A 72,089-nucleotide genomic window follows, 5' to 3' on the forward strand; every position below is an offset into this window, starting at 1 on the left:
CCTACTACCCACCACCCTCCCACCACCATACAGCCAACCTACTTTTCCCCACCCTACCCACCCCTTTTTTCTTCCACCCCCACACCTCTCATCCATGATTAAATAATCTCCCCCCAGGCCCCACCTCCAACATTTGGGATTACAATTCCATGTGAGTTTTTCTAGAGGCACATAGCCAAATCATATTATGCTGACCTTGAGCCACCCAAATCCCATGTCCTTCTCACACAGTAAAATACAATCATGCCTTTTCAAAAGTTTCCAAAAGCCTTAACTCATTCCCGCATTAACTCAAATGTGAAGAGTTAAAAGTCTCATCTGAGACAAGGTTACAGTCTCTTCTGCCTATGAGTCCCTGAAGTTAAAAGCACACTCGTTTCTTTCAAGGTACAATGATGGTACAGGTGTTGGGTAAGTTTTTTTCAATCCAAAGGGAAGAAATTTCCAAGAAAAATAACACAAGTTGGACCACAGGCACAATGGACATCCAAAACCCAGCAGGTCAGTGTTCATTCAGTCTCACAGCTCCAAAATTATGAAGAGAACTCACTATCAGAAGGACAGCATTAATGAGATGATGTTTAATCATTTGTGAAGGATCCACCTCCACCCCTGCCTTTCACCTGTAACCCCACCACAAACCCCCCCCAAGTCTCCCCATCCCCCCAAAAAACCCCCAACTCTCCCCACACTCCAATACCCTCCAACTCTCCCCATCCCCCCATCCAACCTCCACTCTCCACCATGATTAAATAACCTTCCACCAGCCCCCACCTTTAACATTCCCCATTAACATTCCACATGAGTTTTGGGAGAGGCACAGAGCCAAATCATATTATTCTGTCCCTGATCCCCCAAATCTCATGTCTTTCTCACACTGCAAAATACAATGATGCCTTCCCTACAGCCCCCCCAAATCTTAACTCATTCCAGCATTTACTCAAGTGTCCAAAGCCCAAAGTCTTATCTGAGACAAGTCTACAGTCCCTTCTGCCCATGAGTCTCTGAATTATAAAGCAACTTAACTACGTCTAAGGTACAATGATTGTACAGGCAATGGGTAAGCATTCTCAGCCAAAAGAAAAAAAAAAATTGCTAGAAAGAAGCACAAAACACAGATGGGACGCATAGGATAAATAAATGTCCCAAACCCAGCAGGCTAGTCACTCAATCCTACAGCGCCAGAATCATCCTTTTTGAATCCCTGTCCCGCATCCATGGTACGGGGGTGTGAGGGCTGGGCTCCCAAGGCCTTGGGCCACTCTGCACCTGTGGCTTTGCAGTGTTCAGCCCCTGCGGCTGAACATTCATGAATGATCCACCCCTACCCTTTCATGACTAAATCTTTTTCCACCTGTGCCCCACCTCTAACATTAGGGAATATAATTCCACATGCGTTTTGATAGGGATATAGAGACAAACCATATTATTCTGTCCCTGACCCCATGAATGTCATGTCCTTCTCACTTTGCAAAATACAATCATGCCTTGCCAGAATGAGTCTTAACTTATTTCAGCATTAACTCAAACTTACAAAGTCCAAAGTCTCATCTGAGTCAAGGCTACAGTCTCTTTTTGCTATGAGCCTCTGAAATAAAAAGCAAGTTCACAGCTTCTAAGGTATAATGATGGTACAGGCATTGTATAAGCTTTCCATATTCAAAAGGAAGACGTTTTCCAGAAAGCTTCTTATTTCTATCTGAGACATCCTCAGCCTGGCCTTCACTGTCCATGTTTCTGCCAGGATTTTTATCACAACCATTTAACCAGTCTCTAAGATAATCCAAAAATTTTCTCATCTGTCTTCTTCTGAGCCCTCCAAACTCTTCCAACCTCTGCCCATTACCTAGTTCCAAAGCTGCTTCCACATTCTCAGGTATCTTTACAGCAATGCTCCAATCATCTTTTCCATTTTCTGTTTGATTCATTTTGAAAAAGAGGTTTAATTGGTTCATGGTGTGGCAGGGTGGACAGGAAGCCCAGGGCTTCTGATTCTGGGAGGCCTCAGAAATCTTTCAATCTTTGTACAAGGCAAAGAAAGAGTGAATTGTCTCACATGGCAAGAGGAAAACATGCAGAGTAGGGAGGTGACATAGAGATTTCAGTAGCCAGATCTCATGAGAAGTCACTCATGATTGTGAGGACAGTAGCAAGGGGATGTGCTGAACCATTCATGAGAAATTTGCCATCATAAATCAATCGCCTTATACCAGGATCCACCTTCCACATTAGGAAATATAATTAAATATGAGATTTGGTGGGGACACATATTTGAATGGCATCATCAGTCTCTGAGTATAAAGACATCCACAGCAGGCTTTAACCAGCCAACTTATTTGAGACTCTTTATAGGGTTTGTAGTCTACACCATATACACTAAAATATTCATACTTCAAAAAGCAGTAAAGTGGTATTATCATTCTTCCAAAAGTTACAATGGTAGTTTAGGCATTCATGGCATGATTTAGATCATGTTTGCTACTCTTTGTATCACCATCTTAACTGTTTCCTACACAATTCTGTATTGAGCTGGATTTCAGTTGAGCACAAAACCATCCTTGTGCTACCACTGATAGCTGGCACTAGCTCTTTGCTTGTATTATTATTCTGTGTAGAATGTATCCTTGAACTGGAAACAGTCCAAAATCAAATATCTATTCATTCAACACTATCAATTCCTGGCTGAGTTTTTGAAAAAATAGTATCTCTTGTTGGAAGAAATGCCGCATCTGTAAGTCCATGTCTCTCACTGGAATTGGATGGAAGTGGTGAATTTTAGCCAAAGTGGTGAAAGGAATCCTGTTCCTATGATTCTGATGTCATCAGCCTCTGCACCTCTGTCTTCCCTTCTGCCACATGTTGCCTGCTCTCCGTGACTTTGGTAAGAGCTTCCTTGTGTATGTGGATGATGTTGATGATGTTGGTCTGGTGTCCCTGAGACAGCACCAACAGGTTCATGACTGGGTCCAGGTCCTGCCTGGACTGATTGGAAAGAGCTCACTGACAGAGTGGAAGGCATCTATACTGAAGTGGATGGCCTGGTCCAGCTCCAAGGCCTGTCTGAGGCTGAAGAACTGGCCACCCTCTGATGGTCTTTCTTAAAGCCTGTCACCATCACCTGCTTGCATGTCAACTCATTGGATGTGAAGTTGAGCTGAGTGCCCTGTTGTCCAACTTCTTGGTGAAGCACTTGAAGCCATCAATCTTGCTCTCCCACTCCTAAAGTTTGAGTGTCACCCTGCGGGTGGGCTGAGGGCCAGGGAGAATCTGGCACTCACCATCTCATCCTTCCTCTTGCCCTGTCTCTAGGCTGTCTCTTCAGTGCTGTTGTGGCACACCAGGAAGTGATGGAAGATGTGGCACTGTGCCTGCATCCAGAAGCTGGCCGTGTGGTTCATCCACCAGATTGGGCCCTTTCTGCACTTGAACATAGAATCCTCCTCAAGAAGGCCTATGGTCTTCCTCTTGGCACCAAAAAAGCCCACAGTGCTGTAGGAGCCCTGATGCATGGACTGGAGCCCCAAAGGCAGCACACACCCTGCTCCTGAGCCTGCTGCTCATTTCCTCTATGTGGCTCCATTTGCAGTAAAGTTGTTGCACTCAGGCCTATACATGCCAGGCAAGGCCAAGCTGGCTCAAAGAGCAACCAGCCACCTTTGCAAGGGTGTGCCAGAAGCAAGTGGATGAGCCACCAACCTCACTCGCTGCCAGTCAGGGTAATTCAGTTATTCTGCCCTGGAGGTAGGGCCCCAGTTCCATCTGCTTTTCCTCAGGCCTCAGCTCCATCAGTTGTCAGGTGGCAGCCCCTCAGACTGCGGGAACCTGGCCACACCTGTTTCCTTGAGTGGGTGAGGCTGGTGGCTGATCCACCTGCTCCAGGTACACCCTTGCAGAGGTGGCTGGTTGCTCGTTGGGCCAGCTTGGCCTTGCCTGGCACGCACAGTTCCTGGGTACTGACAAGTTGCTCTGAGTGAGCTTGTCCTCTCTCGGGCCAAATTCTAACTCTGGCCAGGGCCACAGAAGGCTGAGTCCCCTGGGTGGTAATCCTGACTGCTGCTGGGGGGCCCATAGTGCCCCTCCCCTCCCACGGCCCAGGATAAGGCCCGACTGGGCCAGGACACTTTAGGTATGGATCTTGTTCCCCAGCACGGGGCCTCTGTCCTACAGGTTGGATGAGAAGATGCTGCTGGCTGCCAGGGTTGTATGGATGCCATGTTCACCCTTTCTTCCTGGGACATCAAAGTTTCCAGCTTCCCCTTTGAGAATGACTTCCCAAGGCCCAGGTGCCATCTGGGGCTTCAGGGCAGCCGGCTGCATGCTGCCCTGTCTTCTTCCATGTTGTACTGGTCACTACCCACCAAGGGGAGTCAGATGCAGGCACCATGCAGGGTGGTTGTCTCTGACCTGCATCTTGGTTATCATGCAGCCAGACTGGGCCTGCTGACAGGGCCATGATAGGGTTGTCCTGGTGGTCCTGGGGGTGTCTAGAGGAGATGAAGAATGGAATTGCTGTGAGGATGAATGAGATGACTGTCAGCACAGAATAGGCACCTGGTGAGTGCTCAGGGATTACCCTCAGTAGCTGCCCAGAGGCCAAAACCAGCCACCTGATAGTGACTATCCCCAAGCCAGGAGGAAGAGAAGAGAGCAGGTCCCACTCACCTGAGTCTGATCAGTCAGCTGTGTTGAGATGTGCCTCTCACCTAGCAAACAATCCTTCATGCAGAGCCACTCTCAGAGACTGCTGTGTGTCTCTAACTGCTCCACAACACAGAGGCGATGGGGACTCAGCAAGTCACATCATGGGGTGACACAACCCACCACAACGGGAGCCTGCTTGGGTCAAGAGGGCCCAGAGTCAGTGTCCTCTATCCCCCGAAGTGACATGTGTGCATGCATTGTGTTTGCGTATGTGTGTGTGTGTGCGTGCGTGTGTGTACTTATGGGTGTGTTTGTTTGTCTTGCTTCTCTGGCCAGGCCTAGCTGCTCCACTCACAGGTGCACCCAGGTCCTCATCACTGTCACCACCAGGCTTCCTTATGCACTGTCACTGCAAAGGCTTCCTTATATTCTTCTAATTCAGTTGTAACCTCTTCATAAGCAGTTTTCATTTTGGAGAATTTATATTCCACATCTTTAAGTGTGAGTTCCTTCTTTTTTAGTGAAGCCATATTATCGTTGTTTAACTGCTCTAACTGTTTGTCATATTCTGCTTTTTCCTAAAACAAATGAAAAGAATACACTTTTAAAACAATTATAAGTTAATTACCATGTTTGTTGCCTTTCATTTTGAATCAGTGATTCGAAGAGCAATTTTGAACATGTTAAAAAGAGGCTGAAGCTTAAAATATTTATCAGCAATATCAACAAAACTAATAACTGAATTCAGAATTGTCTGATTTATAAAAATTTGAAATCATACTTATGTTTGTATTAATGTAATCTGGTCCTATAAAAAGTAATAGAATCCATTTATAATTTTAAAAAGTGAACAATGAACAACGTAGCTTAAGACCAATTCAAAAGTATCATATAATTTCTAAATCACAGTTTTCTCTTATGCCAACTGGTCTTAATCATCCAATTCCCCCTTTTACTCTATAGTGAGAATCATTACTTTGAAAGATTGATTTTATTATAATAATAATGGAAATTTAAATATTTAAAAGGAAAAAACATCACTTTTTTCTAAAACTCTACAAAGGAAATTGCTGTAAGAGAGGCAGAGGAAACACAATATACACATATCCAAAATATAGTTTGCAGTGAAATAAGTGAAAGCCCATTACAGATTAACTTACCTGATTTTAAAAACTAACCTGTAAATGGATTTCTTCTAATTTTTCTATTGCCTGCATTGCCCTTTCATCCAGCTCTGATTTATATTCTTGTACTTTACCAAGTTCTACCATATCTTTTTCCATATGTGTCTTAAGATTTAATACTTCTTCCAACATCTTTTTATCCTTCTCAAGTTTTTCACATTTCTCTTGTACTTTTCTTACAGATAATAACTCCTGATGAAGAACTTCATTGTCTTTGGCCAAATTGACACATTTTGAAGATATAGCCTCCTTCTCGGCCACAAGATCATCAAACTGCATTAATAAAATAATAGAGCTTGATAATGAAGTAGGCTGAGAATAATCTAATACAAAACCAATAGTAAATTTTGAAATGCATTGACTTGCAATAAAATGTTATCTATAATGTAGTAGATTCTTCAAATGTGAACCCTTAAATTACTCAGAATTTTAAGAACAAAGTTAAAGCTACCATGAGTCACAAAAATATGCTTTACTGTCATCATCTTTGCCACAGAACTTTCGCACTTGCTTTTACTTTTATTTTTCTGATAATTCATTTTTGTTCCTCCTTAAATGGCACTAAGTTATCTCTTAGTAAAAAGTGTCTAACCCTCTTCCCTCATCATCATTCCCCAAAATTTGTCAAAAAACTTTCAGAGATATCATATTGAGTTTTTAGGCCAAAGTCGATAAATGGCTCTCAGAATAAGACTTTGAAAATAATATAATACTCTACACTAGGCATGGTGGCTCATGCTTGTAATCCCAGCACTTTAGGAGACTGTGGCTGAAAGATCACTGGAGGCCAGGAATTTGAGATCAGCCAGAGCAACATAGTGAGACCCCCATCTCTACAAAAAAACAAATTTAAAAAATTAGCCAGACATGGTGGCTCAGGCCTGTAGACCCAGCTAGTTGGGAGACTGAGGCAAAAGGATGGCTTGTACTCAGAGTTCAGGGCTGCAGTGAATTATGACCACATCACTGCACTTCTGCCTGGATGACAGACAAAGACCACATCTCAAAAAAACATAAAATAATGAATCCTGTAAATAAGTATTCTGATGCCATAAGCCTTTCCCTAAACCACAAATGTTTCATGCTAATCTGAATTGCATTTTAAGAAGTAATGATTCTTAGGGTAAAGGCCATAGAATACAGCACCCAGAAACAAATCCACATATTCACAGCCAACTTATTTTGGAATAAGGTGCCAAGAACACACACTGGGGAAAGGACACCCTCTTCAAATGAATAGCACTGGGAAACTATCCATATGATGAATGATACTATCTTCCTATCTAATACCATATAGCAAAATAAACTCAGAATCAATTGAAGACTGAAATGTAAGGCCCAAAATTATCAAACTATTGTAAGTAAACATAGGGAAAATGCTTCAGGACATTAGTCTGCTCAAAGATTTGTATAGGTAAGACATCAGAAGGATAGGCAACAAACAAATGATAGACAAACGATACTACAACTGAGTGAAGAGAAAACCTGTAGAATGGAAGAAAACATTTTCAAGCTATTCACCTAATAAAAGACAAATATCCAAAATACACAAGGAACTCAAACATCCTAACAGTAAACAAAAATAATCTGAGTTCAAAACTAAGCAAAAGATCTGATTAGATATTTCTCTTTTAAGAGGAAAAAAAGAAATACAAATGGCCAATAAGTACATTTAAAAATGTTCAGTATCACTAATCATCAGGGAAAGACAAATCAGACCTACAATGTGATATAATCTTGCTCCACTTCAATAAACGACTATCATAGAAAACACACAAAAAAGTGCTGGTGAGGTTTCAGAGAACAGTAAACTCTTACATGCTGTTGGTGGGAAGGTAAATTAGTGTGGCTACTATAGAAAACAGCATGAGGTTTTCTCAAAAAATAAACAATGCAACTGCGGAGGGATCCAGCAACCCCACTACTGGGTATTCAGGCAATAGAAAAGAAAACAATATATCACAAGGATACTTGTCCTCATATGTTTATTGTAGCACTATTCACAACAGCTAATGTATATAAAATCAACCTACATGTCCATCAATAAATGAATGGACAAAAAAATTGTGGTACACATACACAATGGAACACTCACCATATAAAAAAATGAAATCCTCTTACTTTTAGCCACGTGGATCAGTCTGAAGGATATTATGTTAAGTGCAGACATAGAAAGATAAATACTGCACATTGTCACTCGTGTGGGAGCTAAAGAAAAATTGAGCGCTGGGCAACATGGCTGATGCCTGTAATTTCCTAGCACTTTGAAACCGAGGCAGGAGAATCACTTGAAGCCAAAAGTTCCAGAGCAGCCTGAGCAACATAGAGAGACATCTCTACAAAGTAAAAAATCAGACAGGTGCAATGGTGCACACCCATAATCTTAGCTGCTCAGGAGGCTGAGGTCAGAGGATCACATGGGCCCAAGAGTTTGAGGCTGCAGTGAGCTATGATCAAATCACTGTCTCTAGCCTGGATGACTCTACAGTTGCCCAGAGCCCAGACTACACTAGCAAGACCCTGTCTCTTAACAACAAAAAAGCTCGTAGAAGTAGGAGAGGGGAGTCAGGTTAATGGATACAGAATTACAGTTAGATATGAGGAATGAGTTCTGATGTTCTGTGGCATTGTAGAGTGAATATGGTTAACTATGATTTATTGAATATTTGTAAAAAGCTAGAAGATTTTGAATGTTCACAATTCAAAGAAATGAAAAACGTTTGAAGTAGTAAGAAGCAGTAAATATGCTAGTTAGCTTGATCATTATGCACTGTATAAAAGTATCAAAATGTCACTCTATAGTCCATAATTATGTATATACATGTCAATTAAAACAAGAGAATCTATATTCATCGCATTACAAGAATAGAATATGGGCCATCCTTACTGATGGCCTTCTCCTAATGAATAGAATGCAGTAAAAGGGATACCATGGGGCTTCCCTATCTCAGACTCCTTTCCCTTCGAACTCAGCCCCCAGACTGTGAGAGAGATCAATCCACAAAGACAGCCTGGGAGTGCCAGTGTCAGTGTTCATGCTGCCTGCCCCAGCTGAGGTTCCAGCCAATGGACAACATCAACCATCAAACACATGGGTGAGCAAAGCTTCAGATGATTCAATTTCTCCAACTTCCTAGGGAAGCTGAGGGGAGCAGAGGCAACCTGTCCTGGCCAATCTTTTTCCAAACCACAGGTTCATGAACAAAATAAATGTTTTTCTTTTAAGCCACAAAACTCTGGGTAATTGTTAGAAAAATAAGTTTTAAAAAGAGACAACAGGAAACACAACTTATGTAGCAGAAAAGAGTCTCCTTTAAAGTAGGATCTAATAAATGTTGAGATTAATTTATTGATGACAAACATTACTGAGAAGCAGCAGATAGCCAGGAGAGAGATGTAAGCTGCTGAGGAGGAACTTTTCCTAAAACCCCCTTCAATGATGGAATTCTGATAATAAGGCAAGAGTGTCTCCTTACAATTTCCCCTCAAGTTAGGAAATAAGATTGCAAAGCAAGAAGATATATGATTTGAAAAACTACTGGAAATACTTGGTTACATAACCAAAATCAGACATTTACTTGATTTCAATTAATGAAAATTCTAAAAGAAGAAGCTTTGAGTATTTATTATTCAGTCTAGTATTCAATTTTCATTTTCCTTTTTCTCAATGAGGAAATAAGGAGAAAATTATGGAATCACTTTTACTCTTCACAGAAGTAAAATAAACACAGCATACATTGAGTGTTAAGACATCAAATGCAATTTCTCCTTTAGCTTACTTCACGTTTGTTTGTATGGAGAAGTTAAGACCATCCCATCTGTATATTATACCACAATGCTTCTCTATAGCACACAACTTGGCTCTGAAATTTTGAAATTCAAAATACTAATTTACTATTTGTATCTGATAAATTGCCTGAATATTACCTGATTTTTAAGTGCTGCACTCTAAAACTTTATGTTGGAATGAGTTAAACTTTTTATTCCAAGAATCCTCTACTGAGCTAGAAAGCAGAGCTGTGCATCTCTGTTTCAGTAAAAGGAGGTCAGTACAGAAACTGTGATTTCTGAGAATGCAAGATCTGCACCAAGAAAAGGATTAGCTACAGTGTTACACAAGAGAACAAGCTGCCAGGTGGAAAGAGGATCTGTGAACTGAAAGATGATGACTTCACTTGATTTCCACTGAGGAAAGCTGGCAGCTGAGACTTAAACTCCACCTTCCTGGATGGTAAACATCTGTGGATGACTCTATGAATTATAATGAGTTAGTAAAACATAAGGCACTAAATAGTAGACTATTTCAACAGATCCTATGACCAAAATTTACTCAAAATGAAACTATAGAGGGAGGCACTGGATAAGAGACTAAAGGTTTAAATGGAGAAAAAAAGAAATTTTGTGTCTTGTAAACCTGACTTGCCATCATGTCTTAGAGTAATAAGGTATTAAGCTGGCCACAGACTCCTTTGAGACACAAAAGGTGAAGTTAAAGATATTCTACTACATTTAATTTTTATTATGACATAAGACAATTGGTAATATGCAACATGATTGAAAAAATTTTGTCAGTAAATTCAATTTGGTCCTGGTATAAGAATAGACATAAACTAAGAATAGACATAAACTAAGAATTGATAATCTATAAATAAACCTACACATTACAGTCAATTGATTTTATACAAAGTTAACAAAAAAACAGAATGGGAAAATAATAGTCTTTTCAATAAATGATATTGGAACAACTGGGTATCCGTGTGCAAAAAAAATTATGAAGTTGGACTCTCACCTAATACCATATTTAAAAATTAACTCGAAATAAAAGTTAACTGTAACAGCTAAAACTATAAAACTCTCAGTAGAAAACATTGGCATAAATCTTTGTGACTGCATTTGGCAGTGTTTTCCTAGCTATGACTCCAGAAGAAAAATGGATTCAGTGAACTTCAAAATTGAAAACTGCTGTGCCTGAGAAGACAGTATGAAGAACTGAAAAGGTAAGACACTGAGTAGAAGAAAGTATTTGAAAAGCATATATCTGATAAGGGACTTACATATATAGGATATATAAAGAACCCTTGCCATTCATAAATAAGATAACCCAATTTAAAAAATGGGCAAAGAATTTGAATAGATATTTCTGCAAAGAAGATATAAAGATAGGTAATAAGCACATTAATAGATGCTTAATATAATTAGTCATTAGGAAAATGTAAATCAAAACCACCTTGTGGTATCCCTTCACACCACAGAACCAAATCTTTGTTCAATAAAAAAGAGAAAATAAGTGCTAGGAAAAATGTAAAGAAATTAAAGCCCTTATCCAATGCTGCTGGGGATGTAAGTGGTGCAGCCACTTTGGAAAACAAACTGGCAGCTCCTCAAAAGGTTAAGCATGAAGTTACCGTATGACCCAGAAATTCCAATCATAAGTATATATTCCAGAAAAATAAAAACATATGCAAGCACAAAAACTCATACATAAATGTTTACAGCAGCATTATTACTATATTTTATTTGAGACGGAGTATTGTTCTGTAGCCCAGGCTGGAGTGCAGTGGTGTGATCTCAGCTCACTGCAACCTCTGCCTCCTGGGTCCAGGTTCAAGCAATTCCCCTGTCTCAGTCTCCTGAGTAGCTGGGATTACAGGCACACACCATGTGCAGCTAATTTTTCTATTTTTAGTAGAGACAGGGTTTCACCATGTTGGCCAGGATGCTCTTGAACTCCTGACTTCATGATCCACCGGCCTCGGCCTCCCAAAATGCTGGGATTACAGGTGTGAGCCAACACACCTAGCCTACAGCAGCAATATTAATAAGAGTCAAAAAGTGGAAAGAACCCAAAGGTCCATCACCTCATGAATGGTTACATAAAATGTTTGATGTATCCATATAATGGAATATTACTCAGCAATAAGAAGAAATTTAGTACTGATACTGATAGAAGCAGGAGACAGCAAAATGTCTAGGCAGATATGGAAGGGACCCCAGAGAATCTCCAGGCCCACAAGTGTCTACACCAGATAAAACATCTGGTGCAGATAAGGGAACCTGCACAGGGGCTTGCCTGGACATGCCAGCAGCAGACTGGAGGCCCACATGCACTGGGGGGTTGGGGTGGAGCCACCAAGAATTCATGCCTTATGCAGAGGAGGAGTCTGGCCTCTTCAGCTCATGTGTGCTGGTCCTGGTATTCAATTGTGAGGTGGAAATATGTTTGCAGGACCCCTCTCTTTGCTGAGAGCTTCCCTTTCACTTAATAAATTCTGTCCTGCTCACCCTTCAATGTGTCCACATAGCTAATTTTTCCTGGTCATGAGAGAAGAGCCCAGATTTAGCTGAACTAAGGAGCGAAAGCCCTGCATGAATACCTGCTACAGCACAGATGTAGCATGAAAAATTAGGCTAAGTGAAATAAGTCAGTCCCAGTAGACCGCTTGCTTTTTATTTCAGAGGCTTATATGCAAATCTATACAAAGAAGGTGGGTGGTTCCCTAGGGCTGAGGGAGGAAGGGAAAAGTAGTGAAGATAGCTAAATGATATGGGGTTTGTTTTTAGGGTGATGAAAGTGTTCTAAAATTGATGTAATGATGATTACATAACTCTCTGAAAATGCTAAAATTCAGTGACTTGTATATTTTAAATGAGTGAATTGCATGGTGTGTTAATTACTTCTCAATAAACCTGTTACACCCCAAAATTTATTTGGTACTAGTGACCTGGAGACATGGGCTGCTTCGTTTCAGATCACTGGCCAGGGTTCAAGACATAAGAGAATCAACAGCATGTCTTTTGTATAGAAAAATATATACATATACATATTTTAAAGTATCTTTTTATTAGTATCAAGTCTATAAAATTAAATGAAAAATCTTCCGCTGCTTAACGCACTGAGAGATTTATATTGAGGAGCAAGACCTTGTATCCTTTTGCCACAAATTCTATCTAAAGGGTCTGGGAATCACACCCTTCAAACAATCAAATCTCATCAGATGGGTTTTATTAACTCTTATACTATGTTTTACTTTCTAACCTGATTCTGGTACAGCATCACAGAGAGAAGAAGCTGAAAAAAAATCAAAGTATTTTACCCCCAAATATATATTTTTTGACATATTTTGAAATGGCTATTGCAGGGCCAAGAGATTGAAATGGCCGTACAAAGCTGCCTTCTGTGGGGGAATTTGCATCCGTAAGAAGTCTTCATTAATGTAGCCCAATCTCTCCCCTTCTAGGTCTTCCCAGATCTAGGGAAGATTAACTAAGATCCTGATGCATTTAAAGTCTGAAAAGATATATTTACCCTCTATTTTCTCTGAGGGCTGCCAGCTAGGAGGCTTCATCTACATAATAAGAACCTTAACCTCCCTAATGACCTTATCTTAATTAAGGCCTTCCTTTATACTTATTTCCAGTTTTAGACAACAGATTTTCATTATCAACTGTCACCCAAAGTATCTTTAAAACCCACCTATGATTCATTAGCCCCTCCTTTTTGATGTCCCAATTTTAGGCTGAGCCAAGGTATACCTTCCTCATATTGATTTATGATTTTCTCTACAATTCTGTCTGGGGAAATGTACAAAACCAAACGTAATGTGACTGTCTCATGAAACATTCTCAAGAGCTCTTGAGATTGGGTAATCCAGGGCCACAGTCACCATACTGGCTCAGAATCAACCTCCTTAGATGTATTTTGGCTGAATTTGGGTTTATCCATCATTAATATTTCTCCAAATTACATAATTTTAATCCCCAAACTGATTTAAAATTACCTGATGTTTAAATATAAATTATTGTATTATAAAGATACATGTATTTGTATGTTCATTGCAGCACTATTCACAATAGCAAAGACATGGAATCAACCCAGATGTCCATCAATGACAGACAGGATAAAAAGATGTGGTGTACGTAAATCATGGAATACTATGGAGCCATACAAATGAATGAGATCATGCTTTTTGCAGGGACATGGATGAACTCAAAGCTGTTATCCTCAGCAAACTAACGCAGGAACAAAAAACCAAACACTGCATCTTCTCACTTATAAGTGGGAGCTGAATGATGAGAACACATGGACTTGGGGAGTGGAACAACAAACACTGGGGCTTGTTGGGGTCAGGAAGGAGAGCATCAAGATTAATAGCTAATGCCTATGGGGCTTAATACCTACGGGATGGATTGATACGTGCAGCAAACCATCATGGCACACATTTACCTATGTAACAAACCTGTACCTCTTGCACATGTAATCTAGACTTTAAGATAAAATAATAAATTTTTAAAATTACCTTCTGTTTTAGCTTCTTAAACAGAATATCCATTTTCAGTTGGTCTGTATTTAAGTCTCCATGGTAACTGAAGTCTTCATTTCCAAATGCATTTAACATATTTATTGTCATTTCTAGGCATTTCTTATGTCTGCAGAAATGTAAGAACTAGTAAGTCAAGTATTTTTAAGAGTAAATATTTAATAATTGTTTAAACAGATATTATGTTATGGCATATCAAAGAAACAAATCTATGAACTATGATCCTCTCAGTTTCAACTGAATGTAGTTTGAAAGCATTCTATATGAAATTATAATCTTAGATAAATAATATGAAGAAAAATTTTATGGTATATATAGCAGGTAAAGTGATAAAGCCATACAGTTTTTTGTTTTTTTTTTTGAGATGGAACTTCACTCTTGTTGCTCAGGCTGAAGTGTGATGGCATGATAATGGCTTACTGCAACTTCTGCTTCCTGGGTTCAAGTGATTCTCCTGTCTCATCCTCCCAAGTAAGCTGGGATTACAAGCATGTGCCACCATGCCTGGCTAATTTTGTATTTTTAGTAGAGATGGGGTTCACCATGTTGGTCAGGCTGGTTTTGAACTCTTGACCTCAAATGATCTACCTGCCTTGGCTTCCCAAATTGCTGGGATTACAGGCATGAGCCACCACACCTGGCCTAAGCATACAGTTTTTTTTATAAATAAACTCTTCATATCCATTTTGGCATGCTAAGATGAAATAACATATTAGTAAATATAAGGCATAACTGAGAGATGAGTAACCAAGATTTTAAAAAAGTAAAACACATATATGTTTGAAAAAGACACAAAAATACATTTTGATATCCATCGACCACAGTCTATAAGAAGAAAAAAAAGTACACACAAAAAGCACAAGGACATTATTCAATGTAGAAAAAGAGAAGAAAACATCTTTAATGTCTGAATTGAGTAGAAAAAGAAAACAGGCAGTTTTAGAAAAAAGGAAAGGTGGGGAAAGATATGTGATGATTTAAAGACTTTGAAGAGATCTAGAGATCTTTACTGACATAATGTCAACAAAATGAAAGATACAAAACCATGTAGAGAAAGACAATGGCAGAAAAATGTTGATTCAAATCAGAAAACCAACTTAAGTGCTCAGTAAATTCATAGAAAAGTAGCTGTGTTCAGGGCTTCAAAGACACATTACTTTTTTTTTTAATCTGTGATCAAAACATGAATGCTCATTTTACTCTTTTTATTTGGGTTATACTTTTTTATATATAACTTTATTTCTGTAAAACAAATTTAATAAGATGTATACTTCATGTATACAATGGAGGTACCCATGTAAAATGAGTAAATTTCCATGATATGTTTTATATCTAAAAGAAAAACAAGCAGAAACAAAATACAAGCTATATATCAAGATAAATTTTGATGTTAAAGAAGGACACAAATAGAGCTTTAAAAAATTTGAATGCAGCAGAGAAGAATATTACAAAAGGAAGAAAAGATGACCAAATACAGCAAAAATATCTTCAGAAATAAAAATTCAAACTAGATAATGAAGATTGCACTTGACATTACATGTACAAAGCATTGTCATTATTGTTTTCAAAACCATTAAAGAATACGTTGCTAAGCGCAGTGGCTCACGCCAACTTTGGGAGGCCAAGACAGGTGGATCATGAGGTCAGGAGTTTGAGACCAGCCTGACCAACACAGTGAAACCCCATCTCTACTAAAAATACAAAATTTAGCCAGGTGGGGTGGTGCACACCTGTAATCATAGCTACTCAGGAGGCTGAGGCAAGAGAATCACTTGAACCCAGGTGGCAGAGGTTGCAGTGAGCTGAGATCGAGTCATTGCACTCCAGCCTGGGTGACAGAGCCAGACTCTGTTTCAAAAGATAAATAAATAAATAAATAAAAATAAGTGTAATGTTTTGGCATTCAAAAAAATTTCAGATTGTGTTCTTTTTTCACATATTTTTAATATAAATTTTTTCATCCCAAACTCGCCCCAGCAGCTCAGCTGACTCCCACCCCATTTCTCCCCTTCCATTGGACTCTGACACATGGTCTCAATCCAGTGATCTATTTTTCATCACTAATTGTGTTTTTGTACTGAAATTTGTTTTAATAATTCCAACAAAAAAAAGTCTAAGGGACATGGACTCCTGCTCACATGCCTATAAAGTTGTGTTGTGAGTTTCTGAAATACATTTTAAAATATAATTCTTTTAATTATGAAAATGAAGACATAAACTGAATTTGTATCAAGGTTTTAGTCAAGTAAAGTTAGAGTTAAATCAATTACTAAATGGTAAAAATGTTCTACAATATGAAAACCATATCCAGTTGCCTCTTCTAATTCATGATTTTTCTATCTTATTTGATCCACATTATATTCCAGTGATGATATTAATTCAAAAAGTTTTCTGAATTCTTCATGTTTTTCTTCAGGCTTGAAAAAAAGTGTTTAAAATTATTTTTGTAAAATCTAGAGACCCTCTTCTATCTTAAAAATATTATTTCTCATAAGTTGATGAATAATATGTATTTAGGCGGTTGTATAAAGTGCATTTTTCAAACCTGATGCCAATAACGAGATTTCAAAACTAGTCATTTTCTTAAAACAGCTAAAAAAGATTCACACTTTCATCATTATCTTTTCTGAAATTTAAACTGCCAAAAATGTTTGTTAAAAATGAGAGTTTTTACATATAAAGTACTAAGGGTTAGTAAGATAAATTAAGAATAGTTATATTTACATTTTAGTTTTTAAAGATGCTCTAGAAACATTGTCATTAATAGTTTAAGATATTCCAAGTTAAATTACATCTTACTAAGATGATTTTTAGAAAACTCTTATCTAGTTCTCACTACATTTTTGATCCTCATCTATCTTCAGGCTGAGCTAAATACCGTCATTTCCTGTAAGTATTCACCTGTAGGTTTCAGTTTTTCCCTGTCTATTAACCATTTCTCTTTAAACAAAGTTTATTTTTTCTATAATAAACAAATAAATTTTGTCTACTTTTTGTGGCTTTTCTATTATCTTGTTTCTCCCCTTCCACTGAACTCTATGACACAAGGTCTCATCCAGAGATCTATTTTTCATCACATATTGTGTTTTTATATTGAAACTTGAGATAAACCAGTGCAAGACTCTTTAGAGCAAAACCTAGGTAACAGACATCTGAGTTGCTTGGCAAAGGTCATGTGTAATCCTAAGATATGAACCTGTCACAATTTAATTAATTGTTCTGCCTCTGTATCCGTGCTTTCACACCACTGTAACTGTAAGCCTGCTTCAAGCTAGCCCACCCCATTTTTGAAGTGTGTATAAAAGTCAAGTGCTGTCTTTGTTCTGGGCCCAGTTTGTCAGATGTTGAGTCCGCTGGGTCTGAGTACACTCGATAAAGATATTCTCCTGTATAAACCCCAAGGTCTCTCTCTGGTCCTCCTGATTCTGCAACACCACGTCACCCAGCTAATTGTTTGTATTTTTAGTAGAGATGGTGTTTCACAATGTTGGCAACGCTGGTATTGAACTCCTTAACACATGATCTGCCCTCCTCAGCCTCCCAAAGTGCTGGAATTACAGGCATGAGCCACCATGCCTGGCTGCTACTCCTCTTTTTAAATTCTCTCAGAACTCCTACTATCTCAAAATGTTAACCTGGATTCCTTAATATAAATTTCCAACTCTGACCTTTTTACTGAGACCTCTTCCCTCTAGTACACATATTATAGACAATATTCTCAACCACACAGTTTTACATTTGCTACTTGGTTCAGATTACTTTTGTAGATAGTGAATCTTGTCTATTTTATGTTGATTCTTATGGATGTTACTTTGAGTACAGTGTTATTTTCTAATCTTAAAGGGGGGCTGTCTCACCCTTGGGATATTCACCAGTATACTTTGCTTTGTCCTTTCTTTTCCTTTCTTTCTTTTTCCTTCTTTTACATTCTCTCTCTCTCTCTTGCTCTCTCTCCCTTTCTTCTTTTTTGGACCAGTATATTTTGTCCATTTTTTCTTTTCCTTTCTGTTATTTATTTATTTTTTTTAGATGGAGTCACACTCTGTCATCCAGGCTAGAATGCAGTGGTGCCACGTCGGCTCGCTGCAACTTCCACCTCCTGGGTTCAAGTGATTCTCCTGCCTCAGCCTCCCAAGAAGCTGGGGCTACAGTTGCACACCACCAGCTAATTTTTGTATTTTTACTAGAGACAGGTTTTCACCATGTTGGCCAGGATATTCTTGTACTTCTGACCTCAGGTAATCCACCCACCTCAGCCTCCCAAAGTGTTGGGATTACAGATGTGAGCCACGGCACCCAGCCCTTTTTTCTTTTATAATGAAAACTTTCCCATGAGAAACAGATTATCAATTGTTTGCCTTTGTTTTCTTTTAAAGAATTTCCTTTTCCATAGAGATGTGGCATGATGAACATCTTATTCTAAAGTTTCTTTTGGGGGACACTCCACTATGTCATTGGGAAGCTCCAGTCAAGTAGAGATTCTTCATCTCAGAATGGTGTCCACCAAATGTCTTAATCCAGGTAGTCTCCTGCTTAGGAATTCATGAAATAAGAACCTTCTGGAGAAGTTAGAGGCTATTGATTGAGATGGTTTAAAGCTGCCCCTTATTATATGTTTTACTCCCAAGGCAGACATCAAAGAGGCTAATAATTCTATGCCTGATATCTAACTCAATTCTATGGGAATCTATACAAAACGTTTTATTTATGAGACACAGTCTTGCTCTGTTACCCAGGCTGGAGTGCTGTGGCTTGATCACTGCTCACTGAAGCCTTGATATTATGAGCTCAAGCGACCCTCCTACCACAGCCTCCAATGTAGCTGGGATTACAGGCATGCACCACCATGCCCCAGCTTTTTTTTTTTTTTTTTTTTTTTTTTTTTTTGGTAGAGTCGGGGTCTCACTTATATTGCTCTGGCTGGTCTGAAATTCCTGTGCTCAAGCACTGTTCTTGCCTCAGCTTCCCCAAGTGCTAGAATTACTGGCATGAGCCACCTCACCAACCAGATGTCCCATGGAATGGTTTGAGAGGCAGTTCTACACAGAAGCCAGAAGGGCTGGGTCTGAATCCCAGATCTACCAGATACTAGCTGTGTGACCTTGAGCAAATCAAATTAATTTTCTGTGTCTCTGGTTCTTTATCTATGAAATGGAGAGAATAATACCATCTACTTCACTGGGATGTTGGGAAGATTAAACCAGGGACTCACAGGAAGCACTTAGAAGAGTATGTGGTGAATGTTGAGCTACAGGTAAGATTTTCTTAGAAGCACTTAGAAGAGTACATGTACATAGTGAGCTACAGACAATATTTGCTATTAGCATGATAATTTTCACTGTTTTTTTATCTCTTGACCGTTGTATGTGTTAGGCAGGTGGCATTCCAATGGAAATGGTCTCCTCTAGATGCACTGAATCATTCTTCACACCACTGAAAGTGGCAGCAAATGGGGAGTGTATAATTTATAGCTTACTCTTCTCTCTGTGTGACTCAGTGGGCAACAGTCATGTATGTACTACAATGGAAACAGCACCTCCCGGATTCAGTAGTACATAACCGACATGACCAGAAGAGACAGGCTGAGCCATGGAACTGAAAAGCCTGGACTTTATTGCTGAATCAAGTCTTCTGAATCAATTCCCTCCCAGCAGCTGTTGCGGTGGCACTGGCTTCACGAGTACTCTGCTGAGTGCTTGGATTAAGGAGCTGTGCTATCCTTTATCAGACAACCTGTAGCCAGAACTATTCAGCTGACAAACTGGCAACCATCCACAAATACAGTTTTGGCTACATAGTGAAGGAAGGCAAATTTAGATTCTTTTTCACACTGAGAAAAACAAGAGCATTTGATGGAACAATTCTCCTCTATTAGACTAATTGGTTTTAATTTCATATTTAATTGCTAAAAATACACTTAGAATAAAAGATTTACTGCGTTAATGTCTCAAAGAAGAAATAATTGGAAGGGTATATTTTGTTCTATGCTGAAAGCTGCCAAGCTAAAATATTTTCAATTTATACAAGGATAGGTGGCATTCATGTCATATATTATTTTCCCTTTAAGCAAATTTATGTTAAGACAAAATTATCTTCCATTAAAATTAAAAGCCATGTCAAATTAAGGGCTAAGTTGTTCTGCAGACTGGGCAACAAGTGCTGAGATGTAAGGTCAGTGAGAGAACAGTCAGAGAAAGCTTCAAGAAGAGGAAATTGCCTGCCAGGTCTGAATGAATGAGGCTAGATGAGCAGGAACTGAGAAGGCAGGAAGGACAACATGGGTAAAACTGGTGCTGACATCTGCCCAATTAACTCTGAGGATAGAGTCCAATGGCAGGGAAATAAAAACATATGTCCATATAATAACCTGTAAATGAATGTTTGCAACAGCTGTTTTCATAATAGCCAAACAATGGAAACAACCTAAAGGTCCATCAGGTGATGAATGAATGGAAAACTGGTGTAGCCATGAAATAGACTATTATTTGACAACAAGAAGGAATAAACTACTGATATGTACTACAACATGGATAAAATTCTGAAAACATTCTGCTAAGTGAAAGAGCCAGTCAGAGAGGACTTCATATTGTATGACTATGTATTTAAATATGCAGACCATGCAAATCTATGGAGACAAAAGTGGATGGTGGTTGCCTACAACTGGGGTAGGTGGATAGACATGGAGTGGGGTTGCAGTCATGGCTAAGAGATGTAGGGTTGCTTTTCAGAGTGGTGAAAATGTTCTAGCATTGATTATGCTGATGACCACACAGCACTGTGAATATACTAACAGACACTGAGTTGTACATTTTAAATGGTTGAACTGTCTGACATGTGAATTATCTCTCAGTGAAACTGTTTTTAAAATCCCATGGTAGGATCCAGATAATTTTCTGAGCTCTCTATTTTGGATGTACACACTCTATTAGATCTGAGTATTTCTACGCCATTACAGTATATTTTAAATGAAAGGAAGATGAAGGCAATGCCTAACTTTTCAAGTAGTTTGTAAATTAACCTAAAACATGTGCATTTCAAAGAACAGTATGATGGCCTTTCTGTACAAGTTAACCTAGAATCCATGAAATGAATATGCACAGCTGCTGTGTCCATTCACAAAAGTGAAGAAATAAGACAACTTGCTGGAATATTCCATTAAACATTCTCTTCTGACTTAATCTGTCTTGCCTCACCAAGGCATTAAGGAAATTATCTAAAAATACTGTTTAACAGGAAAAAAGTCAATTTTCTGTGAGGAATGATGTATCATTCTCAACTTTCCCAAGAGTAGATATTGTAAGAGAAAACATACGCAACTATTTTTCAAAATGTCAGAACAAGAGCCAGAGTTGAAGAAGTATGTTATAAAGATAATAAAATGGTAATGATCAATTATAATGAAAATACAAAATCAAGCTGTCCACTGAAATTAGTATCCTAAAACACTTTATTCAACCAGCTACAGATTAACTGTCTACATATTAAATTCCATACATATTTGAATTTCTACTTGAAGTAATTTCTTCTTTGAAGTCCGTGTCTCATCCAAATTCATATGACCATGTGATGTACCTTCCAGTGGAGACTCTGACATTGAAAAATTTTTAAGCCGATCGGCCAGTTCTTCTTGAAGTTGTCTCACAATAACCTGACAAAATATTTTTGTTACCAATTTTATAAAGTGCCTTATTATTAAATTATGTTAATATTTAACTCAAGCATACATACTTTGAAAATTATTACCACTCACACAGATTCACTTTCTTTTCCTCATATGTATACTTTCTTCTTTATTACTGAATTCACTGAGGGACACAGGAGGTGTTATATTCCTGCCAAATTGGTATTCTCTTACATGACAGATTGATCCAGCCTGCTATTCATTCACCTTAGACCCTCAACTCAACCTGAGTTCCTCACATATTCAGTCACCTGTTGAAATCCTTCCAACGGATTCCTACTTCAGAATAAAAGTAAAATTCCAATGGCCTTCAAGGCCCTAGGTAACATGGCCTCTACCTCCCTCCCTGACCTCAGCTCCTACAACTCTGTCCTGTACAAACTTCAATCCCACTCTCTGTGAACTCTGCCACCCCTCATTAGTCTGAAAATGGGGATTCAATGTCAAACTCATAAATCACAGACAGCTACAAGTATCTTTGTACTGGAAAGAATTATATCCAAATGATAGTCATTGAGACTTAAAATATAAATTATGAGCTAATTACTCATAAAAATATTCACAGCAAATTATAAATACCTGCCAGTGGAAACATTACATCAAATATTTTTTTGCTAAAATTTACCACATGTATTCCAAATTGTGAGTTTATAACAAGTAGAAGTCTTTAAAATACTAAGTGGTCAGAAAAATACATAATGTGAGACTGACATATTTTCAGACTTAAGTCACATTGGTATGAATCAAAACAAAGTTATAGCAACTAAAATACACAAAAGAGAGAGCCACTGAGGCAAAGGCACCACAAGACACAGCAACACACTTCAGTTCATCCAGAAAATCTAGAATTAAGTGTCAAAGCGGCTCATTTAATTGAATCTGAATTTCAAAATACACATTTCAGGTACAAGCATTTTCACTTACCTGCTTCATGATGGTCTTAAAATGTGGCAACAAAAAGACGTTACATTTACTATTTCAGTAGTCTAAGACTACACACCTTATCAGCATTGCTCTGCATCTACTAAAATTTCATAGGTGACATAATGCCTTTACTCAAAGGAAAGCATCTGTCAGCTCTATCTTTTATCTCCTGGAAACAAAGTATGTTTCCAAGCTGATACAGTAAACACTTTTTTGGTTTACTAAAACAGCTTCGTTGAAATATGATTTTTATTCGAACAACTTTGTTGAAATATGATTTATAGAATTTATCTGTTTTAACAAACAGTTCAAAGATTTTTAGTAAATTTACTGTGTCGTGCAACCATCTCTACAATCCAACTTTAGAACATTTTCATCACTCCACGACAATCCCTAATGCCCATTAGCAGTCACGACCCACTTCCAACCCCAGGCCTACACAAACATTAATCATCTTTCGGTCCCTATACATATATTTCCTGGATGATTCATGTAAATAGAATTATAGAGAATGGTAAACACATTTTCATCTAATTATTTTTATATTGAACTAGGTTCAACATATAGCTAGAATGAAATGTTTAAATTTTCTTTCCAGAAGGTTATAGTTTTCTTCATACTTACTTCTTCTTCTGCTTCTTCTTTTTCATACTGAAGCAGTTTTTCTTTTAAACAATTATATTCATTCATTAATTCTTTATTTTTTTCTTCTGGAAGAAGGTTTTCCTTTCCATTCTCAAGACAGTCTCTGTGGATATTAATGACTATCTCTTTATTACTGCCTTCCTTACGAGCATCCTGTAGTTGTCGTCGTTCAAGCAAGAGATTTTCAAGTTCTTGTTGATGTATTCTCTCCTCTGAAGAGTTCTGCTTTCCAATGGATTGACTCTCTTTAGCTTCCCCATTTGGATGCATCTGCTTCATTTCCTTTATTCGATGCTGCACTAGCTATAGGTCCAGTGTACACTTTCTAAAGCCAATGTCTTTTCCCTGAGAGCACCTCTTGTCTCACGGAGCTTACCTTTTAAGGTACTGAACTTTACCCGAGCTTTATGGAGCTGTTTAGTAAGCAACTCATTCTTATCTGTTAGTTGAGAAATATTAGAACCCATTTTTTCATGTCTAGAAACATCATCTGCTCTCTATATAACTAGTTCTAGGTATTTTCTTTCCAAAATTTCATTGTTACTCATTTATAGCAGTGGCCAGGCTAGAATGGAGGGATTCAACTTCAGCTTCTAGTCTTTCTTTGTTGTGTTTTTCCTTCTCCGATTTTGAATTCAGCCTTGCATTCTCAGCTTTTAGATCATTAAAGCTGTTGTGAATACTGGGCCATTTTTTTGTTATCATTTCTTCATTGAGTCTTACACTCTTTTCAAAGTTAGCATTTATTTTTGTAATACTTTTAATTTCCTGAATATATTTCTTTTCCTTTCTGAGACTGTCATTTTTTATTGCATATAATTCCTGTTTGGGCATGGCAATGTCTGTCTTCAACATATAATTTCCATACATCACATCCTTCTTTTTTCCATAACTGTGAGAACCCTAAATAAAACAAAACAAATTTTTAGTTAGCACTCAATAAAATAACCTATGATGGTTATTTCTGAAGTGAAAGTACAACCTGTACATTCATACAATTAAAAGTTGCTGTAAGTGGATATCCAACTGGAGAAAAAGTTGAAGCAAAACCTTGAACCTTAGAGAACATACATTTCAAAAAGTTCAAAAATGTATTTGAAGTCAATGAATCGATAAAACACACACACACACACACACTCTCTCTCTCTCTCGAGAATTTTTAAGAATATCAGAATTGGAAAAGCCTTTCTCTGAATTACAACAAACTCAAAGCATAAAGTTGTTAAAAAATTTGACTAAATTAAAATCTTGGAAAAAGGAAATTGCATTTATACTCTGATACCCAGACACCACCCTATAGTAAGAGCTTTACCTCCACATCTATTTGGACAGATAAAATCTCTCAAAGTTTTAAAAGTTCTGTTTCCCTGATCATATTCTATTGTGATTTGACTTAACATTTTTTAGTCAGTTGTAAGAATTACATTTACTAAATCATAAATCTAGACATTGTACTAAGCACTTCTACATACATACATTGATGAACTTATTTAGTTATCACAATCCTTAAAAAAGACAGGTTAAAAATATAAGCAAGCTGCAGGATTTTCCTCAGGGCTTCTGACTCTACTTCTAGTTCTCCATCAGATCACAGTTACCTCTGTGGTGTAAATATATCAACACAAAAACAGAGAAACAAAAAGACACAGGCATAAAATATGTCTTCTGCCTTTGTCACCTGGATTCTCCATGAAATAGCCAGATTGAGAGGATGTGACCTTGTGGGGCTTCAGAAACAGAAAACAAGCTTTCCCTTTTCTGCACTAAGATATTCTTTTCCCCTTTGCCTTTTCTCCTTATTTTTTCATTTGGTTCCAGGGATATCAAATAAGTGAAGGTGCTCACTGAAATAGAGGAACCAAGGTTTGCCACAACACAAGGAGCTGAGTGAAACTGCTGAGTTTCTAGTGTGGAATCCTGGAAAATGAGATGTTCCTCAAATTTACATTCAATTACCACAGTTTATAGCTGGAAGATACACAGTATAGCTGTCCACTCTAGCCCCATTATCTACTTGATACTGGAAGTAAAACCAAGAAATATTAAGTAACTCACCCAAAGCTCCTAAGATGGCATTGCCTAGCATTTCATGGCACCAAAAGGGAAGATACAATTATATATTGCTGAATTACATAAATTACCAGATAAATACATCAAATTCATCAAATAAATTAAAAGTGTGACTTTGGCAAAACAATTTAATGGCTCAGAGGGTGGTGGGAGGCCTCATCTGCTTTTACTTTGAAAGAAGAAAATCTCTAGATTTTTGTCAATCTTTAGAACATAATGTACAGAACTCAGCCTTCTACTATAGAGTCAAATGCTAAATTTTTGGCTGAGGAGTTACCCTACTTATATGATAAAATCATACATGTCAAAACCTACCATATTTTATTAAACAACATCATGTAAAAGTCTGATTCAACAGAAATATTGGAGAGTGGTGATTTTCTTAAATATGTGAAAGTATGTGTATTTGTTTCCAAAAACATTTAAAGTGGCCATGATGGAATTACAAGTTTAAACAGTTTGAGTCAAACAGATAAACTTGCATGCATGAAAGCATATTAAACAGACTTCTTTGGCTGGGAATATTTGTTGCAACTCTCAAGGTCAGATACATTTTCATGTCTCTTCTTAGTCACTGCTTTCCTCCCAGTGTATTACCATTTAATCATTTAAATAAATGTAATTCATCTTTAAATGAATATAGAAAAAAGAATCTAGACATTATTTCTTTAGCAATTTCCCTTATGCTTATCCGGTTCAGAAGGTCACATGGTATATGGCTAAATAATTTTCCCAGCCCATATGCCACTTGGAAAACTCACAGTGAGACTTAGGTTGATGAATGAATAAAGATTATGAGAATGTTTTCCAGACCTGTCATTTAGATAGCAGCACTAATCTACTTTGACACACAATTACACATTTAGATAACCCCACTGTAACTATACACATGAGATTTTATTGAGTAGAAAACCAGAACAGATCAGATAACTTATAATAAGAGAAGCAGCAAGGGAACCTCTTTTATAGTTGAACTTTTTTTCTTCAAAGCCAGGAACTCTAGTTGTAACAAGCCTATCTCATTCTTGAGCCTTTGCATATCTTGCTGTAAGTCTTCTAGATATGCTTTTGATGTTCTGTCACTATGTGGTGGAGAATAACTCACATTTTCTAATTCAGGTTTCATGCTTTTATAGATATTAGCAGTGGGACTGTCATATGTGGGTCCCTGAAACACACTTGCCAAACACCTTCTAAGCTTTAGAAGAGCTTCCAAGTTCCATATGGCTTGTGGAACAAGCGCTGTATTGGTTTTCGGCTTTGTAAGTGTCTGCAATAGCAGAAATACTGTAGCTTTCTATTCATATCACATGCTTCCATTCTTTGGAGTGAGCAAACCACAAATCAAAAAGACTTTTTGGATCTCTAGACTGAGGCCAATGTCTAATGACTAATTTCCAATCTGTGGTATTTTAGGTTATATTTTCTCATATTTGCATATCAAACTCTTGGTCTTTTTTCATTTCAGCCATAACTACTGGGTTACTTAATTTTTCAATTTCTGTATCATTACAACAATTCTCTTTCTTCTTCATCTCTGTGAGAAAGAGGCTACATGTCTGGTTTGTTATAATTTTTACAGTCTATTTTCATTTGAATAAAGCTTAGAAGATGACTGGCAAGTGTGTTGGAGGGACCCAGAGTATAAAAGCAATGACAAGACCTGAGTGAGATGGGCTCCTTCTGTTCAGCCAATGCCTGGAATACCACAGAGTTAGACACTCCAGGTGCATCTGCTTCCTCACCATCAGGGATAGGATTCATCAGATTATGGGGCACTCTCTTTAAGTTTGTCCCTCTTTAGAGTTACAGTGTAAGAGCCCTTTCTCAGGACAAACAGTAATTCTGGATTTTTCAAAACTTTCACCAATCTTCAGTTGAACTTTTTTGTAATGAATGTTTTTTTTTTTTTTTTTGAGATGGACTTTCACTCTTGTTGCCCAGGCTGGAGTGCAATGGCATGATCTTGGCTCAACACAACCTCTGCCTCCCAGGTTCAAGCAATTCTCCTGCCTCCACCCAAGTAGCTGGGATTACAGGCATGCACCACCACACCCAGCTAATTTTGTATTTTTAGTAGAGACGGGGTTTCTCCATGTTGGTTAGGCTGGTCTCGAACTCCTGACCTCAGATGATCTGCCTGCCTCAGCCTCCCAAAGTGCTGGGATTACAGGTGTGAGCCACCACGCCCAGAATTGTAATGAATTTTAAAGGAAGTCCTGAATATACAGATATATCCCCTATTACAATTCTTACTTAGTTCTGGTTCTTGAGACATTTTTTTGCAGGTGTAAAAGTGGAAAATTCATTTGCTTCTTTTGTTTCTCAGATGTCTTTTCTGACAGGGTGCATGTTTTAAAATTAACTTTATTCTAAATTGTTTCTCAGATGTCTTTTCTGACAGGGTGCATGTTTTAAAATTAACTTTATTCTGAATTAAGTATGAACAAAGAAAAAATAGAAAATAATTAAAACTGAATTGTGAAACTTAATCTGTGTTTTACTACTCCTAAGTTACTGGATTATAACTAAGAAGTAAAAATAATTTCCCTTGGCTTAATACAGGGGAAAAACGTGAACCAGGAAGCTTAACTCTCACTGTTTGTTTGGAGTAAACTTAATTCATTATCAATTAAATCTGACAGAAATAGGTTCACAGATGATATGTAGTATCTAAAGGCTTTCTCTCTTGAAAAGATTTTTACCTCAGCATACCCTAAATAGTGAACCCCTACAGTGAATTCATATTTCTAGGATTAAAGAGTAGGCAAATGTTAAATTATTAGAAACCAAAATGAATACAAATCAGAAAGGAAGAAAATTTTTAGATTCTACTTCAAATGTTATACTGTAATATGATAGTGTTATCTAGATAGGTTATCTGCTTATATCCAGGTCTGATATATTCTAAGCTCCACTAGTGACAGCGCTTTACAAATTTTAATAGCATTTTCTACTTATGTTAAAACAAGAAAGTTATTGTTTGCACCCTGACACCAAAGTCCCATTCTGGAAAGCATAATTCTCTCAATAGGCAGTTGGATTGCTTTTATGACCCCATCTTCTCCCTGAGCATAGACACTGAAGGCAACCAGAAACCAAAAAACAGAAGAAGTCTTTAACCTCAGCACTGGTGATCAGCAACATAAAATTGCAGTTTGAACCACTGGGAATGATGACTCCTTTCACATAAGGTGAACTCAGTGGCCATCACTGTTCAATTGTTCATAATTTCTCTTGCTTAGTAATACAACTCAATTTTTGATGTTACCTTCTTTATCATGAAGAAGATAATAAAAATAAAAGAGCAAAGAGAGTTCTGGAAATTTCTGGCCTCAATTCCAAGGGTACAGAAAGCTATGAGTTACTACAGACTATAAGAATATCTTAAATTTTATAACAGGCTGAAATATTTTAAAATTCAATATGAAATTATGCTCTGTTGGATTCTAAAACGATAGCCTAAAAGGTTACTTCATTTGGACTATGCTATGTTATTAAAGAAAAACAAACAAACAAACCAATATTAAACCAGAAATTTAAATTGTTATGTACCTGTGGCTGTTTATTTTCACTTCTTTCAAGCCTTTCTTGCTTTTCCTCTGAAGCCACTTTTAAGTCATGTTCTGCTGACAAATCCATATGTTTAGTTAAAACGAATGACTTATAAGACTATAATCTTTATAGAAATTGATACTAAACAACATACACTTTTCTTTTATAAATTGAGAGTTTAAATGAAGCTTAATGTTTACTGGAATATTTACATTTTTAAGAAACATTTCTAATTGTCTAAAACTTTAACAAACCACTTGGGGAGACACTAGATATCAGCAGGTTCAAGCCATGCAAAAGTCTCAGGGTCACCCAAAAATTATTCCACCCAATATAAAAAAACAAAACTGCTGGAAACAAAACAAACTTTAAAAATACAGTAAAAACATATAAAGTAGCACTTTACTATTCTCTATTTCATAATAGCATCTTTTTAACACATGTTAAGCACATTATTTACTAATAATTTGCAAAATTTTTGTTACTGTTATACCTTTATAGTGTACACCCTGTTTTTTTACATCTGAAATATTTTCCTGTACAATTCTGACAAATTTATGTTGTGTTTTAAGACTCAGAATGTAGGCTGGGCATGTAGCTCACACCTGTAATCCCAGCACTTTGGAAGGCCCAGGTGGGATAACTGCTTGAAGCCAGGAGTTTAAGACCAGCCCAGAGACCATAGTGAAATGCTAACTCTATAGAAAATTTGCCAGGCATAGTGGTCTGTGCCTATAGTCCCAGCTACTCAAGAGGTTGAGGCAAGAGGATCCCTTAAGCCCAGGAGTTTCAGTTTGCAGTGAGTCTCGATCATGCCATTGCACTCCACCCTGGGTGACACAGTAACCACTTGTTTCCAAAAACAGAAAAAAAAAAAAAGGAAAAAAGGCTCAAAATTCTATGTGAAGTCCTCCCTGAATCTGGCTATCTTCCTCCATGTATGCAGTTGTCTCCTTTCTTGGGGCTCCCTTAGTACTTTTTGAATTTTTCTAGTGTCACTTCACCATCTGAGCTGCACATCAGGTCTTTGCATGTCTATCCCCTTTGTTGCTAGACTGTAGCAATCATCTTTGTATAGACAGTCTTTATTTTACTAAATATTTATTGAGTTCCTGCTAAGTGGTAGGCACAGGGGTTTAAAGAATGAGAATAAAAGCTGTCAGGGATGGCTTTTCTAGCGATCATGCCCAAGCTGAGACTTAGACGTGAGATACACCAGATTAAAAGAGGCAGAGGGCAGGAAAGATAGCACATGCCAGGCAGCGGCAAGAGAGGGAGAGAAGCCTCCCAGAGCGCATGTTTTTGTCTACATGAGAAGGATGGTGACGGAGGTATCACCAACAGCTCAGTAATGCCAGAAAATGGGCAGACAGAGAAAGGGCTGCAGATGGAGATTTGGGCAGAAGCCAGTTTCTGAAAGCCTTATATAAACCAACCATTATTGTCATTTCTTAAATTTTTTAAAAAGCAAAACAAATTAGAAAAGCATAATTCCAAGAAAAAGACCAACATTTTATTGTATCTTATCTTATTCGACTTGAATTTTCTGAGAGATGGGGTCTCACTCTGCCACCCAGGCTACAGTATAATGTTGCTATCATAGCTAACTGGAGGCTCAAATTCGTAGGCTGAAGTAATTCTCCTGCTTCAGCCTCCCAGGTAGCTGGAATTACAGGTGTAGAACACCACACCCAGTTACAGTTTTTGAAAAAAATTGTCATGGGGTCTGGCGATGTTGCCCAGGCTGCTGGACCTCTAAGTCTCAAGGGATGCTTCTATCTCAGCCTCCAACACTGATGAGATTACAGGCAGGAGCCCCTGTCCCCAGCAACAACAATATTTTCAAATGAATAAACTGGAGCTCCATCATTTTATTTTATCATGGATGGGTGAAAACCTTGTAATAGACTGATGTACTCCGTGGATTTGTGACAAGGAAACTATACCATTAACTACTGCTGAAGCTTCCCTTGTCTCCCAGTCTCTTTACGTGGTTAAGAGTAGAGATACTCAAGTGTCTTACCTTTTGCACCTTCTTTTCTTTTTTTTCAAATTGTTAGGCTTCGTAGCTGCTGTTTCTGTCAAACATGCAAACTTGTTAGATATTCCTTCTGGAAAACATCATCCCTCTCCCTCCTTACCTGGCAAAGTTTCACTTACTCTGCATGCTTACCTTAAATCCTACCCATTTTTTTTAGAAGCTTGCACTCATCACCACAAATTTAAAAGTGAATGGCATCTAATGAATATACTAAATACATAGTAAATAATAACTATATGCTCCCAGGTGACATCTATCCTCCAGCTATCTATCCTCTACATAATGGGTCAGCACACTGCAGACCACAGGCCAAATCCTGCCTATCATATGTTTTTACTCAATGAAGTTTTATAAGAGTACAGTAATGCCTATTCACTGACATGCTACCTATGACGGCTTTCACACTACAATGGCAGGGTTGAGTAGCTACGACAGAGACCACATGGCCGTCAGCTGCTTAAATCATTCTTGAAAGAGAGAGAGAGAGAGAGAGAGAGCACATGGCCTAAAATATTTCCTATTTGGCCCTTTACAGAGAAAGCTTGCCAATCCCAGCTTTATATCCTGAACAGAATGCCCTAAATCTCAAATTGAATCTAATGCCTCCCCTGCTTACAATTTTCCAATGAATTTCTAGCACAAACACTGCTGGCTCCCTAAGAGCAGTTCCTTGTTGTTTCTTGCTGGAGAATCACAAATCTATGTGGATATTTATTATCGCAATACCCCTCCTCAGCTTCAAAACATAAGTGATTATTCTAAGCTAATCATATAACTACATTTGCTTTCCCAGTGCCTGGTTTAGGAATGAGCATGTGGTGTGACGCAGCGAACAAAATATTACACAAAGGGCTGAGCACGGTGGCTCATCTCTGTAATCCCAGCACTTTGGGAGGCCGAGGCAGGCAGATCGTGAGGTCAAGAGACTGAGACCATCCTGGCTAACATGGTGAAACCCTGTCTCTACTAAAAATACAAAAATTACCTGGGCATGGTCGCATGTGCCTGTTGTCCAAGCTCCTCGGGAGGCTGAGGCAGGAGAATTGCTTGAACCTGGGAGGTAGAGGCTGCAGTGATCCGAGATCGTGCCACTGGACTCCAGACTGGTGACAGAGCGAGACTACATTCCCGAAGGAAAAAAAAAATTACAAAAAGTCCCCTGCATGCTTCTGAATTTTCTCCCAATTTAAAAGACACATGTGAAGAAAAGCAGCCCTTCCAGCCTTTAGATACTATCTTGTGAGAACATGATGTTTGGAGCTTTTGCTAAGTAGCCAACCATGAAGGGAGACATTAACAGGACACTGCCAACAGCATAGCTGAAAGAGGAACAAGTGGAATCCAATATCACTGGACAACCAAAACAAGTCCGGTTCTTATGGTTTTGGCCACTGTTAGGTCTTCCAGCATTTGCAGCCCAAAGCATTCTACCTCAGAAGTTTCCCCTGGCCTACAGGATAAGATCTACTCATTTCTGTACTATTAGAAGTCTTTTATTGAACTTGTTTCTAGACACAGGTAAAACAACGACAAAGTCTTTCCTAAGCTTGCCTTCACTGACACATACTAAGTATAATAAATAATAATTATAAGCTATTTTCACCTCATTACCAAACACTCCATATATATTTTTTTGCACTAGTAAATTTGAACGGCTAATAAACTCTACAAAGTTCACTCAGGTGTCCTACCTTTTGAACTTGCTCCTTGTGTTTTAAAACTTTCATTCTTCGTGGCTGCTGCTTCTGTCAAACATGGAAGCTTGTTAGATACTCTTTCTGCCAAGCTTCACCCCTCTGCCTCCTTACCTGGCAAAGTTCCACTCACTCTGCACGCTTACCCTAAATCCTACCCACATTTTAGAAGATTGCATTCATCACCACGAACTTAAACATGCCTGGCACATACTGAACGTGATACATATGTAATAAATAATAACTATAAGCTCCCAGATGACATTGGACACACAGTAAGCACTATTTCAGGTAGTAAATAAAATAAATAACAGTGGTAATAACAATCTCCCAACTGTATTTTTTAAATGTATTTTGTAACATTGGAAAAATGCTTAGTCTGTAACAGATACATGATAGTTATTATTTAAGTGGACAAGTATTTGAATGAATTAAAATATTTTTCTGAAAATCTCTGTTGAAAAAACACAAAAATTAAATAGTTATCTATATTCTATTACGAGCACCTTAAAGACAAAAACTATGTCAATTCCATCTTTGTCTCCTGCAATTTGCCAAACCTAACTTATAGAAGTGGTTTGATAATTATGTACTAAATTAACGGTGTCTTTATACAGTTCAGATTGTACAATGCATTAGGTGTTACATTTTTGTTATTGTGAACCATTTTTATAATTTTATTATAATTTTTTGAGCCTAGAGTTTGGCTATTGGAATATTTATTACGATTATCTCTTGCCTAATGGTAACAGAGTATTTTTTTTTTTTTTTTTTTTGAGATGGAATCTTGCTCTGTCACCCAGGCTGGAGTGCAGTGGTGCATTCTGGCTCACTGCATTCTCCATCTCCTGGGTTCAAGCAATTCTCCTGCCTCAGTCTCCTGAGTAGTTGGGAATACAGGTGCCCACCCCCATGCCTGGCTAATTTTTGTACTTTTAGTAGAGATAGGGTTTCACCATGTTGGTCAGGCTGGTCTCAAACTCCTGACCTCAAGTGATCTGCCTTCCTTGGCCTCCCATGTGCTGGCATTACATACACATGAACCACCACACCCAGCCTGGTAACAGATTATCTTGTTCCTATAAAATTACTATTATTATGATAATTATCCAGCACATAAAAAAACACAGCTTGTTCTAAGAAGTGAATATATCTCATGAGGTTCCAACTTATGGTGAATAAATTAAAAATAGACCTTGTTTGTATAAGAATATGTAACATAACTTCTGCTTCTTGGAAAGGAATTACTTTTCTGTCTTCTGCATTCAGTAGGTATCTCCAAAAATATCTCCTATTTGTATGGGTGCACATTAGCTCAGTTTTATGGTTGTTATTGCCATTTGTTTATGGTATCAGAAAGGGATTGTTGAATTCCTAGTTCTAAAGACAGTTACTTTCTTAGTGACAAAAATTCCTGTGTAATGCAGTTGACCCTTGAACAACAAGAGTTTGAACTGCAGGGGTCCACTTATATGCAGATTTTTCTTCTGCTTCTGCAACCCAGAGACAGCAAAACCAACCATTTTCTTCCTCCTCAGCCTAATCAACCTGAAGATGATAAAGATGAAGACTTTTGGGAGGATTCGCTTATGTTTACGAATAGTAAGTATATCTTTTCTATGATTTTCTTTATAACAGCTTCATTTCTCTAGCTTACTTTATTCTAAAAGCATAGTATATAATAATGCAACACATACTAATATGTGCTCACTGACTGTTCGTGTTATGAGTAAAGTTTCCAGTCAATGGTAGGTTATTAGTAGTTACGTTTGGAAGGAGTCAAAGTTATACTCAGATTTTCAACTCCACAGGGATCAGAGTCCCTAACCCCCACAATATTCAAGAATCAACTGGAATTAATATTTATTTACTAAATGTAAACCATTTACTATAAAAATTAAATAGAAGATCCATTTGCATAACAAGTCCAATTTGTAACAACGTAGTTATAGAGGAAATTGCAACACATTAACTTAATCTAATTTCTTATTTATATTAATACAAAAATATGTAGAATTTCAGGGATCATAAGTAGGTAAATGAATTTTTTCAGACAATACTGTTTGAGATTGAGAATTAGCTACAACTTCTTAAATAACTCTGAATTCTAAACTAAAGAAATTAAATTTAAAACATTAATTTATATATAAACATATATTTTAAACTGCTCTTTTATGATTAAAAATATGTAATCTTACTTTTTTTCTTTTCTTTGGAGATAGAGTCTTGCTCTTCCAACCAGGCTGGAGTGCAGTGGTGCAATCTCAGCTCACTGCAACCTCCACTTCCTGGGTTCAAGTGATTCTCCTGCCTCAGCCTCCCAAGTAGCTGGGATTACAGGCGCCTGCCATGATGCCCAGCTAATTTTTGTATTTTTAGTAGACATGGAGTTTCACCATGTTAGCCAGGCTGGTCTCAAAATCCTGACCTCAGGTGATCCACCCACCTCAGCCTCCCAAAGTTCTGGGATTACAGGTGTGAGCCACCATGTCTGGCCTGTAATTTTGCTTTTTAAAATCAGTAAGATCACCATGGGAAATGAGAAATTTACTATCAGAAGTCTTACCTTGATTGTCATTTCGAAGATGATTTTTAAGTATCTTATTTTTATGTTCCAAAATTTGTTGTTGGATGCTATTCATAATAACTGTAATAAAATTAGTATTTTAATAGTGATATGAAAAATATTTACCAAACAGATTAAATCCTTAAAGCATTTCAGACAATATCAGAGCTAATATCAGAAATCTAATGTCCAATATACTTTAAAATTTTAAGCTCTATAAACTTATTAAGCTTCTAATTAAACAAGAAAAACAGGAAGTACTCATAAACTGAGAAAAGCACAGCTCAGTAAATTAATTCTAGTTAGCTTAACAGCCTGGAAACTGTCCTGCATTCACAGTAAGTCCTCGCTCTGTAACCAACAGGTATTTTGTTTTCAGACCAGTTGCTTCTCTTAGCCTCCATGGCTTCTTCTAAAAAATAAAGGTTTTACTACTTGACGTCACTAGGTCATTAGGAGGATGCAATTAAAAAACATGTTTAAATGTTCAGAGAAATAGTAAAGCAATGGAAAAATTTATTCTTGAACTGCATTGCTGAAACCATTTTGGAATCTCAAATAAAACCTCATGAGTGTTTTTCCATAGTTGCTAATATTTGAATGTCACAGTTTTCAGATAATGTTATTAAGTGCTAATTCTGGTTATTAGTTCTATTCATTGTGGCTTGTAGTTCAGAGCATTTTAGCTAGTTCATAACTTGTAACTAAATTTATATACAAATCTATTATCTCATTAAAACATATACTCTAATTGTCCCCTATTACGGAGCTCATCAATCACACCAAGGGCAGAAAACTAATAGGTGTCAAAACCTGGCTGAGACAACTACCATTCCTTCTCTACCTCCTCAAACTCAGAGCCAGCAGGTCTGTGTTAGAGGCTGCATCTTTCTGGTCCTCGCCAACTGACATACAAGACAAAGCCCTGCTTGTATTGTTTTTCAGTTCCATGAAAGAGATGCAAGTTGATGTTTCCTCATTTCCAAGTCATGTACTAACAACATATTTGCTTGTAACATCCTGCGTGCTACTCAGCTCTGTTCTCATTTCACAGATCACCTTACATGAATACTTTTATAATGATTTCATTATAACATAAGATTATATAATATACATACATTATATAATCTATAATAATTATATAATAATTATATATATTTATAATATAAATATAAAATACAAAAATGTAAAATATAAAATATAAATATAAAAATATAAAAATACGAATATAAAAATAATATAATTATATATTATATAATAATTATATAATATATAGATTATATATTCTATATGTAATATAATCTCATATAAATACAAGAATTTTCATTATTATGGAAACACATTACTTGAGGGGCCAACTCCAAGTTGGTCCCCCTTACTCTATTGAAGGATAATGTACACATGTCAGAAAAAAGCCTCAAGGTACAGATGTGATAACAAAAGGCAAAGGGACCTCTGTTCTCTTCCTGCAACATTATTTGAACATCCCTAACTGTTGAGTACAATCCCAACTAATATTTGCTAGAGAAAAAATGGACATTGGTCTCAAAGGATAATATATCATGAAGGTATAGGCTAAGCCTAGCCAAAAGGTGGGCTACAAATAAGATTTTTAGTGTTGGGGGAAGGTCAATTTACTCACTATGTGTGTGGGAAGAGCCAGGAGGCCTCACTGCCAGAGCAGGTCGCTGGGAACAATGGCTAAGCCTATGTACATGAACTAAAAAACACTGTAGCTGTGGGCCAGGTGCGGTGGCTCATGCCTGTAATCACAGCACTTTAGGAGGCCGAGGCGGGTGGATCACAAGGTCAGGAGATCGAGACCATCCTGGCTAACATGGTGAAACCCTGTCTCTACTAAAAATACAAAAACAATTAGACAGGGATGGTGGCAGGCGCCTGTAGTCCCAGTTACTCGGGAGGCTGAGGCAGGAGAATAGCGTGAACCCAGGAGGGGGAGCTTGCAGTGAGCCAAGATTGTGCCACTGCACTCCAGCCTGGGCGACTGAGCAAGACTCCAACTCAAAAAAACAAAACAAAACAAAACAAAACACTGTAGCTGTGGACTCTGTGTATGAGTCACCATGAAGAGTGAGGGATCTGAATCATTAAGGACATCCTGGTGGCAAAAGTCAATCATTACCAGATTGCAGTACCAGTTACAATGGCAGCAATACAGCAAGTGAATCAATGACTAGAATGATTCTTCTGACTTGTAAAGTAAGTTTGTCTTCCTTGGGCTTAGGGAACCCCTTATCTTTCTGAAAAATTCAAAGGAGGAAGGCATAGGAGGTAGCCCCAGGGGATAATACAAGATTTTCTGCTAAAGTGGACATTTCAAGACCCAATAACTAATTAGAAAAGTCAGGCCAGGCATGGTGGCTAGCAGTTTGCGAGGCCGAGGCAGGAGAGTCACTTGAGCTCAGGAACATGAGCAACATAGTGAGAACTTGTCTCAAAAAAAAAAAAAAAAAAAAAGGAAGAAAGAAAGAAAAAGTAAAAGACGTGACATTATTTCTATCTCACATATAAGAGTTATACTTGGAATAAAATGAACAACACTGAGATTCCTAGCGACAAAGGTCTTTAAAAGTCCGGAAAGAATCTTGCACTCATTGCTACTTCTAACTAGTCTAGCTTTCTGTGTGATTTCTGGCTAAAAAGTGGACTAACTTGTTGCCATTCCAAACTACCTCAACCAAACTATGAACTGTCACCTAATGTATAAGATGCAATAGTTATAATTATTTTAAACCTTAATCTAGTATTAACCTGTCTTTTAATATAAGCACATAGCTTCTCAAATCACAACAAACAGCATAATCCTCAGCAGTTTGGCCAAACATGTCTTGAGAAGAGATGTGTATATTTTGTTGAAGGAGGAGGCTGACGATACTTGACAAGTTATGCTGTACTGCAAGTATGAGGGCTGTTCTAAAATAATAAAGAAATAACAGCACTCAAGAACTTTGATAAAGATATTTAATTAGCAAATTGGATACACTTTACCAACTTCATATCTTGCCTGTCAGGATAGACATAATAACCATTTACATGTACTAGCTTATGTGTATAAGCATCTTGGGTGCTCAAGTGTTCATCTTGTTAAATTACCATCAAGGCTAAAAGGCAGGGACAACAAGCAATCTTCGTGTCCCATTGGGATATGACATAATACAAATTGCTAATTTTTAGTCCTTTGATGGCCAAGAAACTGTGCTGAGGTCACTTATCTAAAGTGGGCAAAGATATAGGTGAAGATTTTCCCATTGCTTTCCTAGTCTGATATATGGTAATTCAAAGTCAGCTAGGGATCAAATAAGTAAGAGCTATCTGCAGGCTGAAAAAAACAGCAACATCAACAACAGCAACAACTATAATAATAATAATAATAATAATAATAATAATAATAATAATAATAATGATAATGGTAATAGCAGTAGTTGTAAACTGAAAGTTAAAGTCTACACTTCTTAAAATTAATAAAATACAAAACCCCTTTAGCTAATATAAGATTACAAGACCAAAAATATCAAATTATAAATAACAGTCTATAAGAGAAGATGAATCCTACTACATACTGTTTTTTATGTTGCTCAGTCCAAATAACTGCTTTCCTACCTAACTAATTATTCGTGTTATTTTTTACTATATGCCAATAATTATAAGTTTAATCTTATTAACATTTCTGACTTGAGTGACTGTTACGACTCTAGAACACTCAGGTTTTTAGGAAAAAAGAAAACAAAAGACAAAAACTATTGCACCTTTTGAAATTGTCAATGGCATGTATATTTGCCTGGTTCTTCAACAAAAATTCCACCATATGCTGTCTCCTGGAATTTACAGCAAACAAAAGTGGAGTGTTTCCCTCCTGTAAGAAGGCAAAAACAATTTATAATTCACAAAATTACATATTTCTTCCACTGAACTAAAAATCTTCTATAAGATGCTATGAACTTAAACATGCAATATAGAGAGAAAGTAAATGCAAAGCAGTCCCATCCCTTTCACTTTCACTCCTCTGTGCTTTCCCACACACTGCCTTGAAACACCCCTCCTCTGCCTCCCCACATTAACTTTGGTCATCTCCAAAACTCACTTTATTTACCAGTCCCCAAAATCCTTGCTTCTATCTCAGCATTTAGCACAGTACATTGTAATTATTTCATTGTTTCACACTGAAACCAAGAGATTCTTGAGGGCAAGGGCTGTATCTTTTTTCTCTATAACCTTAAAACCTAAGACATAGTAGTGAATGCTTTAAGTTTTTAAAATAAATTAATCATCTAAATGATTATCTCTAGAGCAGTGTTTCTTAAACTATATTTCAAAGAATAGTTGTTTTACCAGAAAAACTGTACCCCAACAAAACGATTCCATGATCATCTGCATTTGAGAAGTATTATAAAACTATATTACATGGCCAACCATCTAGAAATCCCTTGAACTTTGCCTAATCTCAATTTGACAATACTTTTTGTGGCAAACATTAACATTTTAGGAACTAGAGTTTCAGGGATACAGTTGACAGAGCTTCCCAATACAAGTGGAGGTTTCCTCTGGGTGGCACAAACTTGCTTGATTTATGTCTATCAATGGTCTCAGGATGCCAATGTCAGGCACTCCTGATCCAAAGGGGCCACTAAGGAAATGAGCTATGAATTAAGAGAGATTAGCTTCAAATGCACTTATTTTCCTTATTATTAAATACTCCATGGGATTTCTCCTAATGCAAGAGGATAGATTTTTATCTTAACTATTAGAATGCTCAGTATGTTCTGTGTAAGACAGACAGGCTAAAATTTTTTGAAAATAAATATTAAAAAGCAAAGCTCAGTAACAAATTCTATTCTCAATTATAATGATAATCCAGGGATGCTAATGCAACTTTACTTTTTAAATCCATTTGCATTGATTTCCATTTAAATTGCTATTTAACCTTTTTTTTTTTTTTTACTTTAGGCAAAATATAAGTCAGAAATAAAAATACAATGGCTTATCAAAAAAAAAGTTCTAATACTGATGTATAGGGCTTATTTCTAGCATAATAAGAGCCAATAAGTCACTTGCATTTTTTTTCTTTTTTGAAATGGGGTCTCACACTGCTGCCCAGGCTGGAGTGCAGTGGCATGATCTCCACTCACTGCAAGCTCCACCACCCGAGTTCATGCCATTCTCCTGCCTCAGCCTCCCAAGTAGCTGGAACTAAAGGCACCTGCCACCACACCTGGCTATTTTTTTGTATTTTTAGTAGAGTTAGGGTTTCACCGTGTTAGCCAGGATGGTCTCCATCTCCTGACCTAATGATCTGCCTGCCTCGGCCTCCTAAAGTGCTGGGATTACAGGCATGAGCCATCGCATCTGACAGTCACTTGCATTTTTAAGGGACATTGGTGAGAAGAAAGATACAATGTCTGCAATATTCATAATCTATCCACTTCTCAGCAGGAATAACCTAAAAGGGCTTCTAGGCATTCTTATGAGCAGATGACTATTTGTGGTATAGATATAAAAAAAGAGTTAAAAAAACTTCTGAATTCTAAAATTCAACTCTATAATTGAGGGATTTATATAAACTATAGACTATATATTATGAACCAATATATGCTGTTTTGAAAACCTTGAAATCTTTATGAAAATATACTATAGAAAAGGAGTTGTAAACTCAAATACTTATAAGGATGAAGGAGGTTACCTAAGTAAGTGAAGTACTCAGCTGGGCACAGTAGCAAACTGGAGAATATGTGCCTCCTACACAGGGCAACCTCTGCGCAGCAGACCAAGCAGTGATGTGGTTCAGGGAATACCAGATTCGTTTCTTAAGCCTGAGGTCCAGACTTCTGCATGAGTCCACTAAAGTTTACATGTCGACTCAATTCAAAGAGGCAAAGAACAAATCTATACGCCACATTTAGACTGTAGCTCTTGTGTTTTTATATTTGCTATGATTGTGTTGCTAATTAATTGTGTATAAACCAAGTATATGCATGTGGAACTTTTTCTTTGTCTGGTATCATGTGTTTAATAAAAAAACTCAGGCCCTGATATATACATAATAAAAATTGCTGTTAACACTCATAATACCCACCTCAAGAATCTTCCCAACATTTATTCATTTGCAATCTATGTGCATATAATTTTCCCAGATTGTTAACCAAATAGACAATTAGTTCATAAGAATGCTGAAACTAAATTATTAAAAGAATTCCTATTGTATTCTCACTGACTTCAAGGATTTCAGTGTTTAAAACCTACATCCTGATAATGCCAAAGCTCTATAAACTTAATAGACATACTGAGATAGCCCCTAATACAACTGCAACTGAAAAAAAAAGGTTCGAGATTTGCTACTGATTTAACTGAGAAAATCTCACTTGTAATGAACATTTGTTGACACATAATCACTTGAATGGTGACAAAGGAACATGAAATTGTGAAAGGGTCAGCCTGTATTTATTGAAAGATTAACAGCGAGTAAATTGCTAAAGACTTTCTCAATGGCAGTGAATGATTCATGGTGGGAAGCAAAAGGTGGTTATTCTGTAAGCTAAGCAATATTGCCAATGATATTTCCTTTCACTTCCCAGTCACAAACATAGAGAAAGACAGATAAGTCAGTTTAATGTTATTAGAAAAGAGAACTTTGAAGAAAGTAGCACCTATCAAATGCCAACTCTTTTAGAGATTTCTTCTGTCTTTGAGATACGGGAGTTTATATCCTGCACTTATCTATTCTGTGCTTCTTAATCAGGAGTGTATTCGAACACTGAGGCATTTTTTTTTCTTTTGTTGTGGTAAGAGACAAGAGTCTTACTATGTATTTTTAGTAGAGACAGGGTTTCACCGTGTTAGCCAGGATGGTCTCCATCTCCTGACCTCGTGACCTGCCCACCTCAGGCTGGACTCAAACTCCTAGGCTCAAGCAATCCTCCCACCTCAGCCTCCTGAGTAGCTGGGACTACAGGAACATGCCACTGTGCATGGCTTCAAGAAAATATTTTTAACCATACGTGTTCAGAACTTATTAGATCTATTACATCAAAATCCTCAGGGGAAAGCCTACACTTGTAGACTTTTAACAAAATTTCCCCAGGTCATTGTAATCCACAATTCTAGCTGAGAATTACTGCAGCAGACAATCACTTCAGTTTCATCTCTCACCCACATGGCCAATATCCTTTATCAGCTTGGGATGTGGCCAGAGAGGAGTATGAGATAGAGTTATGTATTAAAATTCCAGTTAATTTTCCTGGGTGTGGGTATAACAGGGACAAGTAAACTCAAAATCCCAGTTGATTTTGCTATTTATAAGCTGCTTATCTCCCACCTTCCCACCAAGATATTCTAGATTTGAAAGGAGAGTTTAGACTCTTAGCTAAGTGGCTGTTTTTGCCGGAATGGGTAATAAGTCAGTTATTAATTTGTTCCACCCTTTGCTGAAGTGTTTCTCACTTCATCACCGTATATTCACTGCCAATCTGGTTTCCTCAGAGTCCTTTAAAAAATAATCTTTAGGCAAGTTTTGGTCACTCTTTTTACCAAACCAAAAATGATTACCCCAAAGCTGAACAGTGCTTTGTCTCAATACATAAACTGGAAAAACAACAAACTAAAAAACAAAATCTCTTCTTGGCATTTTCCCTCATTACCTAATTTCCAAGTGACTTGCATGTTTTTGATTGCTCTCCTTTTCCCTTCCTATTTTTCCCTCTTAAACCTTGTCCATGAAAGATACATCCATTTTGTTAGAAAACCATCAGCAGAAGCAAGAGTTCCATTTATTGTTAAGTTGCTTTAGTTCTGAGTTTTAAGATAAAGCCTATTTCCAGGGCAATTTTTTTCCTGTGATGTTTTTACACTAATTAGAAAAAAAATACACCTGGGGTAGGAAACGAATACTTGAAAAGAAGAAGTTTTACCTTAACAAATTCACAAATACTTCCCATAAGTGCACTAAAATACCTGTGCCCTCTAATGCTTCTTCAAAAGTATCAATATTTAAAGTAAAATTTTAGACAATTAAGTTATTTCAAAACATTTTCATTCAGGAATACTTGAGTTCCAAATATTAAAAATTGACTCTTACCTATGTCAATATTAAAACAAACATTTTGAAAAGAAAGTTGATTGATCTGTACCTTGTTTAGTGCTTCAATATTTGCATGGTGGGAAAGCAGTTTTTCTGCCAGTGAAGTCCCCTCATTATACACAGCATAATGGAGAGCAGTGTTGCCGTAGATATCCTTAATGTTTGGATTGGCGCCACGTTCCAGGAGAATAATGGCACAAGCCTCTTCCTGGCAGTGTACAGCCTATCAGTGTTAGATAAAAAAACTAGACTATAAATTCTAAGAATTCAAAATACATATTCCACAGGTTTCACCAACTAGCTATATTTAAATGAGACAAATTCATTTTAATTCTATGTATTTAAATCAAATCCATTTCATGCTGAAAGAGTTGGCTACTATATACCTTCATTAAAGGTGTCCTGTTTAGTCTATCACAGATGTCGATCTGGCATCTTCTGTCCAGCAAGAGAGTGACCACTTACACACGGCCATGGGCACAGGCGAAATGTAGAACAGTCCTAGGAGAGTGAGAGGAGTTTTCAGGAAATGTAGTGCATTATGTCAAAACCTACAATGGTTCATGTCATTGTAAACATTGAATGGCATGTTATTCCTCTGCCTTCAAAACAAATAATTTTCTTTTGAAGAAAGTACAATATTTATTAGCTCTTACTGCTCCCTACCATAATGAAACAGCAGCCTATTTGGATAGAATGAGCTTGGTGTTTGGATTCAGCTCAACTAGGGCTTGAGTTCTACTTTGAACTCGGTCAGCTATTGCTTAGCCTTTCTGTGCCTGAATTTCCTCATTAATAAAGATGACAACAGCAGCTGGCTCACAGGACACCACTGTGATGTTTAAATGAAAATCTATGTAAAGCATTTAGAACTGTTTCCAGAATAAGCAACAACTCAATCACTGTTAGACTTTTGTTTGTTGAGACAGGGTCTTACTCTGTTGCCCAGGCTGGAGTGCAATGGTTTATTTATGCCTCACTGCAGCCTGGCACTCATAGACTCAAGCAATCCTCCTGCCCCAGCCTCCTGAATAGCTGGGACCACAGGAGTGCACCAACATGATCAGCTAATTTTTAAAAATTTTTTGTAGAGTAGGAATGTCACCTTGTTGCCCAGGCTGGTCTCAACCTCCTAGCATCATGGGAACTTCCCACCTCACCCTTCCAAAGTTCTGGAACAACAGGTGTGAGCCACGCACACAGCCAGATGTTATTATTACTACTCTTTAACAAAAACATTTTAATTAAGTAAAATGATACAATTATTGCTATTTTGCAGGATGATTTAAAGATTGGGTCACATTTTAGCATATCTCATATTGGAGCGGTATTTATAATTCGTTATTTTTTATAACTATAATTGGTAGCATTCAAAAATCATCTTACTAATATAGAAAATACTAGTGTATCATACAATCCATGAGGCCTTACATTAAGTAGAATACTGTATACACAGCAGGTCTAGGGCAGTTGTAGGCATCTAACTGACACTTAAATACATTTTAATTCCTAAAAGTACCATGGGGAAAGAGCACTAAAATAACAACATATATTTTAAACAAATTACTTCTTACTTTGATTTTTAAAAATGTGAAGCTGGTCGGGTGCGGTGGTTCATGCCTGTAATCCCAGCACTTTGGGAGGCCAAGGCGGGTGGATCTCCAGGTCAGGAGTTCAAGACCAGCCTGGCCAACATAGTGAAACTCTGTCTCTACTAAAACTACAAAAATTATCTGGGTGCAGTGGCAGGCACCTGTAATCCCAGCTACTCGGGAGGCTGAGACAGGATAATCGCTTGAACTTTGGCAGCAGACGTTGCAGTGAGCTGAGATCACGCCACTGCACTCCAGCCTAGGCGACAGAGTGAGACTTTGTCACAAAACGAAAACAACAACAACAACAACAAAAACAAAACAAAACAAAAAAAAAGAAACGTGAAGCTGAAGGAAACTCATGATTGAGATGAATAGGTATGGCTCATTTTAGTCAACACCTAGATTTACAGAATATATGCACATCAGACTTTCTAATGATTAATATTAGTATTTAAGACTGATAAACTTTCAAAAGGGCAGTTAAAGGTTATCTCTTATTGTTTTCTACCTTCAGAAATGCTTTTGATTGAAAGGCGGGAGAAAAAGCTTCAATGAGATTAAGTCCTACTATTCCCATTTTAAATCTCTCATCTTGCTCAGGCAGAACAGGTAAACAAAGTTTTTAAGTATGGAAGGGTCCTGAGAGATAGTGCAAAATGTCTGCTACATAACATATTAAGGTTATGTTTGATGAATAAATGGACTGGTAGAAACAGTTGGGGAGCTCAATATTTTCAAATACAACTTGTATAAACCAATATTTTTGTGATAGTAATAATATTTGCTATTTGTTATTTTGATAAGACAACTGTAATGAAATGATTAATCTCATTGTTTGCCTATATGTAATGAATCTATACATAAGAAAAACATATATATACATAATAAAGTATATACATAAAATCTGCAAGCACAGATAAAAAAGATTCCCTTTTTACTTCTGAAGAAGCTAAAAGTTCAAACAAGATAAAACCCTCACAATAATGATAAAAAATAGTGAGAAATTATTTTCATCTGTACAAGATTCACATTTCTCTCTTCCCAAAATTTATTCCATTAATAATAAATTTTTACTAGAAATTTTATAAATGCTCACTTCAGAAATCAAAGGTAAGAAAAAGGAACAAAAAACTAAAATACAAATTCTCAGAAGTTACAAATTTTATCCTATTTTGTACATAGTTCTGCCTAACACAAGACCATAGTAAGTTTGTGTGTATGTGCAAGCAAACTGATTTGTTTTTCCTCACTGGCTGTAACAAAATGCATCTTCACATATCAACATACTTCTCCACCTGTTGCCACCTTCAATGGCCACATATCCATTCTATGGGTTCTTGTTAACATAAATGCTGGGAAAAAAAGTCCATATCTCTATTTTCTGAAGGTATTTTGATACAATGGAATTGATGGGTAAAGCGCATATACATTTTTAAAATGTGGTAATTATTTCCAAATTATCCACTTGAAAAGTCATCAGCAACTTAAACTTCAAGCAGCAGTGTAAGTGCCACTGCTCTTTATTCTCACAAACACTGTGGATAGAAAACAGTCTCATTCCTCTTTTAACTTAAATTCTCTTATGAGAAACACTAAAGATTTTTTCCTATGTACATAAGTAACCTGTGGATCTGCAAAAAGTACTTTGCTCACTTTTAGAGTTCTTTTCTTGTGGATTTGATTGGAAAGAATTCCCTGTAAATAAAGATGGGCTTTTTATCTGTATATATATATATATATCACTGATACATATAACATTATGTTAGTAATATATAAAATCTGTTATACATATAATCAGTAATATATATATATATATTATATATAAGAATAAATTCCCTGTAGGATGAAGATACACTTTTCATCTGAATATATATTTTTATATATTAGTAAAAATATATATAGTAAATATTTTTCAAGTGTGTTATCTTTTGTTAATTTTTTTCTGATACACAGGGGATTTTAATTTTTAGTTTGCTAAATCAACCTTCAGAATGCCTGCTTGTGAGGTCATTCTTAGGAAGGCCTCTGTTAATGTAAAATGTACCTGTATAAATAAGTCTTTGAGTTTTCTTCTGGTACTTTTCTCATTTTGCATATGTAAAAAATTTCACTCTGTATTCCATCAGGAACTCATTTTTGTGACATAAAATTTCATTAGTTTTCTTCACATAGCAGGCATTTTATTAATAACTCATCCTTTCCTACTCATCTGAAATGTTACCATTATCAATCCCTATGTATATATCTTACACATATTTCAGTGTTTTTGGATTTCCTATTCTGTTCCATTTATTTATATATGTTTTTAGCTATTAGTAAATAATTAATTGTGGGAATTAATAGCACATTTTGATATCTAGAGGAGCAAGTCTTTTTTCACTCCATTATAAACATTTTTAAATGTCATCATAATGGTAAGAAAGACAGCAAGTGTCATGCAAAAATGATAAAACCTTGATATTTTCATTCGGTTTATGTAAAACTGATAAACATATTAAGAGCTCACATTTTGAGAAAACTGAGTCTTCTCATTCAAGGAACCCACCTCCTACTTCCAAGTGTCCGTCTAAGAAGCCCCAGTAAGGAACCTATCTACCTAGGTGGATGCGGATGTAAAACCGACACAGGGTTTTATCTGAGAACTCTTCGCCTGCTGAAAATGGCTCATGGTATTTTTGACATGGGAATGAGTTCTCATTAGGCACCTCCCTATCATGTATATGGCTCCATGTTTTAAACGTGGATATGCTTAACTTTGTGAGTTAAATCACTCCAATTATCCACCAAACGCTACAGGCGGGAAATTGCCAGTGATGGAAAGCAGCTGAGGCTCCATTTGGCTCTGCAGGTCCCAGCGACCTCCAACGACCCCGCCTCAGGCGGTGCGGGGAAACTGGGCGTGGGGGCCCCCTCCCACAGAGGGCTGAGCCCCCACTACCTGTCTTTTCTGTCGCGGGCGTCCAAGTCCCGGAACCTGCGCGTCAGGCAGCGCTTCACCTTTGCGGCGTCACCCTTGATGGCCGCCCTGTGGATCTTCCGCAGTTCCCAGTCCCGAATGTGGTACCCCCAACCCGCATACTCTTGGTCCATGGAGCTCAGGAGCGCCTGGCCCAGGCGTCTCCCTAAACTGAAGAGCTTCCTCATGGTGGCGACTTCTCAGACACCCACCACCCGCTCCTGAGACGCCGCAGCTCCTAGGTGCCTTTCCACCCCCACCCAGCTCAAAATCCGAGATCCCCCTTCCCACCTGGCGATCCACCCCTAAATCCGAGATGCACCCCCAAACCCGCGATCCTGCCCCAAATCCGCAATGTAGCTCAGAATCCGCGATCCAGCCCGGTCCACCACAGCCTTCAGCAGCGACACTCGCAGCCTCCGACCTCTCAGACAGTGAGCCCAGTAAAGCGGTTAGGCGGGCGCCTACAGCTCAGCGCCAGACCGGACTCCGGAAGGCGCCCTCGAGCTCGCGTGGCCCGCAGAGGCGGCTGCAGCTCGGGCTCAGGCGCCGCTGGCTTGCGGGTTCTCCTGGGCTGGCGCGGGATGTTCCGGAATCGCAGGGGCGCATCCCTTGCCGTGTGGCCGTGACTCCCGCCCCTCTTCTCCTCCGAAGAGAGATCGGGGCCGCTCCAGGGGTCATCCGCGGGGATGGGGCTGAGGGTCGGTTCCTGCCCCGGTGTAGCCGCCGCCGGGCAGACCGCCTGGCTTGACCGCAGCCACGGCGACATCTAGCCCCGGTTCTAAGAGGCTGGGCGCGCCAGCCAGCTTGGGAGTTGCCCAGCACCTGTAGCTGGGCGCCCAGGTGGTGGAGCATGGCCTCGGCGGCCTCTGTATCGCGGGTGCCCCTGGCCTGAGAGCCCGCCAGACCCTGACCCTGCCTGGCTCCTCTTCTGTCAGAGCTCCAGACCTCTAGCCAGAGGCCCTCTGCAGCCACAGGGGTTGGGGCTGAGGGCCGGTTCCCGCCCCCGTGCAGCTGCTGCAGGGCAGACCGCCTGGCTTGGCCGCAGCCACAGGGACATCTGGCCCTGGTTCCCAGATGTAGGGAGTGCGGTAGGGCTCGGGAATTGCCCGGAGGCTGCTGCCTGCACACAGAAGACGGCTGCAGCTTGGGTACCCAGGCGGGCTGGAGGTGCATGGCCTGGTCGGCCACTGGATGGCCAGCGCGCCCAGCCTGAGGGCCCCCAGGCAGCGCCTCCCGCCCAGTCCTCTATCTGAGGGAGATCGGGGCCGCTGGCATGGGCACTTGCAGTCACCCCGTGTGGGGTTGAGCGGTGGGTTCTCAATTCTCGCTCCTGAGCAGCCGCCGCCGCCGCCGCCGGGTAGAATGCCTGGCTTGGCGCAGCTACTGGGACACCTGGCCCTGGTTTCTGCGATGCTGGGAGCGCGAGCGGGCTCGGAGGTTGCCAGGCAGCTGCTGCTTGCACACAGAGGGCTACTGCAGCTTGGGCGCCCAGGCGGCGGAGCATGGTCTGGGTGGCCTCTGGAATGCATGCGCGCCAGGCCTGAGGACCCCCCTCGTGGTGCCACTTGCCCCGGTCTTCCTCTGCCAGAGCCTGGAGCAGCTGGAATGGCTACTCTGCAGTCACAGGGGATAGAGTTAAGTTTTCTTATCCCACACATGCACACGAAAAGGTAACTATTCTGTGAGGTAATTAACATGTTCATTGACTTCATTTTGGTAATCATTTCAGAATGTGCATATAAACGCATCACATGCACAATTTTTATAACCTCAGTAAAGCTGAAATAATTAACAGAATTGAAAGGATAAACCCACAGTTCTATAGTCACAGTTGGACACTTCAATACCTCATTTTAATTAATGGATAGAAAAACCAGACAGAAGCTTCATGAGAAATACAAAACTTAAACAACAGTAGAAGCCACTGAGAGCTAATACGCATATACAGGACAGTCCATCCAACAACAGCAGACTATACATTCTTTTCAAGTGTATGTGGAACTTTCTCTAGGATAGGCCATATCTTCGTCCACAAAGTATGTCCTAATCATTTCTAAAAGTTTGAAATCATACAAAATATAATTTACAACCACAATGGAACAACAGATAAGTAAGTGAAAACTGGAAAATTCACAAAAACGTGGAAATTAAACAATACAGTCTTCAACTACCAGTGAGTGAAAAAATAAATCACAAGCAAAATTATAAAACACCTTGAGACAAATTAAAACAAAAACAAAACATACCAAAACTTACTGAATGCAGTGAAAGTAGAGTTCAAAGGAAAATGTATGGATATAAACAACTACATTTAAGAAAAAATCTCAAATCAATATCCTCAACTCTATACCTAAAGGCAGTGGAAGAAAAGAAAAAAAGACTAAATCCAAAGCTAGCAGAAGGAAAGAAATAATGAAGAGCATAATTAGAGCATAAATCAATAAAATAGAAGGTTGGAGAACAGTAGAATAAATAAACATAGATTCTTTGAAAGATCAAGCCTTTCACTATATTGACTGAGCAGAAGATGGAAGACTAATGATTAAAATAATAAATGAAAGCAGAGCCATTACTACCAACTTTACAGAAAGACAAAAGGATTACAGGAGTATACTGTGAACAACTGTCTAACAACAAATTAGGTGCCCTGGATGAAATGAACGAATTGCTAGAAAGACACAAACTACCAAAGTGGCTCAAGAAGAAAGAGAAAATCTGAATAGACCTATAACCTAGGAGACTGAATTAGTAATCGAAAGCGATTACTTGTTATTCATTAATAAAATGCAAGACAAAACCAAAATGAGATGCCACTTTGCATCCACTAGTAAGGCTTTCATAACAATGACACAGAAAATAAATGTTGTCAAGGAGGTGGAGAAATTGGAGCCCTCATGAACTGGCTGCTAGGAATAGAAAATGATGCACTTGCTGTGGAAAACAATTTGATGGTTGTCACAGAATCACACAGAGAACCAGAAATTCCACTCCTAGGTATTATTCACACACAAAAAATTGACAGCAGGGTCTGGAACAGATATTTTTACACTGAAGTTAATTGCGGCATTATTCATTATAGCCAAAAAGCAGACACAACCTGTGTCCATCAACAAATGAATGGATACACAAAATATGATACATAAATAATAGAATATTATTCAGCCATTAAAGAGGATGAAGTTCTGATACATGCAACATGGGTGAAACTTGGAAACATGATGCTGAGTGAAGTAAGCCAGACACGAAAGGACAGATGTTGTATTCCACTGATATGAAATATCTAGAATAGGCAAATTTGTGAAAATAGAATGAAGATTAGTGTTTCCCACAGACTGGGGAGAGGAAACAATGCTGAGTTATTGTTTAATGCGTACTTTATTTCTGTTTGTGATAGAAATGAAGATGCTGGTTGTACAAAACTGGGAATGTACTTAATGCTATTGAATTATATACTTAAATTTAAATCTTTAACACAATTTAAAAATTTAAATATAGATCTGAGAATTATTCATATATCCATTTTTATTTAGAAGTTATTTGATCAATTGCCAAATATTAAGGTTTTTCTGAATATATTTTTGTTATTGACTTAATTTAGTCCTATTTTGCTCAGAGTACAAACTGAGCAAAATTTTGATTTATGATTTAAATCCTTTTGTATTTATTGAGAATTATGTTATGGTCCAGTATTTAATTTATCTTGATTAATGTTCCACATACACTTGAAAAGTAGATCTGATGATCGTCACCTTTACTCTGTTGATGTCTGTTTCACACATTTCAAAGTTTCACTAGGTTCACCCATTTAAGATTGTTAATTTTACGAACTGGCCTATTTTGATTATGACTCGACACCTTTATCTTTGGCAGTACTCCTGAAGACCACTTTATCTAATATTAATATGGGCACACCAACTCTTTTAGGATTAGTATTTGCATGGCACATTTACATCTATACTTTTGCCTAACTGTTGTATCTGTATATAAAATGTGGTTCTTGTGAGCAACATAGTGTTGGGTCTTGTTTATTTATTTATTGTTTAATCTCATCTGAAAATCTGAACATTGAAACTGAGATATCCAGTCCTTCTATATTTACGTATTAGAAACAGGGTCTGGCTCGGTCACACAGGCTAGGCTGCAGGGGCATGATCATAGCTCATTGTAACCTTGAACTCCTAGGGTCAAAGGATCCTCTCACCTCAGCCTCCTGAGTAGCTAGGAATGCAGGGATATGGCACTGTGCCTGGCTAATTTTTTATCATTTAAATTGTTTTTTTGCAGACACAGGATCTCACTATGTTGCCAGGGCTGATCTCAGACTCCTGGTCTCAAGTCATCTTCCCACCTCAGCTCCCAGAATGCTGGGGTTACAGGCATGAGCTGTGAAGGCTGGGCCCTTTTATATTTAATGTAATGGTTGAAATGACTAGATTTAAGTGTACCCTGTTGCTCTTTGTTTTTTGTCTCTGTTTCTTTTTTTCTTGATTCATTCTTTAGTGTGATTATTTTTTAGTCTTCTATTTTCTCTTTTCTGCTGGCTTTTTAGCTATATCTGTTTGTTTCAATTTTTTAAATTGTTAGTTGAAAGATTACAATATGTAGGCCAGACGTGGTGGCTCACACCAGTAATCCCAGCACTTTAGGAGGCTGAGGACTGCAGATCTCATGAGGCCCAAAGTTCAAGACCAGACAGGCCAATATGGTGAAACCCTGTCTCTGCTAACAATACAAACCAATCCAGGCATGGTGGCATGCTCCTGTAATCCCAGCTACTTGGGAGGCTGAGGCATGAGAATCGCTTGAACCCAGGAGGTGGAGATTGCAGTGAGCTGAGATCAAACCACTGCACTCCAGCCTGGGTGACAGAGCGAGACTCCGTCTCAAAAAAAATGTCGCTATGCTACATCTCCTTTGCTGCGTGTCTCTTGTTTAAATTCTTTTAAACTAAGAAGACAAGAACTGATGTCTCCTAACAGCCATCAACAAAACTTTTGGTTCAGTTTCAGCAATAGACACAAATTAATATGCAAAAAAACTGAAGTAGGTATGGAGAAGGGGAGACAATAGAGTGGAATGCATTAATAGAACTGAATAGCAACAAGAATCCAGATTGAAACAATAACTTTATAGAATGTGCCACTTTAAGATCACTTTCCAACTTGTGGTTTATGACAAGAACTTTTATATAAACTTGAAATAAGGCTGTAAAAGCATTACAAGGAATGAGTATCAGTAGTAATAACAGCAATCCTATATGGTATTTGTAATTAGCTAGGCTTTGCTTTAGGCCCTTGTCTTATATAAATGCATTTAGTCTTATTCTAGCAGATTATCTGAAGATTAGAGGATTGAGATAGAGGGGGATTAAAAACAAACAACAACAAAGCAAAACAAAATGTGTGTAGCATTACAATTCTGGTATTTGTACACAAGCAATATGGCTACAGTGTCTCTACTATCAACTACCATTTCAGACTGCCTCTTAGTAAGATGACTAGAATTGCCACACTAATTTTCAAACACCTTTAATGAACACATAGAATTATTCTTAAGTGCATTATAACTATGAGTAATACTAACTTTATATTAGTAGATCCATTATTGTCCTATCTTACAACCCATTCTTTTCAGTCCATTTAACTCTCAGGCCATATAAACCTTGAATACTACCTTTTGAAGTTTCTTGCATACGGTTCCATTCTTCAATTATTAATTGAGAATCAACTACACTAAAAATGCTGTACTGTATACAAGTTAGCGAGGCAGATGCTCTCTACCTACAATGAGTTCACAGCCTAAGACAAAAGAATGAATAAGAAAAAAATGTATTTAGAATTCATTGACAGCCTGGGTGCGGTGGCTCATGACTGTAATCCCAGCACTTTGTGAGGCCGAGGCAGGCAGATCATGAGGTCAGGAGATCGAGACCATGGTGAAACCCCATCTCTATTAAAAATACAAAAAATTGGCTGGGCACAGTGGCAGGCGCCTGTAGTCCCAGCTACTAGGGAGGCTGAGGCAGGAGAATGGAGTGAACCCGGAAGGTGGAGCCTGCAGTGAGCCAAGATCGTGCCACTGCACTCCAGCCTGGGTGACAGAGCAAGACTCCATCTCCAAAAAAAAAAAAAGAAAAAAAGAAAAGAAAAGAATTCATTGACAAATGCAATAATAGGAGTAAGGAGTTATCAAACCAGGAATGATTTACTTAGTAGTTAGCCTGTCTAGAATCAGGAAAACCATTTAGAAAATTACCATGATAATAAAAAAAAATAGAGTTTTTAGTGTAGGAAAGGGAGTAAGAATTGAGAGGAAAATGGCTTTGAAATTATTTTCAAAATTAGAATAGCATTTCACCGATTTTACATAGAAGAAGAGGAAAACGAGATCTAGGTTAATTCACATGTTTCCGGTTTGTTTGGCCGGATAAATAATTATGTCACTCAGAGAAAGTATTAGAGGGGATCAGGTCTAAGAATCAACAGATGATTATTTTCATGTTTGATAAGCTTGTGAAACTACTAAGTAGAGGTGTTGAATAAGCAATTACATATATGGAACGAGAAAGCAGAACTTTTATAATTATTAATATATAAAAACAATTGAAATCAAATGATCACATATGGTTACCTAGGGAGAATATATATAACAAAATAAATGACCTGCCAGAGGGGAAACCTCAGATATATTTAACATTTAATTGGTCAACAGAGAAGGAAGAGTTAGAGAATTAGGAGAAGGTCTGAGAAAGAGCAGAGTTGGAATGTTCCAAACACAAAGGAATGATAGATGATTTAGGTGATGTATATTTCAATTACCCTGATTTGATCATTACATGTTATATGCTCATATCAAAATTTCACATATGCTGTATAAATATGTACAACCACAATTTTTCAATAAATACAAATTTTAGGAAAATTAGAGTTATTGCAACAAATAGAAGATATTGTTTCATTAAAAATGGTAGTCGATATTTTTTAAATCTACAGATAAAAAATAAAAATTACTAGTAAAATATATATGGAGTTTTTAATGAGAAGTATTAATATGCAATGATACTTCTTGTCTCTCAACTAATTTATATATTGAATTCAATTCTAATCGAAACAACTTGGAACTTGAAAAACAGTCTGAAATTCATTTGGAAAAATAAATGTCTGAGTATAAATAAGATATTTTTGAAATCCATAAATAATTTAGGTGACTTCCAAGAGCATATATTAAGATATTCTCAAGGGTTACAATTTTTATTATTATTATTATACTTTAAGTTTCAGGGTACATGTGCACAATGTGCAGGTTAGTTACATATGTATACATGTGCCATGCTGGTGTGCTGCACCCATTAACTCGTCATTTAGCATTAGGTATATCTCCTAATGCTATCCCTCCGCCCACCCCACAACAGTCCCCAGAGTGTGATGTTCCCCTTCCTGTGTCCATGTGTTCACATTGTTCAGTTCCCACCTATGAGTGAGAACATGCGGTGTTTGGTTTTTTGTCCTTGCAATAGTTTACTGAGAATGATGATTTCCAATTTCATCCATGTCTCTACAAAGGACATGAACTCATCATTTTTTATGGCTGCATAGTATCCATGGTGTATATGTGCCACATTTTCTTAATCCAGTCTATCATTGTTGGACATTTGGGTTGGTTCCAAGTATTTGCTATTGTGAATAGTGCTGCAATAAACATACATGTGCACGTCTTTATAGCAGCATGATTTATAGTCTTTTGGTTATATACCCAGTAATGGGATGGCTGAGTCAAATGGTATTTCTAGTTCTAGATCCCTGAGGAATCGCCACACTGACTTCCACAATGGTTGAACTAGTTTACAGTCCCAACAACAGTGTAAAAGTGTTCCTATTTCTCCACATCCTCTCCAGCACCTGTTGTTTCCTGACTTTTTAATGATCGCCATTCTAACTGGTATGAGATGGTATCTCACTGTGGTTTTGATTTGCATTTCTCTGATGGCCAGTGATGGTGAGCATTTTTTCATGTGTTTTTTGGCTGCATAAATGTCTTCTTTTGAGAAGTGTCTGTTCATGTCCTTCACCCACTTTTTGATGGAGTTGTTTGTTTTTTTCTTGTAAATTTGTTTGAGTTCATTGTAGATTCTGGATATTAGCCCTCTGTCAGACGAGTAGGTTGCGAAAATTTTCTCCCATTTTGTAGGTTGCCTGTTCACTCTGATGGTAGTTTCTTTTGCTGTGCAGAAGCTCTTTAGTTTAATTAGATCCCATTTGTCAATTTTGGTTTTTGTTGCCATTGCTTTTGGTGTTTTAGACATGAAGTCCTTGCCCATGCCTATGTCCTGAATGGTAATGCCTAGGTTTTCTTCTAGGGTTTTTATGGTTTCAGGTCTAACATTTAAGTCTTTAATCCATCTTGAATTAATTTTAGTATAAGGTGTAAGGAAGGGATCCAGTTTCAGCTTTCTACATATGGCTAGCCAGTTTTTCCAGCACCATTTATTAAATAGGGATTCCTTTCCCCATTTCTTGTTTTTCTCAGGTTTGTCAAAGATCAGATGGTTGTAGACATGCCGCATTATTTCTGAGGGCTCTGTTCTGTTCCATTGATCTATATCTCTGTTTTGTTACCAGTACCATGCTGTTTTGGTCACTGTAGCCTTGTAGTATAGTGTCAAGTCAGGTAGCGTGATGCCTCCGGCTTTGTTCATTTGGCTTAGGATTGACTTGGTGATATGGGCTCTTTTTTGGTTCCATATAAACTTTAAAGTAGTTTTTCCAATTCTGCGAAGAAAGTCATTGGTAGCTTGATGGGGATGGCATTGAATCTACAAATTACCTTGGACAGTATGGCCATTTTCATGATATTGATTCTTCCTACCCATGAGCATGGAATGTTCTTCCACTTCTTTGTAACCTATTTCATTGAGGAGTGGTTTGTAGTTCTCCTTGAAGAGGTCCTTCGCGTCCCTTGTAAGTTGGATTCCTAGGTATTTTATTCTCTTTGAAGCAATTGTGAATGGGAGTTCACTCATGACTTGGCTCTCTGTTTGTCTGTTGTTGGTGTATAAGAATGCTTGTGATTTTTGTACACCGATTTTGTATCCTGAGACTTTGCTGAAGTTGCTTATCAGCTTAAGGAGATTTTGGGCTGAGACAATGGGGTTTTCCAGATATATAATCATGTCATCTACAAACAGGGACAATTTGACATCCTCTTTTACTAATTGAATACCCTTTATTTCCTTCTCCTACCTAATTGCCCTGGCCAGAACTTCCAACACTATGTTGAATAGGAGTGGTGAGAGAGGGCATCCCTGTCTTTGCCAGTTTTCAAAGGGAATGCTTCCAGTTTTTGCCCATTCAATATGATATTGGCTGTGTGTTTGCCATAGATAGCTCTTATTATTTTGAGATACGTCCCATCAATACCTACTTTATTGAGAATTTTTAGCATGAAGTGTTGTTGAATTTTGTCAAAGGCCTTTTCTGCATCTATTGAGATAATCATGTGGTTTTTATCTTTGATTTTGTTTATATGCTGGATTATATTTATTGATTTTCATATATTGAACCAGCCTTGCATCCCAGGGACAAAGCCCAGTTGATCATGGTGGATAAGCTTTTTGATGTGCTGCTAGATTCAGTTTGCCAATATTTTATTGAGGATTTTTGCATCAATGTTCATCAGAGATATTGGTCTAAAATTCTCTTTTTTGGTTGTGTCTCTGCCCGGCTTTGGTATCAGGATGATGCTGGACTCATAAAATGAGTTAGGGAGGATTCCCTCTTTTTTTATTGATTGGAGTAGTTTCAGAAGGAATGGTACCAGTTCCTTCTTGTACCTCTGGTAGAATTCGGTTGTGAATCCATCTGGTCCTGGATTTTTTTTGGTTGGTAAGCTATTGATTATTGCCACAATTTCAGAGGCTGTTATTGGTCTATTCAGAGATTCAACTTCTTCCTGGTTTAGTCTTGGGAGGGTGTATGTGTTGAGGAATTTATCCATTTCTTCTAGATTTTCTAGTTTATGTGCGTAGAGGTGTTTGTAGTATTCTCTGATGGTAGTTTGTATTTCTGTGGGATTGGTGGTGATATCCCCCCTTTATCATTTTTTATTACGTCTATTTGATTCTTCTCTCTTTTCTTCTTTATTAGTCTTGCTAGTGTTCTACCAATTTTGTTGATCCTTTCAAAAAACCAGCTCCTGGATTCATTAATTTTTTGAAGGGTTTTTTGTGTCTCTATTTCCTTCAGTTCTGCTCTGATTTTAGTTATTTCTTGCCTTCTGCTAGTTTTTGAATGTGTTTGCTCTTGCTTTTCTAGTTCTTTTAATTGCGATGTTAGGGTGTCAATTTTAGATCTTTCCTGCTTTCTCTTATGGGCATTTAGTGCTATAAATTTCCCTCTACACACTGCTTTGAATGTGTTCCAGAGATTCTGGTATGTTGTGTCGTTCTTGTTGGTCTCAAAGAACATCTTTATTTCTGTCTTCATTTCGTTATGTACCCAGTAGTCATTCAGGAGCAGGTTGTTCAGTTTCCATGTAGTTGAGTGGTTTTGAGTGAGTTTCTTAATCCTGAGTTGTAGTTTGATTGCACTGTGGTTTGTGAGACAGTTATAATTTCTGTTCTTTTACATTTGCTGAGGAGAGCTTTACTTCCAACTATGTGGTCAATTTTGGAATAGATGTGGTGTGGTGCTGAAAAAAATGTAAAGTCTGTTGATTTGGGGTGGAGAGTTCTGTAGATGTCTATTAGTTCCACTTGGTGCAGCGGTGAGTTGAATTCCTGGGTATCCTTGTTAACTTTCTGTCTCGTTGATCTGTCTAATGTTGTGGGTGTTAAAGTCTCCCATTATTATTGTGTGGGAGTCTAAGTCTCTTTGTAGGTCACTCAGGACTTGCTTTATGAATCTGGGTGCTCCTGTATTGGATGCATATATATTTAGGATAGTTAGCTCTTCTTGTTGAACTGATCCCTTTACCATTATGTAATGGCCTTGTCTCTTTTGATCTTTGTTGGTTTAAAGTCTGTTTTATCAGAGACTAGGATTGCAACCCCTGCCTTTTTTTGTTTTCGATTTGCTTGGTAGATCTTCCTCCATCCTTTTATTTTGAGGCTATGTGTGTCTCTGCATGTGAGATGGGTTTCCTGAATACAGCACGCTGATGGGTCTTGACTCTTTATCCATTTTGCCAGTTTGTGTCTTTCAACTGGAGCATTTAGTCCATTTACATTTAAAGTTAATATTATTATGTGTGAATTTGATCCTGTCATTATGATGTTAGCTGGTCATTTTGCTCGTTAGTTGATGCAGTTTCTTCCTAGCCTCAATGGTCTTTACAATTCTGCATGATTTTGCAGTGGCTGGTACCGGTTGTTCCTTTCCATTTTTAGTGCTTCCTTCAGGAGCTCTTTTAGGGCAGGCCTGGTGGTGACAAAATCTCTCAGCATCTGCTTGTCTGTAAAGTATTTTATTTCTCCTCCACTTATGAAGCTTAGTTTGGCCGGATATGAAATTCTGGGTTGAAAATTCTTTTCTTTAAGAATGTTGAATATTGGCCCCCACTCGCTTCTGGCTTGTAGAGTTTCTGCTGAGAGATCCGCTGTTAGTCTGATGGGCTTCCTTTTGTGGGTAACCCGACCTTTCTCTCTGGCTGCCCCTAACATTTTTTCCTTCATTTCAACTTTGGTGAATCTGACAATTATGTGTCTTGGAGTTGCTCTTCTCGAGGAGTATCTTTGTGGCGTTCTCTGTATTTCCTGAATCTGAATGTTGGCCTGCCTTGCTAGATTGGGGAAGTTCTCCTGGAAAATATCCTGCAGAGTGTTTTCCTACTTGGTTCCATTCTCCCTGTCACTTTCAGGTACACCAATCAGACGTAGATTTGGTCTTTTCACATAGTCCCATATTTCTTGGAGGCTTTGTTCGTTTCTTTTTATTCTTTTTTCTCTAAGCTTCCCTTCTTGCTTCATTTCATTCATTTCGTCTTACATCACTGATACCCTTTCTTCCAGTTGATCGCATCGGCTCCTGAGGCTTCTGCATTCTTCACGTAGCTCTCGAGCCTTGGCTTTCAGCTCCATCAGCTCCTTTAAGCATTTCTCTGTATTGGTCATTCTAGTTATACATTCGTCTAAAGATTTTTCAAAGTTTTTAACTTCTCTTCCTTGGTTTGAATTTCCTCCTGTAGCTCAGAGTAATTTGATCATCTGAAGCCTTCTCTCAACTCGTCAAAGTCATTCTCCATCCAGCTTTGTTCTGTTGCTGGTGAGGAACTGCGTTCCTTTGGAGGAGGAGAGGTGCTCTGCTTTTTAGAGTTTCCAGTTTTTCTGCTCTGTTTTTTCCCCATCTTTGTGGTTTTTATCTACTTTTGGTCTTTGATGATGGTGATGTACAGGTGGGTTTTTGGTGTGGATGTCCTTTCTGTTTGTTAGTTTTCCTTCTAACAGACAGGACCCTCAGCTGCAGGTCTGTTGGAGTACCCGGCCATGTGAGGTGTCAGTCTGCCCCTGCTGGGGGGTGCCTCCCAGTTAGGCTGCTCAGGCGTCAGGGGTCAGGGACCCACTTGAGGAGGCAGTCTGCCCATTCTCAGATCTCCAGCTGCGTGCTGGGAGGACCACTGCTCTCTTCAAAGCTGTCAGACAGGGACATTTAAGTCTGCAGAGGTTACTGCTGTCTTTTTGTTTGTCTGTGTGCTGCCCCCAGAGGTGGAGCCTACAGAGGCCGGCAGGCCTCCTTGAGCTGTGGTGGGCTCCACCTAGTTCGAGGTTCCCGGCTGCTTTGTTTACCTAAGCAAGTCTGGGCAATGGCAGGCACCCCTCCCCCAGCCTTGCTGCCGCCTTGCAGTTTGATCTCAGACTGCTGTGCTAGCAATCAGTGAGACTCTGTGGGCGTAGGACCCCCCGAGCCATGTGCGGGATATAATCTCCTGGTGCGCCGTTTGTTAAGCCTGTCGGAAATGTGCAGTATTAGGGTGGGAGTGACCCGATTTTCCAGGTGCCGTCTGTCACCCCTTTCTTTGACTAGGAAAGGGAACTCCCTGACCGCTTGCACTTCTTGAGTGAGGCAATGCCTCACCCTGCTTAGGCTCGTGCACGGTGCGCTGCACCCACTGACCTGTGCCCACTGTCTGGCACTCCCTAGTGAGATGAACCTGGTACCTCAGATGGAAATGCAGAAATCACCCGTCTTCTGCGTCACTCTTGCTGGGAGCTGTAGACTGCAGCTGTTCCTATTTGGCCATCTTGGCTGCCAGCCCTCCCAGTATGTCTTTATAGCAGTGAGAGAATGGACTAATGCAGTTCCTTCTCAATTTAATATTTTCCCCATCAACTCTCTCCTCCATGGAATAATTTACTTCCACCATTTTGCCCCCAACATTTCATGGGGGAGGATGACAAGGCAATGTTGCCCATCATTTAGGCAAAGATGCACAGAAGCTATGCAGCATGCCCATGACTACAAAGCTACTGGCTAAATACCAAAGCACAGTAGTGTGACACAAGCAAAGACCTGACTTGATGTAGGTCATTTCTTTCAATCATCAATCAATCAAATGGTCTTTTTTAAAATCAGAAATTCTTGTTATTAACCATATATTCTATGTGTTTATGGAAATAATTCCAGGTGAGTTCCTTAAACATAGGCACATAAAAATGAATTTTATGTGAATATAGATATTAATTCTTGCCACTTGTGTTGTGATTTGCGTCTTTAAGACACTTCACAAGCATCATTAACTAATTAGGCTTCAAGAAGCCTCTCTGGAGGTAGATATGTATTGCCTCATCTTGCAGATAAGGAAACAGTATGCAGAGAGATCACACAAAATTCAAAAAACCCAGCAGTGAGCCCCAAATAATTTTCTCATCATTATTTCTTCCTCATATAAAAGTCCTCTACAAGAAAAACTCTAAATTCACACCACACCAGGGGCTCTGTGTGTAAATCACAAGAGCTGCCTGCTACACAGAGGAACATGTTCATCACTGAAGAATGTTTACATCAACTGCATCATGGGTTACTTGAGTAGAAGCCGGTAACACATATTTGTAGGTAGGCATGGTGGATTCCTTTGTAGCAATGTGAGTTACAAAACATAGCTGCTAGAAAAGAGGGAATGAAACACCGAATAATCAAACAGAAATGGGTAAAAAGCAAAAAAAAAAAAAAAAAGTGTAAAAAATGTGAGTTCCTTTCATTCCTTTTAGAGTAGGGAGTTCCTATGATTTCCCTTATTTCACTTAAAGTTAAAAAGGTTCAAAATTAGTAGGAAGGCCCAAACATCCCCTTCTGGGGGTTTGAGGGATTGTCAGGCAGACACCACTTAATTTACCACCAGACAAATGACAGCTAGTGGAAGTGACCATGTTGGCAGGTGGCCAGGAGTCACAGCTGGACACCATCTTGCCCTGTTGCCTCCTGGGTGCACTCTGTCTGTCTCTCACCTGCCTTTCTCTCTCTCCTTTTCCAGCTCTAAAATGGAAATCACAGATCCAACTGACACCAGAGTTGCATATAAACACTATGATAAAGTGCTTTGTGGGAACCAAGCCCTTTGTGAATTGTAAAGAGGGTATTTGTGATGGTAATAATTCCTCCTCTAACCAATACCACATCCTATACCTGGAGACCAGGCGGCCATTCCTGGATGTCTGTACTTTTTCCCTGTAATTCAAGTGAGCCACACATCTTCCTACTGGAGTGTTCCCAAGGTTTGAAAATGAAGTCCTGTAGGGAACTCCTTCTAATTGTCAGTGAGTCACTTTCCTTTCCAAGCAAAGAGGTTTCTGTTGGTCACATTAGAGAACAGGTGCTTGTCTGTATTTTAACAGCTTAATTATAAGTATGGGTATAATCACACAATGTGTCATTATACCTTTCTTTCCACCTGGATAATTTGTACTGCAATCACCATAACACTATAACAACATGAACAACAGACTGTCTGGCCTCCCCATGATCGTTTCCTCTGTCATGCCTGGTAGGGATGAGCAGGCGGCTTTGGAGGGAAGAACTGACTGCTTGCTAGCAGAAAAAAACAAGCCTGAATCTTTCACAGGGTTTTCAGGGTATCCTGTTCATTTGGCTCTCTCTAAAGGACAGTCAAGTCCCTCGCTTTCCTCCCAGCCTAACAAACCCTCCCTCTGGTTTCATCTGTTTGAAAATTGCACAAGAAGAAACCATCCTTCTGCTATTTTATACCCAAAACAAGTGAAGTGGAAATTGCATGAGGAAACCTATCCATCTGTTATCCCTCAGCTCAGCAGTGGATGGAATTTATTACACAGCACATCCTGTCCCCTGCCTCTGCCAGGCAGCCTGTTGGGTGAAGTATGGGTGGGGAGGGAGGCTCAGGTCTCAGAGAGGGAGTGATTGTCTTTGCAGCTTCATCAGCAGAAGTAGCAAACTTACTTATTACAGAGCAAGAATTGGGCAGTCACAGAACAGCAGCATATGGGGAGGAGGAAAGGTACTGCCACTGAACACCAGGTAACCTTGCATCCCACAAGCCACCGGCCACGTCATTCCAGCTACACCACAACCAGGAGGCAAGATCAGTAACAAACTCTGGGAGGCCCAGAACCCACCTCATGGGGCTGGAAATTATATTTTAGAAGGAAGCTTTATTTCTAAAGGTACTGTTGAAGTTCAGCAATAACCTGTTGCCATGTGTCAGGAATTTCTAAGAAAATGGCTCCAGGACAACTCCTGGGAAAGAGCCCCTTCTCTTTGGATCGAGAAGAATTTGTGGCAACATCCTGTAGTTCCTCTTCCCTGAGTGGTTGGCATTAACCTGAAATAATCATCATTAGCATGTTGGTGATTGCTATGGTCCTTATCAGCATTGATGTTTCTTTTATTAGAGAAGAGTAGCTGATTAAGTCTCAGACTTGTCACCATGTACTGCAGGCACTAAACCTAGTGCTTCGGATTTTCCTTTTCCTCATGTTTATAGACTTCTTTATCTTCCCAGAAAATACGGTCTTTTGTTTGTGTTTTGTGAAGTCTCTTTGATCCATAATGGAATACTACAGGTATAAATACTGGAGATTTGATTCTTGTTCATTAATAATGTCCCTCACAGACCATCAAATACAGCCCAATCCTTTAATGTTGCCTCATGTCTACCTTCAGGCCTTAAAAGAGATAAGGCAATTAGTGTAGGATCCATTTTTTTTTTTTAATCAGTTTGGAATTTAAACCAGCATCATCAGCCTGCCAATATCTCCTCAAAACAAAATCTAGTTAGAAGACCCTATGAGATTGTGGAGTCCAAGGCCATATTAATGCCACATGTTGTGTGAATTTGTCATTTTTTCTAACAATACTGTTATGCCCCTTTTAACCAATTCATTTATTCAATTTGTTTATTCATCCAAGAGCTCCCTCTATGAGCCAGGTACTTACTGTATTGTGTTGAGGATTAAAGTCTAAAAAAAACACAGACATGGTCCCTGTCCTTATACAGCATAGAATCCAGTGGAGGAGATACTCAAGAAAATGGTCAAATACAATATAATGTTTAAGGAGAGAGTAATGTATAGTGATTGGGAGAATCCTGTAGCCTAGATTTGGAGGCAAGTATTAATAAGATGGAGAATAACAGAGAAATGTATTCCATTCTAAAAAACATGACAAATGTCCTGAGTGAGAGGGACAAGGTACTTTCAAAGAATTTAAGACAGTTTGAAGCAGTTAAAGGATGGGAGCAGTGAGACAGAGGCAGGAGAAGTAGTGTGTTAGTCAGGGTTTTAGAGAGAAAGAGAACCAATATTATGTGTATTCCTAGACAGAAGTGAATGAGGGCTTTAAGAAACTGGCTTATGTGATTGTACGGACTGGCAAGTCCAAATGCAGTGGGTCTGGCCAGCAGGCTAGACACCCAGGGAAGAGTTGATACTGCAACTTGAGTCCAAAGGCTCAATTCTACCTTCCTCAGAGGACCTTAGTTTTTTCTCTTAAGAACTCCACTTTATGACTTGCCCACTTTAGAGAGGGCAGTTTATTTTAGTCCAGTCTACTGATTTATGTTAATCTCATCTTTTCAAAAAGACTTCACAGCAATATCTAGATACATTTTTGTCCAAATATCTGAGTACCATGACCTGGTCAGGTTGACACATAAAATTGGCCGTGAACAGGTAGTAAAAATACACTTATAAATGACCTTGTTAAACTTAAGGAGTTTGACATTTATCCTAAGATCAATAGAGGCTATTTGGGATGGGGATTGTGGTCATTTTACAGTGACAATAGAATAAGAGCTGTTATTTAGGAAGATGACTGTGGCCACATCATACAAAAGAGGATGCTGGAGGTGGGGCCAAGACTGAAGACCAGAAGACCAGTGGAGGCTGTTGGAATCATCTTGGTGAAAGGAAATCATTTCTGAACTACAAAAATGTTAACAAAAATGGAGGGAAATTGCTATATTTAAGAGAGTTTTTGTTTTTCGTTTTAGTTATGGGGAGTTAGAGAGGTAAAATCATTAAGATTTTATAGTTGGTTGGCAAGGCAAGCTTCCTAATTTGCAGGGCCCAGTGCAAACAAAAATGCAGGGCCTCTTGTTTGAAAGCATTTTCCTTTTTTGTAGTCTCTCTCTCAACACATGACAGCATATTTTATCTGCTGTTTTATGTTGTGCTTCCTTGAGCACAGTAATATTCTCAAAGCACTCCAGGTCCAGTTCCATCACTCAGCAGGGGGGTGTATACACTCACCACCACATCCGCACCCAAAGTTGAGGGAGCCACAGTCACTGGGCAAATGCAGGAGACTTGGCAGCGGAGAATCCATCTTTGGGAGGCAGGAGAGCGGGGAAAGGTGGGACCCTCCATGTGCTGAGGCTCCAAGCCTCAGTAAGTGCTTTATTTTCCTATTGGACTTCACTTACAAAATATACACTCAAAGAAAAAATTATTAAGAATTTCAGGACAGCAAGTAAAGTGCATTAAATGCCAAGAACAAGGTCCCTCTGAGCACAAGGCCCTTTGGGACTACACTGATCACACAACTTTGAAGCTGGGATGTCTGTTAAGATACAAGAGGTAAACTGAGGGAGAGGAAATAATAAGGAGAATACCAGGTTTTCATCTTAAGAAAACTGATGAATGGCAGCGCCATTCACATAAAGAGAAGGAGATGGACAAGTTTGGGACCCTGAGGGAAAAAGAGGCTTGCAGCTTTGCATTGGTTAATTATGTAGGAGACAAGTCCAGTAGGTAGCTAACTATACGTATTCGAATCTCAAAAAAGGAACCTTGGTTAAAGATATAAAATTGGACATCATCAATGTATAGATTGTTTTTTAACCATTTGTTCTAGAAGCAGCCACAGGTTTCTACTCATCCATAGCTATTTCATAAAGACACAGCTCTAGAGAGACGAATGTGATCTATGGACCTAGAAGCTGGAAGCCAAACAGGCCACCATAGGAATGAACTTCCTCGCTGTCATCTTGCTTACACTGCAAGCTAAGCCGATGAGCTGAGGAGACTCTCTCACAGCTTGAGGGAAGCAAGATGGCAAATTGGGAAGAGTCCTAGTCTTGAAATCTGAAGGACTTGGATGAGGTCCTAACATTCCTTACCCTGTAACCTTGCACAAATCACTTACCCTCACTAAGCTTTTGTAATTTTCCTTTGTCAAAATCAAGACAACTAAATATCTCCATCTTGGTCAGGAGGCTGAGACAAAAAGGTGAACATAAATGCCCTTTACATGCTGCAACATGACTACAGACATGAAACTGTATTATTACTGCAGAAGAGCTAGGCAGCTTGGCAAGTTGCATTAACTCTTTCCTGCCACCAGATACTAAAAGGTGTGTGAAAATGGAAGTATTCTGAATGATACACAAGCATCTGCCTGAAGGAGCCCTGTGGGCATGAGCAGCCATTTCTGGCTCACCTCTATAAATGATAGTTGTTTTCCTTCGAGCCATAGATAGACCCTATCATCACTTCTCCAAGCCTAACTGATAGGACTCATCTTCCCCTCTGCCCACTGATTGCATTGTCTTGGCAGTTTCTGCTTCTCCACCCAGCCCCTGGCATCAGCTGTCCAGGGCCTGATTTATTAGAGCCATCCCCCATGTGTCCTGCCGTGCTCTGTGTTCCCTGCAAGAGAAACTAGGTTGAGAAAAAATAATTAGTAATCTAGGCACTGCAGTTCTGATAACACACCTGCAGCATAATCATGCAAATCAAATATTTGGCTCTGCTTCTTCATATGATATATCTCTTCCTGCAACTGCTGAATGGCAGCTTAGCTGAGCTTGTACTGAAAATGAAGAACATATCGAAGGAAGGAGGGATTCTTCCTGCTCTGGATCACCAAGGTCTGTGCCAATGTCGCTGCTGCCAAGGCTCAACTCCCAGCTTATACATTCAGACCCTTCCAGTCCCATCAGTTGAAAGGGACAGTTGTGGGCGAATGGGAAAAGACAATTTAATTTACTCAAGTGATTCAGGAATGAATAGTTGTACCACCAAGGAAATATCGAATTGTTTTCTCTGAAAATCATCACTGTCTGACACAAGGGCTGGCAGGTTTTTAATTCCTTAGGAAGATACTTTAGTTTACAAAGTATCAATACAACTTCATTATTTTACAATTGAGAAAACAAAGGCCCTGGCCTCACAGTTTTCCATGGTAGACTCAGGACTAGAACTCTGCATTCCTACTGCCTGATTCACTGTTCCCTCCAGTAAGCCACACTCCTTAGAGGCAGGCCATATCTCCATCACCTGGAATTGTGTAGGATAACTTTGTAATTACCACATGTATTCAGTGTAGTATCTAGATTGCTTGCTGCATTCAAAGCTCTTTCACTTAGAAAGACATGTTAGGGATAAGAATCACAGAGAAGATTCTAAACTAGCTAACCCGTGTTTAAAACCCATAAATTTAGCTGGCTTTTTTAGCTTATAGTTTTCCTGGAACTACCATGATATATTATAGGAGCCATATACACAAAGTTAATGAGCTGTCTTCTTTGTTTTGGGTTAATAAAGCGTTAGTACAAATAATGCAAAAAGAGCTTGAATTTTTCAACTGGTAACTTCCCCTCTCATATGAGCTATAACACCTTTTATATCCTTTGATAAACACTTAACCAACTGAAAAATAAGTTGGTTTTGTTTAAAAAGGTGTCTATAATCTGTGTTTCCCACCAGATTGTAAAGACCACATGGTAGAGTCCATGACCATCATCCTGTCTATAGCCACATGCCCAGAACCCAGTATGTAATCAATAAATATTTGTAGGAATTCTTAAATAATCTGGAATTGTATAAAGAGAAGTACATTTAATGGAGAGGGGCAGCTCAAGATTCTGTAATTCACTGCCCTCATTTTAAAGATGAGTAAACAGAAACTTAAAAAAAGTTGTGACTTAAAGTGTCACAATCATTGACCCATTCATTCAAAAACATTTGTTGAGCACATGCCCTATGCCCAATAAGCAGTACTGTGGAAGAGGAAACCTGAGCTATATCTTGAAGGATGGATTAACTTTATTAATCAAAGTAGGGGGAAAGCCAGTACACGCAGAGAGAAAGGCATTTATAAAACCTTACAGACACAAGAGCATAGAAAGATCAAGGAACAATGGGATTGCATGTTAGAGATGAAAGGAAACTGGCAGAAGATGGTTTGAGAGCGGGGGTTTAGTGTCAGGTATTGAAGAGCTCTGTTCATTATGTTAAGGATTTGGACTTGGTCCAATGTCCCTCAAACTTCAGAGTATAGAAATCACCCAGGGTTCTTGTTAAAATGCAAATTGTGACTCGGCAGGTCTGGGGTGGACCCTGAGATTCTGACTCTCTAAGCTCCCAGGTGGCATCAATGCTGCTGGGCCATAGACCCCACCTTAAGAAAAAAGGCACAAGGAAACAGGAGGCCTACAGAGGTGCAAATGTAGGGCAGTGGTTCTCAAAGTGTGGTCCTCATATTCTTCAGCCTCCTGCACTAACCTATGGAATGAGAAACTCTAGGCAGGGCCCAGTCTGGCCAAGCCCTCCAAGTAAAGTAGAAACACACTAAAATTTGAGCACAACCAAGTAAGGATAATAACATCATTAGATTTACTTGAGAGGAAGATGACTTGGGTAGGACTCACTGGATTCCCCAGTCTAGCATTCCTCCCATTATAACTGTGGAAAATCACACGATGATAAAAAAAAGCCTAACTTTTCACCTGATATACGTTGGCTAAAGAAAATAAGAATAAACTTGGAAAGTACTTGTGCATAGTGATATTATGTACATACAGTGAAGTCTGCACTTAGAGACTCAAAAAGAAATTTATAAAAGAAGGACACAATCAGGCATAAGGAAAAAAGATCCATATTAGGAATCCACAAGATATATATTACAAATTGAAGATATGGAAATAAATTGAAGATAAAAAGTACAGATGGTATCAATAGTAGCTAATATGTCTAGAGCATATATTACCATTAGGTAACATGCTAATGGTTTATATCCATTTTCACAAGTTCTAACAACTGGTAAGTGGTGCAGCTGGGAAAGCAAAAGTTTTAATGTAAAGATTTCTTTTTGAAAGACCAGTAAATCTCTTATTAGGAAGGATAACAACAACTTAGCTAAGACATCGGTGGGAAATTAAAGGGAGAAATGAGAAAATAAATTTATTTTGAATAATGAAACACAATAAAAGCAAATGCTTATGACTTTTCAAGGTTTGTGAGAATCTTCACAGAAGACTTTTTAAAATCCACAACATTCTCTGGCCCTGCTCCTAACTAGACCCCTTAGAATCATTGCATATTGAGAGCTTTACAAAGGAGAATGTGTTTTCCACAAGTAAACAGTGAAGAAGACACAAAACAGAAAAAGGGAGAACAAATGGATTAAAGCACTTTTTATTGGTTAATGACAATTTCATTTCATTATAACTTCACTCTAATTGTTTGCATGTATATTCTTTAAACCACTGTTTCCTAAAATGGTCTGATGAGAAAGTTACCTAGAATATTTGTTAAAAACACACAATCCTAACATGAAAAATTATAGTACCAACAATCTGTACTTCAATTCCACTGAAATTCAAAATAATTTGGCAATTTTAGCAAACTATCTTGGTCTCATCTTGGTTCTAATAAAACAGAATGTCCTGAGCAAAGGCAATGTGATTGGTATTAAAGTAATCAATTTGTATTAAAAAAGAAAGAATACACCATTATAATGAACGAATATATCTATTCAGAATCATTGCTTCTTAAACTATTTTCTAAGTATATATTAATGAATTATTGTTAAATTGATATTCTTTAATAGAAACTACAATTACTGACATTAAATATAAAACAAATATTTTCAGTAGAATCATGTAAAATCTAAACAAATTTTTGAAAATACCACCCAAGATATTTATTTTCTTTATATGGCAAGACATACATCAGAACATAAGCAAAAAGAAAACAAACAAAAAAGATATGAAAAAGATATAAAGACCTCCCCCTCGCCACCTTTGGGTTCATCATATCTGTTATGATTGTACCATTAATCACAAAGGGTAAGGTGATATTTCTGTTAGAAGGAGGCAGTGTACCCTAAAAAACATTGACAATCTCACTGTCATATACCCAAGAAAGAACCCTGAACCTAGAAGGGGAAAAAAGCCTTAAACATATGTGATGGGAATTCGTATGCTCTCTGTCCTTGTTTTCTTTCATCTGGACTTTCAGATGGTTTGTTACTCTGACACAAAGATGGAGTCCCATACACAGGCAGAAAAATCTCTCTAGAAAATGCCACCTGATTATGAATGAATTATCTCTTATAATTCTAATTATACAGTTGCACATTTCTCTGCATTTTCTCTTTACAGCAGTTTTTAAAATGTGTTTTGACCTTGTTTCTGCTATTATTTGGGATATTAAGTAAAGACACACTTCATGAGCCAAAACTAACCGTACAGCAACATTCCACTCCTTGAAGCCAGCATTATTAAAGCATCAGAAATTAACAAAACCTCCAATCTCAGGAAACAAGATTCAGAACTACTAGGATTACATGAATCTTCCACAAGAAAAGTATATGTGCATTGCTTAATCTGGGGGTTTTACATTTAACTTTTTTTAAAAAGAGGCAAATATTTATAACTTCCTAGTGCCTACAATGGTGTTCAATACTCAGTAAATAATGCGTGTCTATTGAAAGAATGCCATAGAACAAATCAGACTGAGATAATAAAAGAATGTAAGAGAAATACACCACAAGAGATCAAAACACTGATCTTATAGAAGACAAAAATCAGACATAAAAGAAAAAAGAAAATGCAAACAAGGATAAGAGAAAACCATGAAAAGCATAGGAAAACCAGTGAAAGAGAATACTACCGAGGTCATAAAAGGACAGTTAAGAATTCTGTCATAACAAGTGAGTTACAAAAATATTTACTTTTACCTACCTTACGTGGTTGAAAATCATATTTCACACAATGCTGAAAACATTTTCTTTTGGACTTCAATGATGTGACTATCAAACAGTTGCCAACAAAAAGAGCAGAGTAGCCAACTCCTTTGCTAGCATGAAAACTGTAAAGACAACTGAGAATAGTGTAATATCCTCTGATAAAAAGAACTAAACACCTAATGGCTATTAAGCATTCTTATAAAAATAAAACTTATTTCCCTATACAGTAGAAGGAATTTACTATGTGTGAAAAACTAAACAAAAATATAAAAGGTTTAGTTATAAGTAAATATAAGCCATTTAAACTAGGAAATAAAAGACTATGGAAGCTTTTAGTATTTCAATCTAAAATCTCAGAAATACATAAAAACAAATTAATTACCAACAAAAGCCTACCACCAAGTAGATTTATCTACCTTTAAGGACCATTTGCAATCAGCAAATACAGAACACATTTACACAAAGTTCACATTTTAAATAACAACCTGCTCTCTAATTCTGGTATACCTTTGAAAATAGCTTACAAATTAAAAAGAAAAAAAAAACTTGGGTCAGAGTCAAGTTTGATAAGTAATGCAGTTGATCGAGCAAAGCAGTACATTTTTAGTTTTAAAAATTAAAAAGATGTAACTATGAAATATAGTTGTTTTCTTCTGCAGGAGCGTTCCCCTTAGCTGTAAATTTAATCA

The 72,089-nt window shown here is 38.2% G+C and overlaps 1 protein-coding gene and 1 pseudogene across 1 annotated transcript; both read right to left on the bottom strand.

Moving 5' to 3' along the window:
• Positions 1-5,021: 5,021 nt before the first annotated feature.
• Positions 5,022-48,150, bottom strand: LOC115935851 (ankyrin repeat domain-containing protein 18B). The gene is given in 17 exon segments (XM_055377153.1): positions 5,022-5,219; positions 5,820-6,098; positions 14,123-14,250; positions 16,449-16,560; positions 21,615-21,791; positions 23,373-23,710; positions 23,713-23,935; positions 23,937-24,296; positions 29,019-29,089; positions 29,866-29,867; positions 31,042-31,096; positions 35,320-35,387; positions 38,110-38,253; positions 39,087-39,193; positions 43,461-43,634; positions 43,798-43,912; positions 47,945-48,150. Coding segments are annotated over 17 exon segments (2,757 nt in total).
• A 239-nt stretch (positions 48,151-48,389) lies between these two features.
• LOC129530343 (uncharacterized) lies at positions 48,390-49,623 on the bottom strand (annotated as a pseudogene).
• Positions 49,624-72,089: the final 22,466 nt, after the last annotated feature.

Source organism: Gorilla gorilla, chromosome Y (genome assembly GCF_029281585.2).
Source record: "Gorilla gorilla gorilla isolate KB3781 chromosome Y, NHGRI_mGorGor1-v2.1_pri, whole genome shotgun sequence".
NCBI lineage: Eukaryota > Metazoa > Chordata > Mammalia > Primates > Hominidae > Gorilla > Gorilla gorilla.